The 56,915-nt window shown below is 32.1% G+C and overlaps 1 protein-coding gene and 1 pseudogene across 1 annotated transcript; both read left to right on the top strand.

The window, feature by feature from the left end:
• Positions 1 to 1,487: 1,487 nt before the first annotated feature.
• LOC124372564 lies at positions 1,488 to 11,503 on the top strand (annotated as a pseudogene).
• Positions 11,504 to 23,410: 11,907 nt separating this feature from the next.
• Positions 23,411 to 52,174, top strand: LOC124372563 (poly(A)-specific ribonuclease PARN-like). Its single transcript, XM_046830964.1, is given in 15 exon segments — positions 23,411 to 23,569; positions 26,945 to 27,099; positions 27,101 to 27,165; positions 28,218 to 28,360; positions 28,540 to 28,684; positions 31,114 to 31,393; positions 33,896 to 34,017; positions 39,964 to 40,082; positions 41,514 to 41,621; positions 45,720 to 45,795; positions 46,700 to 46,752; positions 49,830 to 49,916; positions 50,368 to 50,596; positions 51,790 to 51,845; positions 52,030 to 52,174. Coding segments are annotated over 15 exon segments (1,764 nt in total). The 5' UTR covers positions 23,411 to 23,550; the 3' UTR covers positions 52,137 to 52,174.
• The last annotated feature ends 4,741 nt before the right edge of the window (positions 52,175 to 56,915 follow it).

Raw genomic sequence — 56,915 nt, 5'->3', positions numbered from 1 at the left:
ACAAATTTCCCAAAAAAGCAAAACGTTTAACAATTCAGTGTATAATTCAAACCGGCTCCATTCTAAAACTAATTGTTACCCTGCTGGACTCTTTTGCAAGAGGATGTTTTCCTTATGGGGTTTCCGCCGCCCCGGATGCTACTTTGAAGATACGTGACGGCGGGCGGACGTGTGTGAATAATTCATGGGAGTCAAGGTCACTTGAAGATCATCAGCACCAAGCCTTGAAATCTCTTTGTCAGAGCAGCACTGAATCTATGTCTGATGTCTGTTTACTAAGTACTTCAAATATGTTAACGAAGAGGTTAAAGAATAAAATTGCCAGCTTTAAAATTAATAATAATTTGTTGATCACTGCTTTGAGTAATAGAGGCAACATTTGTGTAAATACCGTGAAACTGTGTCTTTACAATCATTCTGGTGAAAAAATTCCGGGAAATATGTTTATACTTTTGGCGATCTCAACCTCTATATAAACGATAAACAAAGCCTATCGACCCTCTGCCCTGCATATAGGTCAACCAAATAGCCATAATTTACTAGCACCATTTATTATATCTTTAAAACATAGTGGTCGTTCAAATTTGTTTTTAGCTGTCTCACCTGTAACATCATGTATGCCACATTTAAAACGCCTTTTAGAATATTTAAGCAATTTTGAACAACTGACGTACTTGGCAGTTTTTTTATATTTCTCAGGTATATATTTCTCAATTTTTCTACGTCGATATACTAAGTTAAATACTGTCAATGTTGAGCTTAGCTCCAGTTCACATTCCGCTTTGTGCGGCGACTGGAATATGACGTTGTTTCAAATTATCTCCTAGAATATAGAGCCATGTCCATCAGAAGAGATAAAAGAATTCGACGATAAAGAGAGCACTACGATATATTAGACACGATACTAAAGCACGGCGTAGCTACCGAGTCTTATTACACATAACGTCGCCTATGATGGGTTGATTCAATATGAATGTTGAGTTTAGCTCCAGTTCACCTTCCACTCAGTGCAGTCGTCTGAGTATGTTAGGTGTAGAAGACTAGGCTGCTCCCCCGAGCTTTGGATAAAATCTCAAATTAACTTTAAATTCAAAATGTGGTTTTACTCTGGGGAGGGTGGCCTCCGGATACGCTGGTATCATCTATTAGCGGGCATGGACGACTTTTAGAGAGCAAACACCGAATAGTTATCTAGATTATCAAAACCATTGGAGACCATGGAACCAAATACCATATGGAACATTAAAATTGTCAAAGTTGGGCTTCCGCAAACCGCCACATTGTGGAGGATCCTTGCCCAGCGACGCCGATGACTATGAGCCTTTAAATAAAGTCCAAGCCAAGGGGATGGAAAGCATATTTTACCACAGCTAAAGTTCTACTGTCTCTATCCTTATTACGAATTCAGTCGGATTTATTATAACCCCACAAATGTGATTTTAACGTCATATTACAACTGTTGATTTGGCTCTCCTTTTTTTGTATAGATGAACAGCTGATTCTGTTCCACCACAGCTGCTACTTTCAACTTGGAAGCTACAAAGTCCTGTATAGAAGTCTACTATACCACGAGGACCAATACTCCAGAATTCTTCCAGAACAGGGATCTCTCCAGGCCGGAACTCCAGAAAGCGCTAGAAGTGCTGTAAGTAGATTTTAAAATGTTATAAAAATAATTCTTGCTACAAATGTTATATAAATTATTGCATTTAATTTGTTCTCATTTAATTTACTTGTGAGAATATTTAGATTTTTAATCTGTCTGTTTTAACCATGCAAATACGTACTAAATTAAATAGTTTTTTTACATGTATAAGGACTTTTAAAAAACGGTGCATGATAGTGACTGGATGTTGAGCTCGGTTGTGGATATATTTTAAAAGCCGTATATGATATTTTCATCAAGCACAGACCTGTAGTTAGATGTCAGAAGCCCTAAGAGTCAAAAACCATTTTGTAAATTTTTTGTTGTCTGTTTTTAGAATATATTGTTCTTTTTTCCACTATTCGGTTTAAGGTAAACAACTTATTTGATTTAAGACTTTATTAAATGTTGGGTAACACTACGATTTCCTGCCTTATACCACTATTCTCGGTTACATTGAGAGAAAATTATTAAATTTGTATTCATTGTAATTTAAAATACTATAATGTGTGTGGCTTAAACATCAGCTTCAAAATTAAATTCAACTGTATTTTTGAAATTAATCACATAATTATTTATTGAGATAAATTATTGGCTAACTGTGTACCGTATTTGAACTGGTACAAAACGTGAAAATATAACGGTTTTACGAGCTTCGTGTTTAAGTGGAATTGTTAAACTAGGTGGTAGCTCGATAACTCTGCCTTAGCCCCAAATAAACTGAATACTGTTCTAGCAATGGAAAACAATTAATGTAATATAATAAAGAAATTCATAGAGAGATCAATTTACAACTCTTAGATAAACGGAATAAATAAAATTGTATGATTATAACGTGTTAAAAAAAAATAATTAACCTTTTTAGCCTTTGAACTTACAAGAGATCGTTCATCCATTATGAAGGACGTGTAGCAAAAATGTGTGTGTATATAAATATATGTATATATATACACACATATACATTATATTATATCCTCGTATATATATTCTATTTTAAATGTAATACTTATCCTATCTCACTCTTTACATTTTGTACAAACGTCCATAAATGTTCAGTTATATTATCTAAGTTAATATTTAGAGTTGCAATATATTTATGAACACAAGTTTAGAAATTTTTAGATTTCACACACACACACGCGCCGCGCGCGCGCGCGCACGCGTAACCAGGAATGAAAGTTCTCTGACATAACTAAATACGCTCGAGCTTCTGATGAAACTAACTAAGAGGAAGAGATAGCACTTTCCTTTGTATCAATGTAATTCAATTTCAGGAGTATATTTAATATGGTCGTACAAAGCAACAATATTTAGAAATAAAATACTACAAACTAAAAATGAAGACTATACGTAAAACTATTTAATATGGTCGTACAAAGCAACAATATTTAGAAATAAATACTACAAACTAAAATGAAGACTATACGTAAACTATTATTGCAAACTTGAAGTGTTTTTTTTATTTAATATTTTGAACGTTCTATTTGAAATTGTTTTATGTTTTTTTTTTTTTTTTTTTTTTTGTACCGTACATCAATAATAATATGTTACCACAGGGCCTCACTAAAGGGAATTTCAAAACCTCATAGTACCAATTTTCAGTCGTCACTGACCATCTGCTCCCTCAATATTCAAAAACAGTATAGTAGCGTAACTAGAGATTAGGGTGCCAGGCTCATTTTGATTTTGGGGAGTCCGATTTGCATCCCTCTCTCAAGAGCGTTTCCCTTTAGTTACGGCTCTAACTCTTTTGTTATGTTTACAGCCATTACGCTTGTCTCCCAGTAAAAGACCCCAATGGCTACCAGATTATCTTCCACCGGCTCCACCAGACCGAACCCCGCCAGTATGTGTTCAACGATGGGGTCAAGCTACTCTCCATGGCGATCGACGCCTGCCTCCAAGCCGAAGGGACCGTCCCAGGGTAAGTGATCCGAGAGACAAGGATCAATTTGTAGAAGTATAACGGTCCTGGAGGCAAGAGACAATATATAGGAGTATAACATATATAACATCTCATCTCATATATAACAGAGAATAGTAATAGTTTTATCAGTATTCGCCAATGGGAAAAGGAAGGAAGAGGCTAAAAGTCACAACCTACTACGTGTTTACTACCTAAGTGTTTGAAGGATGATTGTAAAGTATCATTTTGTATTTTTAACTCTTTCGCTGTTCCTGCCCTTTAATCTCTAGCAACAATAACATGTTTGACGGTTGATTTATTTCATAAGATACATTCCTCTACACACCTAACGAAAGATAATGTTGTATTCTTATTCGAGGATAACTGGCTCTCAACTGTATATGCAGGTTATAATTTACATTTTACTCTTTCAAATTTTGTATCTTAGCCTTCACCATGGTTTTCAAAAAACTTATCCTTTTTAAGGCTCCTTCATGGAATATAAAAAGGTCTATCTATACCTTTTACGAAACATGAATTGTAATTGGATGTTCAAAAAATTTTCGTTGTACACTATAACATAACCTTGCAGTTTTGAACAACTAAGCAACAGTGGTAGTACTTTTGTTTTAACTGTAAAATTTCAATTATTTTAAAACCAAACCAAAGTTGTAATTACTTATTTGCTATTTTTTGACTATGAGTCATTGGGTACTATTAAGTTTCTTACAATTAATACATACTTACTCAACGATTTTATGATTTTCAGGTACATTTTTCTGTTTGACATGAAGGGAGTGAGGTTAGGACATCTCACTAGACTCAGTATATCGTCCCTCAAGAAGTTCTTTCTTTACATACAGGTTCGTTTTAGATCAAACAATTTGTTAATCAAAACTGAAATTAAGTTTTTAAATAATAAAATAATATTTTACATCCTCTGTAACATTTTTAGAGATAACTTAGCTTTTCAAAGGTGTTATAAAAAATTAAACCACTATTCCGGTGTTATAAATATATACTTTTGCTTTTGTTGAATTGATGAATAGCTATCTATATATTATTTACTATTTTCACCAACTCTTTCTAGATTCTCACCCTCTCATTACAGTATACTTCAGTATATTTTTAGAAATGTCTTAAGATATTACTACCGTCAAATCAAATGGCTTAAAACCTTAACTCTTTCTAGACTCTCACCCTCTCATTACAGTATACGTCAGTATATTTTTAGAAATGTCTTAAGATATTACTACCGTCAAATCAAATGGCTTAAAACCTTATGTTTTCCCTATTCTTATCTTGAAACCTTTTTCCAATTCCTTTGAGAGTTTTACAGTTTTATTGTGATGTAATATTGACCTTGAAACAATTGGGCCCTTTATCTCAGACATCCATTTTGAATTCATTTCAAATTTTTATTGAGTTTTTATTCTACCCCATGCTTATTTAGTTATTCAAGGTGTACATTTTGGTTTGGCGTTTTCACCTGTAAACTAATAAATTTTTATCGAACTGAATATAACTTAATTGTATGTCTCACGCAGGAAGGCATGCCTGTCAGGTTGAAAGCAATCCACATCCTCAACACGCAACCTGTCATTGACAAGATCATGATGCTAATCAAACCCTTCATGAAGAAAGAGTTGACCCAGTTGGTAAGTTTTTACACTCACCAAACTACGTAATGTGAAGAACTGTCTCCTATTTTTCATTATTTATGTACTTCTATAGTACTTATAGCCAGTACAAAATGTAAACTTTATCAATTATAGGTTTTCCAGAAATAATTTTTGAAGATTATAATTATGTATACATGTTTAATCACTGATAAATAATAATGTATTAACACGTTCACTGTGGTACGAGATCTCGGGGCCTCGTATCGCATATTACGATGGATGCGGGAATAAAACATTCGGTTCTTCCCACATTTGCGTTTGCGATATTTTAGCTATTAATTATCTGAATAAAAAATAATAAGTATTGCCAGAAAGCTATTTTTTTTTAGTTATATATTTGCTTGGTAAGTTACGAGATCTATAGACCTCGTAACGCACTGAAATAAACGCACTTTATTTGTATGCGGAACGAGATCTCTGGGCCTCGTATAGTGAGACTGATCGTCACGCGGAGCGCTGTTTTTCGCTGCCGTCAGCTGCTGGTGCGCGGGAGATTGTTATTGTGTTGTTTACTTTATGGAGTTAACCTAGTAGCGTTTTCTGTTCTAGTAATACTTGGTAAATACTTGTAAAAAGTGAGAGTAAAGTAGATTATGCGTGCACGTGTGTGTTAGTAGATTGTGGAGTGACTGAATAGTGCGAAAATGTCCTCTTACAACGAAGAAAATAATCCTAGTAGAAAACGTTGTAAGTTGACAATAATAAACGTTAATGATAGTGATTTGTTAGCACAACTAGTTTCTGATGGTCTACAATCCGACGTGCCTACCAGTATCGATCCCGACCCGGATAGTGGTGATGAGAAAGAATTACTTGATTTTGACGGTAGTGACATCGCTGATACCGACTATGAGCCATCTGACGAAAGTGATGAGTCCCAGAATTTGACGAATCATTTTATGGAGGCTTCAAACACTCCTTAGTCTTCCAGCCTAGCTGTAGTGTTGGACGACTCGGTAGTCCTGTTGTGAACGGCGGACCAGTAAACCGGCAGACCAACGACCAATACACCCATGATCGACCAGCCTACGACCAGCACACCCGGAATGACAGGCCTACAACAACAGCTCCCATGAGCGACAGGCCTACCATCAGCACACTCATGAACTACAGACCTGCTATGAGTATCGGACCTTCTGGGGATTGTAGTTCTATTACCGGCAGAATTTTAGGGAATGGCGTATCTTTGAGTGGCAGATCTGTGGAGTTCAGTGAAACCTGAGGTTAGTGTCTATGGATGTATTTGGAACAGTGAAAATGTAAATGTGGAATATCCGGAAATTGTAAATTTTTCTGATTATTCGGAAAATGACAAAGTGAATGATGATTTCACTGATCCTTCTCCTCAAGATGTGTTCTTACATTTAATAGATCACGAACTATGGGGAGTACATGGCCGTGGAAACAAACAGGTATGCCATGCAGTACTTATCTGTGAGTGAGCCTAGCATTAGATCTAGGTGTAAGGAATGGATACCCACAAATGCTAATGAGATGAAAACATTTATAGGTATAATGCTTTGTATGGGTTTGGTTGACTGCCCAGAGGTAGGCCTCTACTGGTCCAAAAAAAAATTTATTCGAAAATAAATTAATCAAATCAGTAATGACCAGAGATAGATTTCTTGTTGCTCAGAAAATTTTGGCATTTTACTGATAATCAGAAAGCTCTAGTTACAAAGGATCGTCTTGTAAAAATTAGAGACATTGTAGATTATTTAAATAAAGCTTTTATGGAAGCTATGGTTCCTGGTAGAGAACTAGTTATTGATGAGACAATGATCCCATGGCGTGGAAGACTTATTTTTAAACAATATATAAAAAATAAGTCCCACAAATATGGTGCAAAACTGTACAAATTGTGTACTCTTAGTGGATGTATTTTGCGTGTTTCCTTATATGCCGGGAAGAACGAAACTCCAGTTAGTGCTAATGGTCACAAATATGATGTTGTGATGGAGCTTATGGGCCCACTTGATGATGAAAATGTTCACTTTGACGGATTCCTCAATAAAAGGAGAATACTCTATGTAGACAAACTTCTACACGGGAGTCCCAATAGCAGAGAAATTATTAGACAGCTAAACCCGTATTTGTGGAACAGTAAACATGAAAAGGAAAGGTTTGCCAAAAAAACCTGCAACAATCCAAACTGAAGAAGGGCCAATGTAATGGTTTTTAAGTGTCAACATGGGACGAAATTTATAAAATGGACTGATAAAAGAAATGTTACCATGATCTCAACCGCTCTGGACCACAATAGCACCCTCATCGATACTGGTAAGAAATCTAAAACCAACCAAACTATCTTCAAGCCAAAGTGTGTATTAGATTATAATGGTGCTAAAAAGGGTGTAGATTATAGTGATCAGATGGCAGCATACTATACAACTCTTCGAAAAAGTTTGAAATGGTATAAAAAAGTAGTGTTAGAACTGCTTACCGGCACCACAATGGTTAACTCATGGGTACTATTTACTAAGCTCACTGGGAATAAAATGCCCATGATGAAGTTTAGAGAAATTGTAGTTCGGAATCTGATTAATTCCAGTAATGAATGCGGTCCTACTACAAGCCCTTACAGAAAGAAATCGCACAGTCTGGCAAAAACTGAAGGAATTGGAAAGAAAAAAAAGACGAAGATGCAGAGGATGCTATGAACGGATTAGACAGATTTCATCTTCAAGAGAGGCCGAGAAAAAAGCAAAAACTGTGAATACATTATGTAAGGACTGCCCTGACAAACCATTTTTATGCCTCGATTGCTTCAACGCAAAACACAAGTGAAACACTTAAAATAAAAATGTCTTGAGTATGCTACGCTATATTTTTATCAAAACTTGTAGGCTATTATTGTTCTTTTTTGTAGTTTACAAATAATTTTGTAAGTATCACTTGTAGACAAGTGTTTATAATATCGTCTACATACAAGTAGCTATGTTTATGTGTATATAATTATATTCTAGTTTCCTTTGTGAAATAATATGTATTTTATTACCTTGTACTTGAAAACCCTAGAACTTCGTTAAATTTGTAGATCGAGTATATCAACATTGCTATTTGACAATATATAAAAAGGAATAACACCATGATCAAAGTCATTCAAGTGAACTGATCTTCAAGGATTTTTTTCTTATGGTACTGGTTAATTTTTCGAATCTATATTTATTATTCACAGTTTTTATTCCCTAACAAAGGAAAATCTATAAAAAAATAATGATTATAATATAACTATTTTTCAAGTTATTTTGTTTCATAGGCACTCAGTTATAAAACACTTCTTTGTCCCTTTACTAATTATTTCTTTTTGCGTATTATTGAGCTCTAGTAAATATACCACTACTTGAAATTTTAGGTTAGATTAATATTAAAATAATGTTAAGGAACATAAAATATTGCATAATTATTTGCATATTTATGGCTATATTCAACATTTAGTCCTTAAACTCGGTATAATAATATTACTAGGAGGTATAACCTTATAACATCGCGAATTATTGACAGAAGTTCTTTGAAAGATTTAATATGTTTAACTTCGTTTACTAGAACTGCCATGAACCGAAAATCAATAAGCGTTTAATTTTATATTCAGCTAATCTATTATAATTCTATATAAATTCACAAATACCTACATACAGTTGTTCAACATTTTTTTAAACTAACTACAAATAAAACTTTGACCTAGTACAATAAGGTTGAAAGTATCATTAAAATATTTTCTTCCGGTATGAATTAGAATTATTCAAATTTCAAATATGTGTGATTAGGAAAACTTGAAAATAATATCTTTTTGCTTGTATAATCTCAGATATTGTATCGTGAGAGTATTTGTTGGATCACTCTACTGAAAGTAGATCCTGAAAACCTAATAATACAAAATTCTCTTCTAATCATGATATTACTAAGAAATTAAGGTTTTTTTTATTTTAAAGAATTACAAATTTTACCCACATATGCCTAACACATATTTACCACGATGAAATGTCACGATAAACTTTATTATACTAAACAAAAATTCATAATTGAGCGGGTTAGACTTGATTCTTCAAAAAATACCATCTGTTGAAGAACACAATAATTTCTTAAGCGTTCCCAGTTTAAATAAAATCGATTCCAGATTTTTAAATCCTACAAAACAATTGAGGAAATTTCTTTAGGATTATCTATTTTTTGAAGACTTATTATTAATACATGAAAATTCAAATGCACATATAATAAGTACTATGTTTTAAGCAATTTCATACTTAATTAGTAAATTACTTTTTAAGTTACAAATTTGTAAGATCTAATGACACTCTTTATCTATAAATGTACAGAAAATTTATTTTTTAAACTTGTATTGCTTGGATTACAAACTCTACATAATTTTTTGTTGTTTCAGATCCACTTCCACCGAGAGAATGACATGGAAGCTGTGTACAAGGTGCTTCCTCGTAGTTGTCTCCCCAAAGACTTTGGAGGGGACCAGTCATCCTGTGAAGATTTGCACGGTTAGTTCCTACAATACCACTATTTTTACGTAGACTCTCAATGGAAACCCATTGTAGTTTCAATATTATTACTATTATATTATTAAAAGACTAGCAAAAAAACAATAAAATGTATTGAAACGTTTGTAGCTAAAATATTTTAGTTGCCGTAATATGGAAAACAATAAAAAATATTTACTGTATTTAAAAATATTAAAGGTGTCTTCGTGATTTCTCACAAAAACATATTCAGTTCTTTTCCAACAAAATATAGTGTTTACTAATTATTTAATACACGTTTCGTATGTTTCTTATATTATTTTCATTTTCTTCATTTTTTAAATGGAAAGCTACTTACCTTCTTTTTGTTATTCTTCTACGTAACATCCTATCCCTGATCACTCTTTCCTCTCATCCCCTACTTCGTTTTCTTTTAAAAATCCTTCCTAAGTCTCCATAAATTTTCTTCCTTCCCATTCCTTAACCTCATTCCCTTTCTTGTTTCCCCCATTATCACTTTTCCCATCCTCAACTCTTCACCACCTAGTGTTCTACATATACATTGTCATGCTCACTTATTTTTTTGTACAGTTGACTACTGCCAGTGGATGCAGAAGCTCCAGAGCCACTTCAAAATCGAGGAGGAGTACAGGGTTGATGAAAGGAAGCGGATCACCAGGAAAGGAAGCAGGAAGGGCTCCATCGAGCCCGAGCCCGATCTAAGGACCTTGGAAATTGACTGAGTTTGTTGTAAAGGTTCATTGGGCGCCGTGCAATCCACAACGCGTGGCAAGTTCCAGGGCCACATTAGTTGTAACCCTGATCGTGTCTCGACGTTTATGATGGTGAACGATTTGTGGAGTTACCAGACTCGCGGGACTGTGTTTCGATATTTCGGATTGTGATCCTAGACAATTAAGCTTATTCGGTCCATTAATCACACTTAAAAAAGAATCACATCACATAACTGATGTATAGATAGGTATACAAAAATAATTTTTCTCTTTACACTAATAGACATCAGTTACATAAAATATCTACACCATTTATTAATTTTGACAGTTGATTGTAATAAGCACGCTTTATCCATTTTATAAATGTAATAATGAATATGGAAATTTACAAAATTCTAATGTAATCATCAACCAATTTAATACATTCCTAACCTAATTTTTTCTGCTATACACTGTATTGTAAATTAGAGGACAAAATTTTAATTGTATTTCTCTACATACTCCTAGATCTTATATTGTTCTGCAAGAATCAATTTAAGTATGGTATACGACGCGATTATCCGAAATTGGTGGGGCTAAGCATATTTTGGCTTATATAAATTTTTAATAACCTGGACAGCCCTTTATAATTTGCTTCCGGATGGTATATTGGACATATAAAAGTTAGCAGCGTTATAATACACACACACATACGCTTCTACGGTGAAATCAACTTCGCTTCTTATAGCTATAGTATTTGACTTTTAGCCATTAATAACAGGAACCAATATTATAGTATAATAGTACATTTTGTCTAATTTTTATAATTACTTTGGATTACCCAGAACTTCTGTTTTCGTATTCCGGGAATCGCGTCCCTAGTGTAGATGTACTACACTTTTACCAGTCCTTATATAGTTTAATTTAATTGCAGGCACTTCTATTTACCTGTAGTATTTAGTAGTATAGTAAAACGTATTTTGTCATTATATTTTGTTGTATATTAGTGTAGTTGTAAATTGTTATTTTATATTTCAATGTATGCTTTTATGTCACTCTATAAATAATTAAAAGTTGTGTATTTATATTTCTTAAATAAAAAAATACAATGTGTTAGAAAGTCAATTTGCAGTGTTATTACCCTAATAACATAAACCGATACAATGAAGTATGAAAGGGCCCGAGAGAATAAAACGAAAATCATTCAAACAAACTAACTTTATTTCACGTGTTGCTACCTTCCTGAAAAATGTTATATGGTACAGTCATGTTTTAAATTTTTATTTCTCATTCTCGTCATGGTTACAAAAAAAACATTATAAAATGTTAGATTTTCATTGTTATTTTTAATTTTGACTATCTCGGCACTATATCAATCATACCACGTTGTAAAAGGTAAAGCTAGCTCTATTTCCACCCTCTTCCAGACAAAGCGGACAGTGGAAAACCTATGGAGACAATATTCACTCAGTATGCTTAGGCTTGGCATGAAGGGAGCTGACCCACTCCAACAGTGACATTGCGCAGAGACCAAACCTTTTTATCCCGATTTTTCGTAATTTATGTTTAGTGACATCCATTGGTTTGCCAAAATTAAGTGACACATCTGTTTGCTGTGCTCTATAATGTATTTATAAATTAAGGGATTTATATAATTACTTGCCAAGTGAGCATGTTACCTCTACACTAATATAACTATTTATTTACATATACTACACATAAATAGTATATTTTTGTAAAATTAAATACTCCAATTTATGAATTACATGAATACATTTATGTGTATATAATAGACGCAATAAACTATGTAGGTAATATTTTGAGTGAAAAAGTACTAAATTTCTCAAATTTCAACTTGTTTAAAAAAAATTACTTATAAAACAACTTATATTTGAAGTTCTTTACAATTAATTGTAATCCAAGTATCAATGAAAACAAATTAATAACCTCGGCAAGTGGTTGATATTGATACATAAACTAATTCTATAAGTAAAATGTATCTCTAATTTAAACCGGTGTTAGTTTATTTTTTTGCAATTTCTTCCAACTTTGTACCTTGGGTTTGGTGAAAGTAAAACAAATATTGATGACTTTACACGAGGCTTCGTACGCACTTTACTGCTGCATAACAGATACGTATATGCATATCCTTTTATATGGCAAAACAAACTCTGCAGATTTAAATAATGCTAACTGAAAATTTTTCATCTTCCAAGAACAGTAGTTTAGTTGCTGAAAAGCTTACAATTTTGCAACACAGAATGAAAAAACACATTATATATACCAAAATATATACCATTTACACAATAACGTATAATAAAATTATAACTTCATTCCCAGCTGTTAAAAATTATTCCGAAATTTAAATAATGATTATCAAATGTTCAGAACAATCATTATGGCATTTTGTTGTTCAAACACGTATGAATCTGTTCAAATTGATGAATAAGATGTTGAGTTACATGTATATTTAGCGAGTAGACAGATTTTTATTTCTTTCAAGCAGAAACTTTGTTCTAATTTACTAATAATATTTACAGTTTGTTTTAGTGACTTGAAATAAAGGATAAGGTTATTTTGCGGGCCCTACAGCTTGTGATATTGGATTTTGAAAGTATGAATATCTTTTAAACCGGATACAGTACAATTTGTATCGTAGCTTTCCAATCTCTGTACGAAGTCTCATCCTATATCCTTGGTTGAGTCTAGGATTATATAAATTTTTATGTACCTAATTATTAATCAATCCCTCACCAGTGAAAAAAGAACGCAATGTCTCCCCGTCGATTTTCTGTCATACAAATTGTATATGGTTTGTGGCTCCATGTTGTATGGTCAAGGGCTCGCTGCGCTGCGCTTGCGTGTTTTCCTCAAATGTTAGTGCTCAGTCCCTTCATCTCTGTTCCTTTCTGTAAATATGTCACAATGTCAAAAGAAACCAATATCTAGTACCTTACGTATACACATTTACAATTTAATTGAGTAAAAACCAGAATAAACTAAAAAGCGACCATATATGATGAAAGTTAGATAACTAAGTATTAGTGACTTGTAATATATTACTTGCCATTACTATTAGCATCACACAATACAGCTGATATTTGTTCACGCAAAATAAAAAAATTCAGGAACACTACGTTGCACGTTGCGTGTTTAACTCTCAGCTGTCAAATATATTGTCTATTTTTACAGTAAATAAAATGTTCTTTGAATTAATTTATGCGTATTTGTAGTTTGATTTTATGTAAAATACACATACGCTTTATTTTTATGTCAAATTAATTCAAATGTCAAATTTTATCCAAATCTGTCCTCTAGGTTTTATTACTATTGTAGATTAATAATGCATTCTGTAAATCATACTTCACATAGAATATTCAAATATGTCTTTCTCGTTTATATTGTTAAATAATGTTACATTGTACATGTATATACAATTAGAGTAGATGTAGATATATCATCGGTGTTACACATAATAACCTCTACATTAACCATTCGTAAAAGCTTGTTATAGAAGATGAGAGCTACACATGACATCGACTTTTCTTCGGACTTTGTCTAAGGAATATTTCTAATAGACATTTTGTTTAAAGTCTTAAGAATTTGTCTGTACTAAAAACTGTTGCTTAAATATGGAAGCAATATTTAAAAACAGGTTATAAACTGTTGTTCTAAAAACACCAACAAAAATCAGGTGTGCTAACCCTACTTACTTGAAATACCAACATTGAAGTAATGGAAGTAATTGATCTATGGTACATACACCCAAAGCTCAGTTACCCCCACATCACATATCTGACAATGATAGATTTACACATCTATTGATCAGATCCGCTACGAGATAATCTTGTGGTTATCTTTTGGTAGATCTATATCTTAACCGGTTAGCTCACGAACTGCCTCTTCTTGTACACTCGGTCAGATGGTAAACTGCCATAGATTAACGGCGCTTTAACACTAGTAGACTAGTCTCCAGAAGTATTGTCTGCCGACTGTCTCAAAGATGTCTTCTCTTGTATCTGGAGATATAGTCTGCCAACTGTCGGCCGACTGACAGCCGACTGCTCGAATAAAAGTCTGCGCTTTTCAGGAGACAAAATAGAATTAGTCTGCCAACTGTCGGCCGACTGACAGCCGACTGCTCGGATAAAAGTCTGCACTTTTCAGGAGACAAAATAGAATAGTTTTTGTTTCCTAACCAAATGGGAAACACGTAAAGAATTTATACAGCTGTTTACCTCTCAAGTATGCATATGTTCTGCGCACTTGTTAGCAAATTATATTTTGAATATTTTGATCATGTATTGCAACATGGTACAATACTGTAATCACCTCTTTCCAGGCTCATTATTTGTGACTGAAGTGGAAGCTTTGTGGCAAATACTTGTAACTTTGTTATCTTTAGTAGAGATCATTTTTGTAAAGTGTATTAAACTTGCACCACCTTCTAATCTTAAGTCCGATAACTTCAATCATAGTACGAACATTATTCAAGAAATTGGGCGGGTTCACTATCACCTCTTTCTCGGTAAAAAACGTTCTTCTTTTGTCTCATGGTTCAAAATAAAACAAGGACAAGCTAAATCCACGTTAACATCACTCACCATTTCGAGAAACACTAGTTGACTAGTCCTGCACATAAAATAGGTAGGATACATACATCAAGAACTGTGTCGGCGAACAGTATACACATAGAAAATGTGTAGTTGGCTGACTGTTTACATATACAATCTGTAAGTGTGGATGATGTTTCACGAAAAACATTTTCTTTGTCTCCATAATGAAAAAGTAATGAGTTTGTTGATATTAAGAAGTACAAAGTTTCAATTGTGTTAATTTATTATATTCTACTAATAGTTCTTCTTTTTATTCTTCTTCTTTCTAGACGTGTCATCTGGTGACCGAGGCACTCCTTGCATTCTAACGATGGCACACACACAGTCGCGTAGTGTACCTCGTTGAATAGACATCTGTGGTTGAATAATCAAAGTGTGTTTTAACCGGTATCAGCACGCAATTTTATAACTTACACTGTAATTTGTAACTAATTTGTAATTATGTAAAACTAACCTTGGTAAAGTTAGGTGGTGTAAAAAAAAAACCGTAAGTAAAACAAATACATTTTATTAGACATACAGTAACATTTATCCAATTTAATACAAACCCACACCGCTTCCGTAAGGCTGGACCTGATTGCACAGCAACAGGTCTAGCCATGGCGGGACAGGATACTGCCCTCATTAGGGAAACAGAAATAGCCATTAACTCCATAATAGAACATAATTATTGTACAAATGATGACAATTCAGAATCATTAACATTAAATGCAGAATTAAATCAGAATACAAATATGGAAACAGACACAATCAACCCCTAAACATTTAGACCAAACCCCAACACAAAACCGAAAGCGTACAGCATTAGCACTTAACAATGAAAAAACACATTCCTCTAATAATGACAAAACCCCCTCACCAGACACTAAACGAATACACATCCAACGTGTTTTACAAACCCGAACATAAAGGACCATTTGAAGTAATAGTTCAACGTAAAGATAAAAAAAAGATAAATCCATTTCAAGTAGGTAAAATTCTAATTACCCATCATAATGACATAGAATATAGTAACCGCTCAGGTAAAAATTTATCAGTTATCTGTAAGAATTATACTTCTGCCAATGAATTGGTTAACTCACCTTATCTTCCTGAATACAATGTTTTTGTACCCTCAAACAAAATAACCTCCATAGGAGTTTTAAACATAGACTCGGATATAACCGAAAATGACATTTTGACAGATTTGGTAACTGAATGTGACATCTTATCGGTGCAAAGAATTAAAAAGAAAGTAGGTAAAGATCTGATCAATAGTCAATTTGTTAAAGTAACATTTGATACAGATGAACTACCAGAGGTAGTTTTATATGAATTATCTAAGGCTTAAAGTAGAAACATATATAATTCCAGTAAAACAATGCTACCGCTGCTTTGCATATGGGCACGTAGCAAGTGCACCGTGTGAGAGACAGCGCCTTTTGTCGCAGCTGTGGAGATAAGTATCATTCCGATCAATGTGAAAATCCCATAAAATGTATTTACTGCTTTGCAGATCACTGCAGTAACTCTAAACAATGCCCTGAGTATATCAGAACAGAGAAAAATAAAAACCCGCATGAGTCTATTTAAGGAAGACTTCAATACGGCTAGTATTTTGTATCCCATTACTTATAAATCCATAAAGTACAACAAAAACCCATCATATGCTCAAATAACCAGAACTAACTTGGATGAAAAATTTTTTCCCTAGATTACCTGAAAACTCAATACACCCATGTGACCCTTTACAAACTCACAAAATCAGGCCTACCTAATTACAATAAATACTCACCTCTAATGAAAATCCAAGTAACATCTGAAAATAATCAGCCGCATCAAACTTATAACAAATTACTTAGTAATCCCAACACAAAACAATTTGATAAATTTCACAGTAGCATAAGTAGACCCCAAACTACCAATAAAACACAAGAAAAGTCTATAAAAACCACTTCACTACAAAATTTACACAAGCCAGATTACAAACTTGACCCTCAAATTAGAGAAACATTTTTAAGAATCTCTTACATGAAAAATTAGCTGAAATACGTTACAAAATTAACAGCACAACATTATCTGCCACCTTAAAAAAACAAATGGTAGAAATATTAATACCGTACATGGACCAGGAAATACTTTCTAAAAACAAATCAACTGATAAAAATATGAAAACATCTAGTAGTAAAAACTCTACTCATGGTTTAACAGTTGACAGAAATGTCTCAGGTAAAACCAAATGAATTAAAAATATTACAGTGGAATGCCAGATCTTTAAAACCAAAATTCCTTGAATTGATAAATATTTTAAATAAAAATAACATACACATTGGAGTCATTCAGGAAACCTGGATGAACGAAAATGACAATTTAAATGACAACAATTATAAACTAACAAACTTGTGTAGGAATGATAACTATGGCGGTTGTAGCATTTATAATACACAAATCAATATCCATTACAAAAATCTATTCATACAATGACAATGGTAATACAAGTTTTAGCAATAAAAAATCAACAACTATGATCATCCAATACAAATATTTAATATATATGCTACAGACAAAAAGATAACACCTGATTTATGGAATGATCACATATTTAATAATGATAATGGTCTCACTGTCTTATGTGGGGATTTTAATGCCCACCATCCATATTGGAGTGATAAAAAGGCAAACAAAAGGGGTAATGATATCTTCAATGCATATTCAAACTCAGCATTTATTTTATTAAATAATAATTTACATACAACAATTCCCACTATAAATCAACAGTCTTCGACTATTGACTTAACATTTGCATCACCTAAATTACATGCAATTCTCAAAAAACTGGGAAGTTGGAACAGATTCTGTAGGAAGCAACCATTTACCAATTTTTTATAACATTTCAAACTTCAGCTATCGTAACCGAAAACCCCCACTACACTTGGGTAACAAATAATAAAAGAAATATGAAAAAAGCCAATTGGGAACTATATACTGAAGTTATTCAAAAACAATTTAAAAGAAGTGTTAGAAAATGTACAAGATCCTTGTATTAAAATTTTATATAACATTTTAGAAGATGCAGCTAATTTTAGCCATTCCCAAATTTAAAATAAAAAGTGGAAAGTCCTCACCAAAACCTTGGTGGAATGAAGACTGTTCCCGGGCTGTCGCTCACAGAAGATTAACATTTTCTAAATTCAAACACAACATGACACCACTGAATTTTTCAAAATTATCAATATGCCCAGTATACCACCAGAGAAACAATTAGATTAGCAAAAACAAACTGCATGGCAAAACATATGTAATTTAATTAGTGAAAAAAATACCACCTCTTATACATGGCAAATAATTAAAAAACTAAAAAGTAACAATAAACTTGCTATTAACATGTCAGATATACAATATAATGAGGAACTATGTAATAGTTTTATGAAAAATATAATACAAGACTATGTCCCGCATGAAACCGAACTTAAGCCCAAAATAAATTGGAATACAAACCAAAATAATAATCTGGAAGTTAACTTTACTATTAAAGAATTACAAATAGCTATAAATTCCAAAAATAAAGATACGGCCCCAGGACCAGATGGCATTACATATAGCATGTTAAGACATATGCCTTTAAATAGCGTTAAAATATTTACTTAATATATACAATATGATTTGGAATGAACAATGTAACATCCCAGAGGTATGGAAAAAATTTAAAGTAATAGCCCTGTTAAAACCAAATAAAGAAAAACATTTATCCACTTCATACAGACCGATATCACTTATACCTTGCATGATGAAAATATTTAATACTATGGTAAAAAACAGACTAGAATGGTTAGTTGAAAAGCACAACATTATACCCAGTTTCCAATATGGGTTTAGAAAAAAACGAGGCTGTAACGATTACATTCTTAATCTTATATGCGACATCAACATAGCTTTGTCACATAATGAAAATATAGTTGTAACATCGTTAGATATATCTAATGCCTATGACAAAGTTTATATACCAACATTATTAAATAAAATGAACAAAGTTGGGATTCCAAAAAGATTTGTGACGTACTGTCAGAAATGGCTGATGGATAGACAAATACAGATGATTACGCCAAAAGCCAATTTTACAAGACAAAACATGTAGGGGCTTACCCCAAGGAAGCGTGTTAAGTCCTCTATTATTTTCTATTTATGTAGCGGACATACAATGTACAATTGAAAGAAACGTAAAGTGCTTACAATACGCAGATGATATTGTAATATATTCTTGCGGTAAGAATAATGATATATTACATGAAATAATGCAATGCACCCTAAATAACATGTGTACTAACTTTGAAAGCATTGGCCTTGAATTTAATGCTAGTAAAAGTAATACCATCATAATTTCCAGAAAAAGAAATAATGAATTGAGAACGCCTTTCCTTATTCACACCGAAAAAGTGCCCATTGTAGACAGTCTAAGGATACTAGGCATTATAGTGGATAAAGCTTTTACTTTTAAACCCCAAATTAACAATGTATTCAAAAAGTGTTTAAAAGACCTAAATATAATTAAATCAATAACAGGTGGTAGATACGGTGCACACCCAGATTTTGCCCTACAAATATACAAAAGTTTAATAAGGTCCAAACTAGACTACTGTTGTTTTATTTATGGTAACCTACCTTATAGTGAATTGAAAAAACTCAATTTTATACAAAATCAGGCTATGAGAATTTCATTGGGTGCTTTTACATCTACACCAATTGTTGCACTAGAAATCGAATCCTCCCTCATGCCATTAAACTTGAGAAGACAAATGCTTACAGATAGACTTGTATACAAGATTGTCACAGAAAAAAACCATCCTATTTTCAACAGCATTAGTTATCTAAATCTACTCTGCACTCATTCACAATACTGGATACATAAGAAAACAACCACTGTATATAAATTCTTACAACAATATAGAACAAGATAACCCTAATATACACACTATGGACAACAACACAACATATTGGGATTTTGACTTGCCCTTATTTATGACAGACAAAATAGTTAAATGTATCTCAACCTTAGAAAATTATAATCAAAGTAAAAAGGAAACAAACATAACCTATCTGAGACAATCGGTCAATGAAATGCTTAACCTAAAATTTGGCCATTGTTTACAAGTATTTACGGATGCATCAAAGACTACTAGAGGCGTGGGCATTGCCTTCTATATACCTCAACACGGCATAGCAAAAATGTACAAAATTAACAGCACATTTTCCTCGTACAACGCAGAAATGCTTGCAATATATAAAGCATTGCAGTTTATTAATGAAATAGACGAAAATAATATCATAGTTTGCACTGACTCACTATCATCTGTTCGAGCAATAGACGCGGTGAACGGGGGCAAAAGAACAGACGGATTAGTACTTGACATTTTCAAAACAGTACTATCAGAAGGCAAAAATATAAATATTATGTGGGTTCCAGGTCATAGTGGCATAAACCATAATGAACGTGTTGATAAATTAGCAAAAAAGGGCAGTTATAGAAGGAATAGAGCTAAAAAATTCATTTATTCCCCATGAAGATTTTAAAAATCTCAGAAAGAGATATTATAAAGAAAAAGTAAATAATCAACTAATATCAACAAAACAAAGCCATTTGGTACAAACACATTTTAGACATCACTAAGCCCAACCCATGGTTTAAAACACATAAAATGGAAAAGAAATGACATAGTAAATATTAATAGAATGAGATTTGGACATGCTAACATCAACAGTAAAATTATACAAAATAAAGAAATATTTTACACCCCTCTGCCTTAAATGCAACATGGGAACTGAGGAAACAATAGACCATATCATCATAGATTGTCCCCAATATGAACATGCTAGAGTAGAATTAAATAAAATCAAACAGACATTTCAAGATAAAACACATCCAGTGAAAGACATTTTGCAAACTAACAACACAGACATTTACAGAAAATTATGCGACTTTTTGAACATAATACAAAAACATTTATAAAACACACAAGAACATTTATGTATACCTATTCACTGGGATTCTTCATCCGTGGTCGTCCCCTTTCGGGTTAGAAATGTCATATAGACCCATGACGAGAAGACTCCTTTTAACCTCTATCATACTTTTAACTTCCCTACATCCCACTTTTACTAATATTATACTCTAACATGAACATACATTTATGTAACTAATATTTAAATGTAATTTTTTCAGATGTAAAAGAAAAAGAATGACCTTCAACCACAGAAGAAATTTTAATTATAAAAACTCAGTGGACAACGGGGCTAAATGACAAAGTCATAGCCTTTAAAGAAAAAAAAAAAAAAAAAAAAAAAAAAAAAAAAAAAAAAAAAAAAAAACGATGGCACTGTATCTTTGGTGTTTTTCAAATAAACAAACAACCTTTTTACGAGTTGTCATAATCGTTAGTAGTACTTTTGTGAGGACACCATTACGTGTGTTTTACTGACAGAAAATTGAAACACTCAGAGAACAAGACTGTTTTTATTTACTACCTACACATATTCTATTCAAGGATACGATTTTCTGCCAAAATGTTCCTTATCATCCACGGTAACAGTCAAGTTATTCGACTTGAAAGAGTGATCTTCCATATACAGAGTGTCCCAAAAGTTAGTGTCAAGCTAAAGCCCAGAGATAGAGCACTACCTAATGTACTTAAATAACCTAAACCGTGATCAGTTTTTTATTTTATTTTTAGTAAACTCTTGACTGTTATACCGTTTTTAGTAGTTATAGCCACATAAATAGTTCATATAATTTCTGATTTTTTTTCAAAACTACGACAAAAATATATTTGACGGATATAATCGTAAATTTGTTACTATACCATTAATGTATTACATCCATGTTTTTTTGTTTTTTTAATCATTGAATTTTAGAAAACGTGAAATCTTTACATTTTAAAATCTTTAAAAGCAAATTAAAAATAAAAATCTTATTATTTTTTATTACTCATAATTTAAAAAAACATGTACATTTGATCAGCTGATCAAATGATTACCTTTACAATATGGCAGTACTATCCTAATTATATTATAACTTAAATGCCACACAAAACGCATGGAGCTGAAAATTCCAGTTTTATTGGAAGATTAGAAAATCAGTTAAAACGATATCAATGATAATTCCTACAATTGTTTATTCATGTTTTACTTTTAAAATACAATTAGTAGTTCTGTGTGACAGCACAGTACAATAATTTAGTTAATTAATTAATCTTGTTTACAAATACAAGTTACGTTTAAACAATACTATGAATTTTAACATTACTACACACTACACAATAATACTACACACACTTGGAAAACTACTGTAGTGCAATGATAAAACTCCGTAGTTTTTAGCAGTGAGTTTTATCTGATAACCTGGCTATCTACAATATACCCAAATTGGTACTATAGTACCAGTCAGTTATTTGTAAGAAAAATAAAAATGATCTATTAATAAAAAGTATCATGGAGTCGGTCTTATCGGAGTCATGTATCCAAGAATACCCGGAGTCATGTATACCCTCACCAATGTGTGGTTATCGTAGGCCTATAGTCTGTTGCGGCCAAGTGACCTAGATATGTGGGGTGACTGCAGAATGGAAAAGTGAGTACAACCATGATTTAGGGTAATATCTAGCCATGCAAGGATACTCGCTAGTATTTGTATTATTTATATACAAACTCGTATGTGTTTTAATTCATCTCTGGGACTTTGAAATTTAATACTTTTTACCAAAGAATGGAAGCTTTTAATTACTCCATTTAAGCCAGAGGAGAAAGGAAATGACGCTAAATCTAAATGATTAAAAGAAAAACAAAGTAAGGCGTAAGGCTTGTTTCTTTTTAAAGTTTATATTTTAATTTTCATTTGCTTCCATAATGGGGTTTTCTGCAATTTTTATGATATGGTACCTAAAATATAGTTATAAGCCTATATTTTACATATATTTTTTAACTCAAAACTTTCTAACAAAACAGTAAAATAAACATTTATTATTGACTATGAAGTCGGAAATGTGTTTTTTTGTCCGAAAATCTTTCAGAAGAGGTTTTATAAAAAGTATGATAACAATTATAAGCAAAACTTAATTTTTTGTACACTTTAGCTTGTAGCATCAACAAGCGAATATTGAAGTCAGCAGCAAATGAAGCTCTCGTTTTAGAACCGCAAAATATTTTATAACTCATGGAAAATAAGTTTGGGTTTGTAATCCTTTATAAATATTTTAGGTATTTCTGAAATATTTGCGATTTTCCAAACTTGGATTTTTGAAGTTAGTTACGATTCATGCTTTTTTTCTATCTTAATGTTGTTTGTACCTATGCCTGTCTTTAGATGACTTGCTTGTTTTGATCCAGAGTGGCTGAAAACATGAAAATGAAATTGAACACATAACCATAACCTCAATTTTGTGTGAATGGGTGTAGGTGTAGGGCTATTGTGTATTTCAATGGCGCACCTTACGTAGAAATTATATTAATATTGTTTGGTAAATTTACAAAATTAGCAATAATTTGACGTTATGGAAGTTACAAGAACAAGTATGTATTTTACTTTACTCTGTGTTTGTTTGTTCAGCTTAGATAGTGAAGGAACACAATATTCCATTGTAAGCTAGGCCTATGCAATGCAGTTGTGATTTCATTATGAAGGGGTTTGGCAACTTGATAATAAAAAATCATGAAACAGTTGAAGGAAGTATGATTTGAAGCTTTCTGCAATAGCTATTTATATTTAATATAAACCAATTTCAATTGTAAGCTAGGAATGCACTCATTAGGCTTAGAGTTTCTGTACTCTCTAGTGTAATCAAGGGGTAGAGTACGATAAGCGGACCCGGTTTTTTTATATCGAAATTGGCAAACGATATTACTTATTGATAACCATTGATATAATCCATCGATACTGATTAATTATTTTGAATTATTAACTTAAATAGTCTGTATCAACAGCTGTAAATCAACACTTTAAAATAATACACGTAGGGTAATATTTCAATTTTACATAAGTAATCTTAATTATTAAAAATGGCAGTCAATTTTAGAAAACTACAAGACATTGCTTTGAAAGATGATAAGACATAAATAAAATATATTGTTTTTTGGGGCTTTAACATGTTGGACTCGTACCGAAAACCCCATTATGTGAAATTTATGGGAAAGAAACAACTGTAACTGTGAGAGCAGCAAATATGGCCGTCTTCAGTTTTCCTAATTTTTGTTATAATAATTTGTTTGATCACTATAAATATTAAATTCATATTTAAATTTAAAGCATATGATTGTTATTGAGGACTATAGATATTTTTATATCGATTGATAGTCTAGGATTTGAGATGCCAATATTAGGTATCGAAGACTACATTCTTGGATATAAAAAACCGGGTCCGCTTATCGTACCCTACCCATAATCAAGTTTAAGTGTAATAAGCATCCACGACAATGAATCATTGATATTTCTGATTATCTACCTACCAAATGAATCATTGATATTTCTGATTATCTAAATTACTAAACGGCATAAAATCAAAATTTTGAACAAAGTTACGTTATAAGTATTTCAAATTATAGTAGGCCTAGTTCAGCTATGGTTTTAGCTTTAAAAAAGTAATAATTTACTGGGGAAATTTTAATTATAAATAGCCTATGCATAATTTTTTATTATAACTTTGATTACAGTCAAGTAGCACTAGTCACAGTCCCCGCCAGGGGTAGACTTTAATAAGCGGCCTACTCGTTCGATTGCTATTATCGAATGGTTCGACTGTTTTTATCCGAAGGATAATTTGTATTACAATTTATCATATGATTTCAATGTAAACAATAAACAACGATAAGTAACTAATTTTTTGAGACTTTGAAAATGGCGATGAATATGAGGAAAGTATATATTTCACACAAGTGACAAGATTTGTTTAAGTATCAACATAGTATCTTAAGTATATGTGAGTTTGGCTCCTGGTAAAACAAGGGGAAAATTCTTTCCTCCATTTCACTAAAGCGGTTACTTATTAGCATCAAGCTAGGCAAGTTATAAATATTGTAAGGTTTCTTTGATATCTAAGTCTAGGCCATCCGAGGTTTTGTTGTTTTGTGATGTTATGTAGTGTTCAAGAATCTTCTTGTTACGGTAATTTATTATTTAACTCTTATAGTATACGATTTTTTACATACATCGAAGTTGGATAATATATCAAATTGTTCGATAGTATCAATCGAATAACGAGTGTAGGACGCTTATTACAGTCTCCCTGCCGCCAGATCTGAGCTTGCATTCAGTTAGACTACTATAGAGGGATGTTTTTAAATTTATTCGCTAGGGATATGTATGACCAGTATTTTCTATACCAAATCATCTAGTTGGATCTAACCATTGGAAAGTACCAATCGCAAATGGCAATGGCCAGAAGTATGGGCTTCGGTGGCACCAAAGACTCAAAAAAATAAAACTAATAGTAGCGAACATTGTTTTCCATGGAAAAAAATCCTACTGTAGAGAGATCTGCAAGTTTCACAAAATCCCTTAATATAATTTTTTTATTAGTTTAACAGCACTTAATTATTCAGTTTAAAATCTAAATATATATATACAAGAGAATACTTTCTCAAATCACTTTAAAAATAGTTTATTAATTAGCAGTTCATTAATTTAAAATTAAAGTGGACTTGAAAGAACAATCCTTGTACTTCTCAGATATTTAGATTTAATTCCCAAAAGCTTACATAACCACTTGTGTTGTAAAAGTTTTCTCAAGAATAAAATAAATTAAAGTGAACTTCTTTCAAAAATAAAATCAAACTAAGAATTTAACTTTCTTATAAAACTGAAATAAAATAACATTTATAATTTGATTCAACAAAAAAAGTAATTTTCTCTACTATAAACGAGGCTGAATAAAATTGAACTAAAAACTTCCTGAAAAAATTCTTTGTACCACTTTGGTCACAACCTGTTACTGTTGATACAGACTCAAAGTTCAAACTGTCATTTAATTATGTTTCACCCAAAAATATTTACTAAAAACTCTACATCTTGATGTGTAAAAATTATTCTGACTGTTCTATACTAAATGGTTACTATAAGTAACTTTTAAATAATATTAAAATTTAAGACTTTACTTTGAACAATAAATCTTTCATTAAACCCCAGCGTAGCCTGTTACGCAACACGTGGTTTGGCATACTCTTACCTTGTAAATTAACTAAATGCGAAACATCAAACTTAGTAATAGTGAGGTTATGTATATTATTTTTAGCTTATCTTGTCTGTATTGTGTAGTTTTATATATAGTTGTTAGGGACACTGCATTTTTTATTGGGTGGGACAGATACAGTTAACCTTAATATTAAGTTAATTTGTGTGCGTTTCTTTTTCTTTTGAGTATAACAACAATGTGGGGGACCTAATTGAAATTATAAAAATGTAATTAATGGAAAAAATAGGGATAAAAAATATTAAAAAAAATATATTGTAGATTGGAAGATAAAATGAATGAAAAAAATGTTTGCTTTGTAACACAGCAACAGAAAACCTGTTGAAAAATCACTACACGTTATCTAGTGTCTATAGTGGAAATAATGTGTTATCTTATATTATATGTGACCTGGAGCCTCTTTGCAAGTGGTCATGGAATGCAGTATTGTTACAAGTAATCTAGTAACAATAAATTACACTTCAGTTAAACAGACGCTAACAATGTACCATGCCAAGCAAAAGTTTTGTATGGCTACCACATAAGAAACAGTGTGAAAGTGGCATAAGATCAAGTTCTGGTGGTTAAACAAAGCGTTAAATATACCAACTCTATCATAATAACCCTAATGTTTATATTTTGTTAAATTAATACGATTCACTAAATGTTAATTAAAATAATTCAATTAAATATTTTGAAGAACCATGTTTGTTTTTCTATTCAGATTTTCGTAAAGTGTTGCCAGAAATAGAGGACACCATCAACCGATGTGTATTCATGGCGATTGATGGAGAATTCACGGGACTCTCCTCTGGCCTGGAGAAAGCAGTTTCAGCTTTTGACACCCCTGCTGAATATTATCACAAAATCAAGAATGGTTTCCTTGGATTTTCTTCTCGTTCAATTCGGTCTTGTGGCTTTTATGTATAATGAGGAGCAGAAAAAGTAAGACAGGGTCTGATATTAGTTTATAATGTGTACCACCAAATAAACTGCATAGTATTAAAAACCACTTTCATCATGTATGTTTAAATTATTTTTGACAGTTGTTACATATTATGAATTTATATTGCAAATTTCAATACTAAGTGATTAACTTACATTTACCTTAGTTTTGTTTCAGATGATGTCGAAACTCTTTTGTTTTTAACAATGGATATTATACTATGTTTGTTTAGAACAGTCTATTTGCCTCTTAAATGAAAAAATATACTATTATTTAGGCTGTAGCCGAGCTGCTCTATACTATTAATATATAAGTTTGGAATGTCATTTTTTGGTATTAACATTTATTTGGATCAAAATCTTAGTTTGAAATATAAATTCATGAGATAAAAACAAATATTACATGTTGATCGATGAACCAATGGCTGTTTGGAGATAATTCATGTTGTGTTAACTTTAAAACATCTGGTCAGGTTTTAAAAATGGTAAGGTGAGTAAATGACAAACATTCTCATGAATCAACTTTTTATTTTTAACATTGAAGAATGAACACTTGGTTTTACTACACACTTATATTTTCTTAACATATAAGTTTTAAAATAAGTAAATAAACTGTTTTTGTCAGAAACATTTAAGAATGATTGGTTAAATTATAGTTATAAATAGTGAAGCTTTTCTACTAGTTCACAGTTATAGACAACACAAAATAAAATTTTAAAATCTGTAGAAATTATAGACTTTTAAAAACATTTCCTAAAAATTACAATTTTCAACCACATTTAGTAGCACTTTAAACTATGATATAGTCAGGAGTCCAATTTAATTAAATAGTTATTGTAAATTAGTAGATTTCATTTGTTCATTAACAGTGTGTTGTCACAACACACAATATATATATATATATTTTTTTATGTAATTTTTAGGAAATTTTTTAAAAGTCTATAATTTCTACAGATTTTAAAATTTTATTTTGTGTTAACTTGATATATATACATATATATATATAAAGTTTCTTCTTAGGCTGTCATAATTATTGACTATTGTTCCTACAGATATACACACAGAGCCTATAACTTCTACCTGTTCCCAAAGCCTCTGTCAAGGCAGGCTCCTGACTGCCGATTTCTGTGTCAAGCTTCCAGTCTTGACTTCTTGGCTTCACATGGTTTTAATTTTAACAAACTCTTCAATGAAGGTAAGTCCACATTCTTGTTGAATTTTAATTTAATGTAAGTATTTTTGAGTGAATGAATTTATAACATGCGAGGAAGGTATTATATGAGTCTGCAAATAAATCAAGAAATTATGCTCCAAACTTCTATTCAGTGAATAATCTGTAACAACTAGTGTAGTAACTATACTGTTCTGTAACAGGGATACCATACCTAAACAAGAAGGATGAAACGACTATGAGGACAAAATTGGATGAGGCAAGAGAGAGACGGAAATCTATTGGAGAGAAAAACAATTCATTTGTAGAATGTCCTCCAGAACATGTCGACGCTGTGAAGAAAGCTGTGTAAGATATAGTTTGTCTTCTTCCTAACCCTTATGAATTGAATTACATTTGTTTACTCAGCCAATTTCAATAAAATAAAAGCTGTTTCAGACATAAAGCTACATAACCAGATTTTAACCCTTTTAGGACGAGCGATACAAAGTTCATTGCCGAAGAAGATGATGCAGGCTATCAATGTATAGCCGCAGTTGCCTTGTTGAATAAGACAAGTGGGCTATCTGTAGCTTGCTTTTTTTTTTAATGTTTATGAGTCACGAAATGTAAAATCTTGATTTTCTATACTAACAAATATTCTATGACCGTCTACAAATATATATATGTGGTCACATTGTATTATAACTAATTTACATTTTTTCACGTCATGTAACAGCTGTCGCATCGTCACTTCAGCTCTATGATCATACAGCAGATGTATTGTGTATTTATTACGTTTTTATCATTATTTTCCAACCATTCAACACCAAATTTGTACTCTTATAAAAAAATTAAGTAAGGAACAAAAAAATGTTGTTTTGATAGTAAACTATTTTGTTTTTTAATAAACTAAAAATAAATAAAAAAAAACACAAAAAGCAAAGTAAAATATTTTAAATAAATATTCCACTAAACAAATTATTATTAAGTAATTTCATATTGAAGACTATGGATCAAAAAATTACAAACATTGTTGTCGTCCTAAAAGAGTTAAAGTGTTTTGTATTTATATTATGAATGAATTTTTAAAAATTTAAACCATGTTCTTTTACAAATCTTAGTAATTCAAAAACCTGTAAATGTAGAAATCGCATATATTCTCGGGCAAGTGAAAATGGATACTCGAATAGTGAATTTGTCAATAAGCTCAATAAAATAATTGAACATTTTTCCTTCACAACTGGCCTGACCTATTTTTACCTGTTTATTACATCCCAGTTTAACCCATGGAGATCCGAGGATATGGATGTATAAGCTTAAGTAGCATCAAGAACCAACAACATTATATAAACTGAAATTTGCAAAAATGTTTAATATTTTGTTACACTTTGTACTCTACATGTGGTATAATTTTTAATCCATTCCACTACACATTAGGATGTAATGGCAGATAACAAGAGCTCCAACTTGGACTTAGGGCAACTTTAACATCCATTGTGTAGGTTGAGAAATGACAGACATCCCTCGAGATAGTACGCAAATTCAAGGCCAGATCACATGAACGCTCGTAAAGGTTACCTTTAACTTTGGTGCTACTAGTAACATAAGCTTCCAAAAATAGTAGCTTCCGATTAATACCAAAATAGGTACCTTTATTACATTTTTTTTTGGAATTTTCATTTTAATAATTTAAGTTTAAATTGAAATTTTCTTAAAAATAATATTTTTCTATTTTGTGCTGTGAGTGAATAAAAGATATTGTTAAATATATAGTTCTATATTTTAAAATTCTTCATGATATTAGAAAGATATAAAATTAGGCTTGATAGATGTAGAATTTTTTTTTACACGTTTTAATACTTTTACTAAAGAGAAAAGGTTTGTTAACATCTTGATGTTTAAAAAAGATACATTCTAATTTTGTTTTTGTAATCATTGGCTCTTAGTGTAAAAATTTCCTTCCAAAATCATAAACAAAGTTTGTGTCTAGAACTAAACTATCCGCTAGTTATGTTTTAATTTAGTTTACCTCATTTTGATGACAATATTTTTGATTGGGAGCAATATTTACAGATACTAAAAGATTTCCTCTGGCTTTCGAATAATCACCTTCACTCAATTGACAGCACTTGCAAAAGTCAAATTCACTTTTATACTAGATGAAGCAATACAGTGTCTTTCACTTCCAGGCTGGTTTGTTTTTCGATGAAATAGAAAGACTAGATGAAATCTTGTTTTGGTCTTGTATTGACAATGAAACTTCAGTGTTATCAGTAGTTTAGGGATAGTGCTGTAAGGCTGGCTTTCATCTCACTTTTGCATTTCTTAGCAATGTTTAAGTTCTTTTCCATGGTTAGGCCTACTGATAAATTTAGTTAGTCATTCCAAAATATAAAATCAAAATATAATAAAATTTAAAACAATCTAGTAATAGTAGTTGCTAGTTGTAGACATCAAGGTGTTTAGAAGTGTACAAAAAAGTGTTTTATTTGCATGTGTAGTAGCTAAGGTGTATAAAAAACATTGTAATAGCAAAAAAGCAAGGCTCTTGGTGGGATGAAGTGTCTGATACTTATTTGCATGGAATTTAATGTGATGACAAATAAGATTCTATTCATAGTATCATTGAAAAAGCAATACTGCATTATACTTTAAACTTATTTACAAAAAATGACATATTTCTCTTGGTTAGTCTTTCTTTCTCACTATTGTATCAATTTTACAAAAGCTTATTTATTGTTATTTATTTATATTAGAATTTAAGTAAATGTAATAAGTAACTGCCAATTTTACAGTAACTCGATCACAGAATTCCTCTCAACAACTCATGGTCCAGTTGAACTTACACTGCCACCAACCAATGGTTTCATCAGAAAACTGATCTACCAAGAGGTATGGAAGCGCTACTCTAACGATGACCTCCGAATAGAGACCAAGAATGGTATCATGGTGGTGAAGAGACCGCCTACAGTGGAAGAAAAGGCAGAAGAGGAAAAGAAGAAGTTGGAAGATGAGGAATCGGAGCTAGATGAAGCTATTGGATTTTCCAATGTGATAAGACTTATATCTCATTCGGTAAGGTTATAGATTCACACTGACAGGTAGTTTCAGTAAGAGATCTGACAATTACTACTTTTCATAAATTAAAAATTAAGCAATCCAATAACTTTTTATTAAATATTAATGTTTTTTTGTTTTCAATAAATTAACTAAATGTTATCACCTACTGTGCTGGGAATATCTGTTGTAAATAGTCTGTAGGGTTTTGAATTTGGTTGATGGCAATGTTAGTGTAAACTTACAACCAAATCTAAATTGAATCCAAAATAGAATTATGAAGTGAAGCAACTAAATGCTGCTGCCACTAACTTATTTGAAAAAGTTACCTCTACTGTGCTCTTTTTAAACATTTTTATTAATGTGTATGGAAATATTTTTTTTAATATATTAGTTTTTTGTAAATATAAAGAAAATTTCTCTAAATTTGACATTAATTTGATAAGTCAAAGTAGTGAAATGATGATTTTAATAGACCATATACATTGGAATGTTAACTTTACTTAATCATAAGTACTCCATATTTAGACATTATATCTTTATTTTGGTATAATGATTACATGTTTATTAAAGTTTATGAATTAAATAAGAATTTAATGGTAGTCACAGGTCAGTCAATGACCATAAGGGCAATAAGTGCACATGTACAAGGGTCGCCAAAATGTCCTTATTACTGTAGAGGACATACTTAGTCCTATAAACTGAGTATATTAAATATTTTTCTGAAAATGGCATTGAAGTAATTTAACCCTATAAGTGGCAAGCGCCGTCTGAGACGTATGATTCACGCTGTCACAGCCATCGCTTCACATTTAAGGCCGTTGCTCCGCAACCGTCCATTATTTTTAGGCCTAGTTTGAACTATCGTATTCTCCATGAAATTTCCTATACATATCATATAGTATAGTGTGTATTCATGTTACTAATGTTTGCTGGCTTAAATGATTCCGACGGTTTTCGTTTGACCTGGTGGCAGATGAGAGAACAGCTGTCTTCTCGTCTCGTCACTGTTTTGTTTGGTGACTTTGCGTACTGTTATTGTCAGTATATTATTGTTTATCGCGTTGTTTGTGTTACCGGTAAATGTTTAGGTTATTCGTTCGTCATGGAAAATGTTGGGGTACTTTGGGATTATACCGACTACACCAGTATGAGGAACACAAACAAATAAAATGTATAGAAAAAAAAAAAACATTATAGAACGAAAAAGCAACTCTTCAATTACAAACTTACAATGATTATTAATTGTTAATGGGTTTCCTGTGACGCCCAGAAAGCAGTAATATCAAGGATGAGTGAGTCTAGTGGATTACCGCCTTCAGCAGCAACTGCTGACCGCAACGCATATTTTAGATGTAGGCAACTAGTCATGATCTTGTAAAAAACTAATGGCCCCCTCTTCGCTCCTGGGTAAATCCCAAATTCTCATAGTGTCACCCATCACTAATCTATTACACACACAGTAAAACACGGAAGTACAACAAAGCGACACACTCGACAGACACTTCGGCACGAAAAGTACAAGAATGCGGTGCACCAGCTGAACGGGCGGCGAGAATCTGTAGTCACCTTATCTACTAGATCGCTCGACTTTAACCTCTGTTTGAGGATGGGGAGGGGTTTTGCGATAAGACAATTCCTGTTTTATATTTACGAAATATACTGTGCTATGACAAACTCATCCACTATTATAGGCCTTACACTACTGGGAGGAAAAGACAAGCCCCTTCTAGTGACTCGGGAGTAAAAAAACTAGTTTATACATATACATAGTTTTTCCCATCTAACTTTTTTGTTATTGTAAATAGAAAAAAATGTATAAGAAGTAATTTGTTTAGAATAAAATTGTGTATATTCTGTGAATTTGACATTATTTTGTAGCTCCAGTAGTTTCAAAGTGACGGACAGGAGAACTTAAAAATTATTTTTTCTAAAAAAAATTGTTTACACATCTACAATGATATTAATCTGAAAATAATGGTAAGGCACCAAATATTATAATTATTCTTATTCTATAGTTCATAAGGAAAACAAAAATATATAATGTTGCTAGGTTATCACTTAGATAATATTTTCTAAAAATAAGTTTAACGATCACGGCAATTTACCCAAAAACGGCCTACCACTGAGACCACAAATGACCGCCATTTATAGGGTTAAACCATCTTTCAATTATCTACCTTAAATCATTAAACTCTTATTTTGTACAACCTATGATATGTTTTTTTTTTATTTTCTCTTATTTCATACCATTGGCCCTAATATTAACATCTCAGTGATACAGAGTAGGTGCCCACACCAACAACCATCTTGCTAGTATGGCCCCATGCCTAATATGTCCATATTTTATACTTGTGGCTGTAGGTTGATTCTGTCGTGTGTACTGACACTATAATTTACATATGCTAATTTACAATATACTAAATGTTTTGTTTCTTTGTAACGTTTCTTTTTTATTTTAAGATGGATACTTCATTAACATACTTATACTCATACAACATATTATTGTGTATGTTCCAGAGAAAGTTGGTGGTGGGACACAATATGCTGCTGGACTTGTGTCACGTCCTGCACAGGTTCTGTGAGCCACTGCCAGACAGTTACCAAGAGTTTAAGGAACTCCTGCATACCGTTTTCCCATAGTGGAGTCTATCCACTTGGTCCTTGATACATTAGTTTAGGATAAGTAAAAGGTGATCACTTTTTTATTCTAACATTTATTTTTGTTGTCTGAGAATCTTTAACCCTTCAACGCGTTATTTTTTTTTTCATGGTCATACTCCCTCCTGCGTTGATTTTTCTGGCGGCTTTTTAAAGATTTTGTGTTTTATAAATAATATAAGCAAATTACCCAAGTTTATAATTATTTTATTATACTTCTATGTTGTTAGTGTTTAAAATTAGCCAAATTAAACAAAATTAACCTACTTTAGGTTAATTTCCCTAAAAGCTAGCTAACCTACAAACCATCCCCAACTCATGTTTATAAAACACAACAAATTGTTCCTGTCAAAACGGGATTTCCTTCTTCAAAACAATATAGTTAGCTTGTAAAACTAATAATAATAACTAAACAAAGGAACGTAAAACACATAAGAATATGTCAGTTGAACATAACCATCACACTAACAATGACTGTAAACAACAACAAACGTAAGCTGACAAACGATCGGCTGCACGGCAATGACGTCGTCTTGAATGCAGCTGATTTCTCAGATATTTTTTCTAAAGATCGATTTTTTCGAGATATCGACTCAATTAATCGAAAGTTTGAATCTTCTCCTTTCGATTGGTATACATTTTTCATTGAAAACATTCGATAGTCATATGTTACAGCTACAAAAATAACCGACTACTCCATGACGTACTCAGTACGGCAAAAACGCGATCTTAAGTAAAAGTGTCATGACGTACCTAGTACGGCAAAACGCGTTGAAGGGTTAAAGAAAAATACAAATTACATCTTATTGATAACTTATTACAGGTGATTATTTATAACGGATTGCTTTTTTGTAAAACTCTAAACTATTTATTATTTTGCCTTGGCATTTACTTATGATTGATTGACGTAATATTTTAGGGTGCAATATGTAAGCGTACGTATAATGGAGTTCACTTTCGTTGTATCTCATATCAGCAGTACTGTAAATTTCAGTCATAGTAGTTAACAATTTATTTTGTTCCAAAATGTTCTGAAATGTTAATTTGATTAGTTTAGTTATTTTTAAATATTGAAAATTCATATATTTATCTTTAGCTGTGCTCTTAACCCTGTAGCATTTCTTAACCCTGTGAGGAGATAAAAAGTTTTGTAATTTTTTCTGGTACATAGAAGTGACTACTTTTTTCACAAGGGTGTACTGAAGAAGACAAAGATAAAAATAAGGAAAATGCATACATGTATTTTTAGTTGCTCTATAGTCGGATTTACAGCCACAATTTACAATAAAATTGTCTACAATATATATATATATAATTATAATTCATTGCATATAACATGTTTGTATTTTTTTACATTGATATTTTTTGTTTGTTAAAAAATATCTTGTTATCGTTGGTTTATTATAAGAACAAAAAATTTTATGCTATAAAACCTTTTCAGTTTTTTACTTTATTTTGTATGAGTACAAAATTTGATGTTGATTGGTTGGCAATAAGGATAAAAAAACACAATTGCATTAAATACACAACACAATCATCTGTATATAGATCATCAGAAGAGATCAACAACCAAAAACTGTTTATACCTGCAAGGAAAACAAAGGCAGAGCCCACTATTGCCTTACCCATGACAGATGCAAGCCTAACTACAATGCCAGGAGTCAGTCAAACCTGTAGTAAAAAACTGAAGCATACATTGACTACACCACGGACAAAACAAAACGTTTCAGTGACAACAGGAATGAGCAAAAAACTGACTATAAAGACAATCAGATGAAAAATCCAACATCCAGCAATCCCAACTATCTACAAACACTAATAGAATTTTACAAAGTGAAGCCACTCAAACTTCAACTCCCATAATTGTACCGGAATCTCAGCCAGAACCACATAAACATTTTTTAGTTCACACCTACCAGAAGCAGACCAAATTCAAAACCAGATACTTCATAAACTCAAACCTAAAAAAAGCCCCAGAAAAAATCTAATTATAATGAATCAAAACATTCGTGGACTTGATAAAAAGATTGATAGGCTAAACCACCTTCTAAGCAATAAAAATCCCAATATCCTAACATGGCCCCAAAAGCAAAGAATTACAGAGTACTAAACTCGAAGGATACTCTTTAATAGCAAACATTAGCAGAGAAGACCATAAGCTGGGAGGTGTAGCTATTTATGCAGAGGACACTCTAGCAGAGAGCACCACAGAAACCGTTATATCCCACCTTTGTCAAGAGTTCTGCTGTGAAGCGGCTATGGTGTCGGTAGAGTCAATTGACAAAAACATACACATCCTGGGAGTATACCGATCACCCAGAGAAAATACAAGGGCTACTATAAATGTTCTGTCAAACATCCTAGACTACACACAAGCACACAACAAACACCTAGTGCTGATCGGAGATATTAACATAGACAGGGTGAAAAAAACCATAGACAACACAATCTTAGAAACTGAACTGCACACCTACAACATCAAAAGATTGCCCTTACTTTCCACCCGCATTACTCATGACACAGCCACCTCAATTGACTGTATACGCACCAACATACCTGACTATAACATTGACACAGTCATTCTACAAACAGGACTTTCTGATCATACTGCTCAGATATGTCAGATAAACGGCTATGAAATAAACACTCTGCCGCAAACTTCCTTCAAAAGACAATTCAGTCCAGCCAACCTAGATAACTTGAAATCTCTTCTGATGAACAAAAAATGGGATACTATCAATCTTGCCCCTGACACAGCTTACGATATCTTTCTGGAAGTCTTGAAATTATCCCTTGACATTGCTTGCCCCAAGAAGAAAAGTAAAAGGAAAAAAAAACAAAAAAAACTTTGTGCTATGACAATGAGACAAAATACCTCAAGGATATTTTCTTAAAGGCACTTTACAAATATGAAATGACAGGAAATATCCAAGATAAAGCAGTTATGGTGGAAAGGAAAAAATTATGACAACAAACTTAGAACCCTACGACAAAATGCAAACTCACACTTCATTAAATCAGCTGCAAACAAAACCAAGGTCATATGGAGAGTCATTAACCATGAAAGAAAAGGACAACACAAAACCCCATCTCAATCCAGTATTTATAATAAATGACAAAGTCGTGAATAACCCATCTGAAGTTGCAAAACATTTTAACACTTTCTTCTCTCAAGTTGCTGAAACGACACTGAAACTTAGTAACCAGAAAACAGTTGGAAATCAGGATAACAAAGAAATTGACCAGTCGATAGTAGACAACTGCCAAACTGTTTTTAACTTTGGCCCCACAAATTTCAGAGAAGTAAGAGCTGCCATCTATTCCCTTAAATCAAAACCATCCAGTGGAATGGATGAATATTCAGCTAAAATTGTATAAATTATTGTGCTGATGAGCTTATACTACTTCTAGTCAGCATAATAAACAGATCTTCCAGACTTGGCCAATTTCCTACTGCATTAAAACAATCTAAAGTGTATCCAAAACATAAAAAAGGACCAACCACTGAAGTTCAAAATTACCGTCCTATTTCACTTGTTTCGACATTTTCAAAAATAATAGAAAAAGTAGTACTCAATAGACTTATGACCTACCTAGAGCAGCATAACATAGTTACTAACTGCCAACATGGATTTCTTAAAGGTAAATCAACAACATCAGCTATCATCAGCTTAGTAGAATACATAATTGACCAAATAGACAAAGGAAAATACATCTCTGCTCTCCTCCTCGACTATAGCAAAGCATTTGACTGTTTAGGACATGACCTCATATCAAAAAAACTTAAATTTCTAGGCATTACTGGCATAGCAAATAACTGGTTTATGAGCTATCTGTCAGGGTGAACACAGGTAGTTGAAATACAGAGCATTACACTTGGCCATAAAAACACCTACCAGTCACACGTGGAGTGCCACAAGGATCGGTCCTGGGCCCAGTCATCTTTGTCTTATTTGTCAATGACTTCCCAGCATACATCCAAGATCACAATACCAACTGTGAAATGCTGATGACACAACACTCTTAATAAGGGATGACACTGCAGAAGGAGTACATGCAACCGCCTGCAACTCCCTCTGTAAAGCACTAACATACTTCAGGAAAAATGACCTGGCTGTAAATCCATCAAAAACAATACAGATTAACTTTAGTAAAAGACAAGACTACATTCCAAAAATACCTGACGTAGAAATTGAAAACCATGTTAAATTCCTTGGAATCATCCTGGATGGAAATCTCGGCTGGACAGAGCATGTGGATGGCCTTTGCAAAAAAATCAGCATAGGTATTTATGCTGTTCAGCGCATAAAATGGATTGGAAACTTAGAAAATGCCAAAACAGCCTACTATTCATTAGTAGAAACCCATATAAGGTATGGGATTGCTGTATGGGGCGGATCCTCTGTCGGAAACCTCAACAAGGTGCTCATCCTGCAGAAAAAAGCCATTAGAATCCTCGCTGACCTTGAACCTCAACGAAGCTGCAGACAAGCCTTCCAAACCCTCGGCATAATGACCGTCACTGCTCTATACATCCAAGAAGTAATTCTACATGTGCACAGCCTGGGTTTTCAAACAGGGAAAGACATCCATTCATACAACACTCGCCATGCAGCCAACTACGTTCTGCCTCCACATCGCACAGCAATTTATGGAGAAAAACCATCTTATATCGGCTGGAAGTTGTGGAACGCTCTCCCAGAAACAATGAGAAGATTGAAGAGGAGTGCCCTACAAGGAAAACTGCATGACATCCTAGTAAATCAACCATTTTATTCACTGGACGAGTTCCTCAATGCCTGCAATGAAACATGGAGATTTCAAAATGTACCTTGACTTTTTAACTGAAACACAAATGTATAAACATTCATCATCCATACTTATGTAATAATATTATGTAACTCTATAACTGTTCTTAATGAATATGTAAATAAAGAAGTTTGTCTATTGTATAACAATACAGTTGGAATTACATGGTGCGACGATAGCTGTTACACAATGTGAAAAAGATGTAGATGATAAATAATACAAGATGACCACATAAATATTTGTAAAAAGGTCATGTATCTACATTAGCAGAGAAAATCATTCTTTTACAATGTTTTGTGACTCATGAACATCGTAAACTTCTAATAAAACAAAAAGCGGGCTACGGGATAGCTAACTCGTCTTTTTTGGCAAGACATGTGGGTTACGTACAGCCCGCATCATCTTCTTGGTCAATGAACTTTGTGGGTTATAAATAAGTAATGCTATGTTTGAATGTTTGACTATTTTTCGAACTAAACTATTCATGATCATGAGAAACTCATAAAACACATACGTCTTCTTCAAATAACTTTGTTAATGAAGATTGATAAAATAATTGATTGTTTAACCCTGAAAATGCCAAACTTGCAGGTGTTTGTAGTTGTTATCTCTAGTTCAGTGCCTGATATTGGATCTTTTGGCATGGCTTATGTTTTTTATTGCATTTTTAATCCTCTCACGATCAAATAATTGTGACGCAAAATTTAATTAAATACAATTTCTTTGTAAACAGGAAATTGCAACAACCTGAATTTGTTAATGTTATTGATAATATGGCATCAAAATACTTTTATATTTCAGACTAAAAACTATAGTGTTCAGTTTTGTACATAAAATTATTAAGTTAATTAATTTGAATAACTTAATATTGTTTTGTGAATTTTTTATGCACATATAGTATACCTTTGAATACTTTATTGAATTTTGAACAGTACTAAATTAACAAAATAATTTATTATTTTTTATTATTTGAAGTTAAAAAATTAAGTTCAACACAATATTATTGTATTATTAATCCACTTTTATAGTAAAGTCTATTGTAATTTTAATATGATATAACATTTTGATAGATTTTTCTTAAATAACAACAACTTGCTGAGAAATCTTTTTTTCCACAGTATTCTGGACACCAAATTCATGTGTTCCATACGCCCGCTCAACGAAGCAGTTCCATCTAGTGTGTTGTCACACTTATTGGCTACTGTGTCGCAACAACCCTTTCAACTGTTGGAAGTTGGTAAGCTTTTTTGATTTGCTATCTTGATTTATTAATCCTTATCATTTATCATGACTCAATAGAACTATGAAGCACGTTTTAAAAAACTGAGGAGTATGATGTACAAACACTACTCTTACAAATAAGTAAGTAATAGAGAACATTTTCTAATTTTTATTTTTGCAGCTTTATTCTATAGTGTTTCTCTTTAAAGGTTGTTTTATATATATATATATATATATATATATATATATATATATATGTATATACACTAGCATTGACAATGGTGTAATAATAACCAAGAAATCACTAGGCAACCAGAGAATGCGTAGTTCTTATGTACTGGCTGAGTCGGTGATAGTGCAACAGAACAACAACAAACAACAAGTTCAATATCTTCAGTGACGATACTTTTCCTTAGAGAAGTTCTTCTTTGTTTTGATATGATTTTCACTACTTCCAGACGATAAAGTAAACAGATTATCAAATTGAATAAAGTTATTTTCAACGCATTAATTTGGCATTTTAGGATTTTACAAAACACAGCATTTTTAAACAACTATTGTATAAACATTAATTAGCTTACAGTTTATTGAAAGGATGTTTCAGAATGCCAAGAATACACCCATTTCAATAACGAACTTTCAATCTGGAATAAAGTACAGATCATTTTTCATTTCATTATAATACTTAAGCCTATTTTACTCACTCTTAAAGTTATGTTTTGTTCCTTTTGGCTGCTAAATGCCCTGTCATCTAAAAAGTACAATGTTGATACCTAATACATTAATATTACATTCTCACCATACTCGATCATTTAGTAAACATCATTATCTTACTGTTCTTGATCATTTTTAAACATCATTGCATGCCTTTTTATCGTTCACTTATGACAAGTAGCTGAAGAAACCCCATTTTACCTTCTGCTTATTGCAGCGTCTGAAATCTGACTCTGTCACAGACTTGACTCCAGAATTCTGGAGGCAAGGTCCGTCTAAAAAATAAGTTGGTGACGAAGAAGCTCAAAGCTATTTTTGCATCATTTCTTTATGTATAGAAAACTTAGCTTTGGGATCATGTCTAAAATATTATATTGCACTCAATTGTGCACCTGATAAGACAATGAGAATCCCTCATTCATATAGATTAAACTTGATTTCGTAATCTAGGGGTGTCTTATGTGGGAACGATGCAAAGAGTTCGTTTTGAGCTTTTTCATCCCAGATTTTGGTTTTTGATTTCTTTAGACTGACATTGAGTCTAGATTCCACGGATGAAGTATATGACACTGTCAGAGTTCAGGCACTGCATTAAGCGGAAGATGAATTGGAGCTGAACTCTACATTTGAATTGAATCAATTCTTCGAACCATAGCTAACTTTGTTTGTGGTTAGTGACATTTTGTACGAAACAAAATAAAATGTTTATTTAATTTTGTTTATTACTGTTAAGAGCCGGAAGGAGAACATGCCTACACGACGTTGGAGGAAAAGGAACATGAAGCCGGGTTTGATGCTTACATTACAGGCACCATCGCCATAGCTCTATCCAACCACCTTGGTATGTTGAACATATCTATATCAAACCTAAAATGTTGTAACAACCATTTGATGTTTAGACTTATTATCTTTGTTATTTTTATTGTTTGTTAGTTTGTACATAACAGCTTTCTAATTTTAAGTAGAATTTAGTGTTTTTCAAAATTTATTACACAATATATCTATACTATTATATAACATTCTAATAATATCTGTCTATATGTTTTTGTGTGTGAGTTTTACTCAATCGTGTAAAAACTACTTAATTGTCCATACTGAAATTTTACATGGACGTTCTTAGGATCCCTGATTAACATAAAGGTGTTCCACGAGGAACCCGACAAACTTATCAGGTGGTTTCCTCTCATCAAAATAATAAAAAGTTCATATAATCATGTCAGGAAACACTTTGTTAGCAAACTACGTCTAGCAAAAGATTTCATGTGATTTTATGGAAAAGGACACAAATAAAGTGAAACTAATGCTTTTTTTGTGTGTAAAGTTAGGAGTTAAGTTTATCGGATTCTATGTAAATGGAACTGAAATTCCGAAAAGCATGATGTAAAATAGGTTAATAATAAACAAACATAAAATTTAAGAAAATGATGTTTAATTAAATCACCACATAAGAAAAATAAGTCAGAAAATACAATATCTGTTTATTAAATGAACGTTCTTCGTAAAAACAAAACATCTGGAGATAATTTTTTCAGTCAAGAAACATTGAAAATAAAATGACAATTGGTGGATATTTTTTTTTAACAATAGATATTGCATGGTGCACATACTACATATTTTCCTCCAATGTACTTAAAAAATATTGTATAATATTTGAAACTAAAGCGAACACTAGTCTAAATTATATGTCTACTACCCAAAATTAGATTAATTATAGTTATAAGTATATTACCCTAATTAATTATTGACTGTAATTTGATACAAATATTATTTTTTATTTTCTTTGAAACACAGCTTTTACAAATATGCATGACCTTACAACACTGCATGCCAAATAATTGTTTATTCTACAAACTCCATATTTTCTGAAATTAGAATTTGTTCTATCTTTGACCTATTTTGAAATTATTAATTTCCAACTTTTATAGTAATGTGCATGGTCCCCCAAAATTATCTAAATTTAATTTTGTAATTTTAAGTTTCACCTTATGGAAAAAAATATGTATGTCAATGAATTATGTTTAGTGTGTTTTATTATTCTATAGATATCGCTGAAGAAAACAGTAAGAAATGAGTAGTTGAGTTTATGTACAATTTATTAAGAAAACTGCTATTTTCAAGTAAACTAACTCTAAGTAGAAAACTGCTGGTATATTTGATACTCTTTGTTGGTACGAGTTAGGCAAATATTTTATACATATGAAGTAACCCAATACATGGTCTTATTTATTCTATAAAATTATTTGGTAAAATTTTATAAATCATTGTTAGATAATAAAAGCTATGAAATAGATTTAGTTTTGTAAACAGATCATGATTTAAAAACCGTATTTTCTATGTCTGGTAAATTATAAGTATATTTGCTGCTACATCTATGCATTGTTTACTGCTACTCAAAAGTAAATAAACAGTTGCTCGAAAATAAACAAACAAGTTTATACCTCAATAAATCAATATGGTTTTTATTGAAATAGGTAGGCCATTCTCAGACCTAGAAACTACCACTTATAAAACACAGCACATCACTATTGTAACCCGCTCAAACTTAATGTTGAAATTTGATGAGATGTTGCCATATCGTTGCCGACCATTAGGTGTTTCCGCTATTCTTGCACACTGCTTGATTTACATGTTGTTTACGAAAAAGATGAGTAAATCAAACAAACAGCTCAAGAAAGTAATGATCAAATTTATGTATGAGCCTACTGTCGCCATAAGTTGATGTAATAAATATAAATATTCGCTATTGTGATGCATGAATTATTTGTCATATAATTATATCAACAGACAAGTGGTTCATGATCATTACAATATTTTTACAGTCCAGATAACAATCCTTGCTGTTTAATTATTGCTTGTAGTTGGCGGATAATTTATTTTATTTTTGTATCGGGTACATGTTATAAGTGTATGCACTTCAGTTATTTGAGTTTAATTATAAGCATTGTATCGAAGGCTGTTTTACATCTTCTGCCAGAAATGTGGCGTTGCACTGAGGGTGAACTGAAATCCACAATTATGACGAGAGGCATTTGGGATCGTTATAGTATCATGCTTCAATAACATTGGACGATAGGCACAGTGTAATTCCTATCATGAATACTCCTGACTACAGGTATATATGTTGATATCAGTGGTCTGCACTTCTGGTCAGAGCTATTTGGGATCTTTATAGTACCATGCTTAAATAATGTTGGGCAATATGCACAATGTAATACCAATCATAAATACCCCTGACTACAGTATATGTGCGGATTTCGTTGGCCTGCTGAAAACGCAATTATAAAATATATATTTAATAATACTGATTGAACTAAATGTAAAATGCAACTAACATCATTGAACTTACTTTTGTTTATTGGTATATTATTTAAGCTACTACCAGATTTACAATGATATACATTGACATTCGTGATTCACATGGTAACAAATTAATTTAAATTCAGTAAAAAAATCAATCTAAACATACTGTAGAAAGGTGAGCAAAGGCTACATTACTCATCGTTAGATATTTCTGAATTAAATTCGTCTTTACAGTCCATTTCAGTTAATATACAGACACAGATTGTACAAGAGTAGTAAACATTCATATATTCCATTATTTATTATCCGTTCTTAATAAATAATGTATTAAATGTTGTTCCTTTTACAAGCTAACTTTTAGGTGTGTTGACTTTTTATCTTCACTGGGGTTTTCAAAACATTTTGCTTTAAACTTTTCAAAGACCGCCATTCTTCAAGTTGTTAAAGTAAGTTTTTATTTATTTCAGCAGAAAGTACCATCCTAATAATATATAAAAATTTACAAAATTACAATGTGTAACTTTAACCATTTCAATGTTATGAGTTATGTCTTTCAATTTTAAACACTGACAGATACATGCTAAATGAAGTGAAATAGGCCTTAGTTTTAAAGGGACTTTATATATGTATATACCGACATACAGGATGTAAATAAAGTCCTAATACACCCGGATATATTCCAAATGGATTGAGATATCGATGCACAACTTTCATTATACTAATTAAAATATTTTTATTTTATTTTTGGATGATAAAAAATCTTCTTCCCATTTCAAAGGGGGGTTAAAGGGGGTAACTTTAAATTTTCAAATTGCAACCTCTATCTTGTGACATGTCATTTAAAATGTTTATTCAATAAAGACACAATGCACATGAATAAAACTTATCTACAGTGTTTCTAGCTAGTGTTATGGACAAATAATCCCTTACATTGTAATGCCACCTAGACAAAGAAAACCTCTTACAAAAACAATGCACACCACAAAAAGTAGATACTATGCAAAAGGGATAAGCTGTACACCTAAAAGTCTTACTGACAGATATGACGCATGCATTGTTATTTACCCATTACTATTGTTAGAAACATAGAGAATTTTTAGTGTCTTTGTGTTTCTTTTAAAATGGCCTTTAAAAAGACATCTCACAAGATGCAATTCGGAAAGTTAAAGTTATCTCCTTTTAACCTCCTTTAAAAGGAAGAGGGGAAAATAATTTTATCCTCCAAAAAATCTTTAAAAAGTGTTTTAATAAATTTTGGTGAAGATGTACATCGATATCTCAATCCATTTTGAATATATCCAGGTGTATCAGTACTTTAAAATACACCCTATATATAAAAGATTGACAGCTACTTTAATATCACAGCCTTTTTAATTTTACACTACAAGACTTATTTGTTCAAAACCTGGTTGTATTAAGCCGTAATTTACAGATAAATTAGGGAGACAATATTTTAAAAGCTTCATATCATGTATAGCCTACAAAAAGTTTACAATCTTTCTATTCAAAGATATCATAATATAGGCTATACAAATTATATTATACAACTAACATTTGAGTACTTGTTTTAAATGCATACAAATTGATTTCATATTTTAAATACTCTTTTACTGTCTTATCTATATTCAGTGTGTTTCAGCAAAAAGCAAAAAAGTGAAATCAGCCATGAAACTACCGTCAGCCACATCTCCACACCTTGGTTTTGTAATCAATAGGTAAGTAAATTAAAATGTTTTATTAAATTTAAGAATGCCTATTGTTTTTATATGTATTCTAGCAGAAATGAGTTAGTGGAAGTAATTAAAAAAAGAAAATAGTACATAATATTGTTTGTATCACTCTGATATGACTACTGTGGTGTTTAGACCACTTAAGGGATCTAATTTCATTAATAGTATCGCAGGTTCATATTTATTTACTTACAAAATATGTTTGATATTTCTGCCAAAATATATATATTTTGTCTTCCAAATAATCTTAAATTGACACGAACAACATGACTGTTACTGTACCTGTACCTTAAGGCATTGAAAATAGTTGGTCTCACTCGGTATAGACCAGCAGTTAAGGTGTTAAAATAACTAGAAATGTTCTTAACAGTTTTTTTAGCTCCTGCTATTTTGCCTTTGAATGAGATACTTAAAGTAGTGCTTTAATAATTTATTATAAAAGAGATATTATCAAAAGCTCCCCCTATTTTGAACTTAAATCTCAATGGTAGTAAATGTTATGAAAACAACACTTTTTCAATATAATTTATTTTTTGGTCGAGACCTTAGTAAACCAAAGTTTTCATCGTCAGGCAAAGTCTGCAAGTAAATATTTACAATTAAAAGTTTTTTCCAATTGCTCCAAGTGTTTTAAATCTCAATATTCTGGTTTCGTTATACCCTTTTTCTGTACTTACATAAAGCATTAAGAGTGGTTTGAGATGTTTATTGGTGGGAGTGCCCCAACAGATTGTGGCAGATTTTGGTTAAGTTATCCAACCTGTTTATATCATATCTCTTAGAAATATTACTATGCAGTACTTAATGTTAGTATTATCGTTTTAATAATTGAAGTAGTTTTATAGTTTATTACTTCGATAGTATTGCTAAGTGTTGAAATGTCTAACAGGTTGTATCTAATGAAGGTGATAGATTGCTACATTGACTTGGAGAAAGATGACCGTAAGTTTAATTGTTATTTCTTAATCTCTTTGTTTAAGTTTATGCCATGTTTGATTTACTATACTTATACATTCAAATTGTAACTTCCATTTTTTTCTTGTTAATTTATATGAAGTTTATGGAAAATCCTAAATCTTGTGACAAAACCGTTTTCAATTTTTTGACCTGGATACCTTACAATATACTGTATAACCAGTTAGTGATGTACAAACATATTTAACCCTAGAGCTGGCAATGGTGTCACTCTGTACTGGCGGCTCTATTTTAACAGCCTCGCAGACGTTTCTTATAATGTATCACATTTCATAACTGTTAGTCCAAATATAAACTATTATATGTCAATGTATTCACAACTATATGGAGAGCATTATAATAACAATATCTTATTGTTTCCAAGGAAACATATTTTTATTTTTTTTACAAAATGGAAGAAAAATGTTTTTTGGAAATTTTTTTTGTAAATATTCCGTTGTGTAACTGCTTAGCCATAAGCTTTACATCAAAACCGTAAATTTATAACTTATATGCAAGTTTATCCTGATTTCAAAAATATATAATTATTGAAACTTTTACCTCAAAACGTATGTGTTACAGGGCTTTGTATGAAAAAGAACCCATATTTACTTATTTTCAAAAATGCGTACATTTCTTAATACATATTATTGTTCGTGGGTAAACATAATCTCTTGACTGCATTTATATAAGTATGACAGTTAAAACAAAAATAAAATAAAATAATAAATTTTAATCTTACCTTATTTACATAATATGTACAATATATACAAAGTTTCATTTTTCACTCAGCGTCACTAGATCCCGCCCTGCGAGCTCTCTAAGATCATTTGATCTGTCTCTAAAGTTTTCACCCATACTGAACAACTAAAACTATAACCTAAGAAAGCTAAAAAAAACTATAATAACAACACCAAATACTATTGGATTCGTAAACTCAAACACAAAACCCGGCACTTGTTTACAGTTTCACAACAATGTGGTTGACCCGTACTACGTTCACGTTAGCTGTCCAAAAAAATGATGTTTTACGGTAAACAAAGAAGACAATAATCGAAGTAAGAACAGTAAATCGGTACTATAGTTATTGCTCTTCCAGAATGTATAAAATAAAAATCATTTATATGACCTTAATTGCCTAAAATTTCAATAACTGTAGGCTACATGTCTACTTTGGCGACGAATATTCGTCGTTGCCAAATCGGACGGGCCTTTGGCGACGAAAATTCGTTTCATACTAGCTCTAGGGTTAATGGTTATAAAATTGGAAGGGTTATTATTGAGAAAATAATAATTTTGGTAACTTTTATAAAGAAATATTGTTATTTGGAAAAATTAAACTGTTATGAAATGAAATAGCTTTTTAAGTGGAATAGAACACTGCAACATATAAATAATAAGATATAAGAATACTAAATAACAAATAAATTAAGGACTAGATACTTATAGTGAAAATTGAATAAAAGTGAAAGTTATAGTCTTTCAAACTGGTTCTGTGGTTTGTAAATAACATTTATTACCTCTGTAAATTTTAAATATGTTTGTAAATATACAATAGCAATATTGAAAAAGCACTAATATTAGAACTTTAATATACTTCCAATATGGGAAGTTTAATTTTAACCTAACAAAAGTTTTTTAAGGTAAATATACTTATTTGTATTTGAACTTGTATACAGCTAGTAAGTTAGTATGTAAGTATATAATCAGAATGGTTAAGGAGGATATATTTTAGTCTTTAAGGATATAATTCCACTTTCTATCTTATGTATTCATATTCCAATCCTGTATGAAAAGGATTAGTTTTAGGAGCAAAATTAACCAACACAGTTTTACTGAAGTTCAGTCCGTCGCACAACAATACCAGTGGTTAATTGTAGGGCTAACTCTAGCTAAGTTATTGGTAAAGTTTTTAATAGTTTTTAAGTGAAATCTTTATTTCTAAAATGAAACACTCAAGGATATGAGGCAAGTTTTTATTCACAACACAGTTTTAAACTTTATGCCTATGTTAAAAGTGAAGCCTTTGTTCCACGGCCAACAGCTAACTGGCGTTCTCCCTTAACCTTCCAGTGGTTCTTTCACATCAAGTCACTATCTATCATGTTATTGATGTTTATTGTCTTTAAATTATTGTTGTAAGAAGCTAGCCATTAGCAGTTAGAGTGAGTTAGTACTGGTAGAAACTCTTGTGTATCTCACTTTTCATTGAGCAACCGAGTTGTACTGAATAACCTAAATGGTAACAAAGTATTACTCTCATACACCAGTGGCATTTGAAAAAAGTAACATAGTTCTTTTGTAGTATGTAAAAGTAGAGAGAAATGCACAATTTTTGTGTATTCTACCTAATAATTAAATTTTGATCTGCATGGTGCATTAAATAAAATTTCTAAGATCATTTTTGAATTATATGTAATGTTTTAGATATGGTATATTTTAAATAAAACTATCTATTATAGTACATATTTTCTTTTTTTTTAATTGTGCGTTCATCAATTTTTAAACATAATCCTGTATATCTTACAAAATTGCTGAACCATGAGCAATTGTATAGTGGACTACTGGAGGATTAATATCATCTAATGCTAAATATAATAGTTCAGGATAGACATGAACTGAGGCCAGAGGAAAATCAAAAAGATATGTTTACATAAAAATAATTGATTTTAAAATACTTCTTTGTTAAATCTTTTTAATTTGTCCTTAAACACAAAAAAATGCTTTTATCCAATTTCTATATATTGAGCTCTATTTGATTTAAAACCACTATTATAATAATTTTAATGACTGGCGAAGTAAAGTAAATTATACTAATCCATATTTTTTGTACAGTTGAGATACGTAATTGCTTTTCTGCATCAAATTTGTTAGTGCAATTATTTTCCTTTATTCTCATAATGTTTAAGCAAAAGTTTTGTGGTAAAAATTTGTTTTAACATAAATTTATTCAGTAGAGCTAATTTATGTATGTTTTTAAGTCTGATACTCTTTTTGTCTGTAAGAAATACACCACACACATACAAAATTACTTTGTAAAATAACTATTATTGTGTGTGTTTTAGCTGAACAAAACCGAGATGCAGTATTCCACGTGACATTCCCAGAAGAGTGGAAACTGTCGGATTTAACGAGCATGTTTAGTCCTTACGGTAACTACATCTGCATTTTGTACTATTCCTCACTTCTGACACAATTGTCTTATCTTTTGACTAGTAACAGGTTCTCTTGATTAAAAACTGCATTCAAAGATCCTTATTTTGATATTTCTTGCCTTGAACCAATGGCAGGAGAGTAAAAATTTCAGATGCTTCCAAATAAGAATCTTATGATGTAAAAATGGTTTGTTCGTACATTTTGTGCTTATGTCAAATTTACACTTGTGATAGAGTTTACTTTGATACTTTTTTTCAGTTTAACTTAACAAACTACTGTTTTCCATTTTGTAATTTAAGTTTAAAATTATTTAAATGTAGAGTCAAAGATTTTCAAAATTTCAAGCTCAGTACTTTGTGTTATTTCTCAACTTATTAATAAGCACTAACAATAATAACAGAGGTAATGGAAAAAACATTGTTTACTAAAGCTTTTGGCTCTTGAAAGGTGGTGTGTATGTCTCATGGATTGACAGCCGGACAGCATACTGCAGTTTACATGACAAGGTACAGGCAGTCAATGTGATGAAGCAGCTGGTACCATCTGCGCCGGCCGGCGTCACCGTGGCCACCTATTACGCTGTCCACAACCTTGGCACTGCCTCACCGGTCAAACGGAGGAGTGGGGGGGAGGAGAACGGCAACAGGCCAAAACGGAAGCACAGTCTCAGCCAAGAGTAAGTTACTTTGTTCTTTTTATTTGCTCACAGTTTCATTGTAATTCACAAATTAAATGAGTTTTCCATATATCCCAAACAGCAGTAAATAATTCTTCATCACTGAGTTTTATTCCACTTGAGGATTGTAAAATGAAACTTATTTATATAGTATCAGAGTGTATCATTTCAAAATTATTCAACTAGGATAAATTATTTTAACCATCAACCTTCAGAAGTAAAGGGGCCTACAATATAATTTCTTTAAACTGATTTACATCCAAAAAAATCAAAATGTCCACCCAATCAGACCAGTTACTCTCATCTGAAGAGATGGGTAACCAAATCCAAAAAGTCATCCAATCTAAACATAGATAATCTCTTTACCTACACCCCCCTTTTCTTGCACACTTATTAAAGAACTGAAAACATGAACTGTATAAATTGTGTAGATATAATATGTTTTGCCTATATTTTATAGCTAGTAAAATAGACCCACTGAAAGTACAAACCTCTTTGTTTCTGCAATTTGGCAACATTGGATACTTCAAACTGAATCTCTCAGAGTGTAACTAAGTGGGCAGTCTTTATGCTAAGAAGAGAAATATCCTTCTAGCCTGGTAAAGGCATCCTGCCCTATCAAAACTCTTGTGTTAAAACCTAGCTTTTTACAACCTTTAATCATAAAAAGTTTTATCAAAAGTTGACAGTTCTTGAAAACATTACATAGTTAAAACAATTTAATATGTCAGTTCCGAACTGTAACTTCATGGTAACAGTTTATATTTAAAAAAGGGTTTTTAATGACTGAATTCTTGAAGTAACTCCTGTAAGAAAATCGGGTATTACTACAAAATTCGGAATTACTTTTACAAAAAATTCCAATTATTTGTATAGAAGTCATACTTCGTACAACTTATAAAAATACAAAACGAAAGTAGAATAGATAATGTAAATAACATTGTTTGTAAATAGTTAAATTCTCTCCAATAATACAGCGTATAAATTAATTTTTATACTAAATTATTTCTTGCTTTCAAAAATTTACAAACAATCTGTTTTGTTAAATTCTTGCTTGTCATTCCTGGGTAATTAGCTGAGGGTTAGTAAACATTTTTACATTGATCTTATCCATAACCCATTGTATTGTACAATCATAATACAATACCTTGTGGTGTTTGATGAATTTGTTACATTTTATATTTTTATTGCAGGAGTTCACTTAAGAGGCCCAGTGTAGATCCCATTCCAGAAGAATCTGAAGATTCAGGTAATATTTTTATGATTTGTATGAACATTTATTGTGTTTCATTATGCTTTTTTAAATAGTAATTTAAAATGTGATACCAATACTTCAATTTAATAACAGGTTTTTTGAACTTTTGGAAACAGCTTTAATAATTGTTTATATTTATTATTCCTGGAAACAATTTAAGTGTTACTATTATTTTCAGAAAAAGATACACAGACAAAAGAACACCCTCGAAAGAAGAGGAAAGTATCAAAATCTCCTACTGACAACACAAGACATAAATTATTCGAAGAGAACTTAGACTGGTAGTATTGTTACTAGCTTAATAAAGAAAAATATGTTTGTAACTGTGTTATTTATTTAACTAAGAGAAATATAGTAACCCCTTTAAACAATCTGTAATGTGAGTTGCCACCTGGGAGCAGAAGAGACTTGTCTTAAGAGTGTACTATACACATTTCTTTATTTATGTTGAAAGTATTTAAAAAAATAACATCCGTTATTACTTAATATTTAGATAGAAAGTAATAGGTAAATAATACTTTCATTTGATAACATATTGTACTATGATAGTACAAACTACATATTTAATTAATTTAACCACTTTTTAATGTATTTCTTTACATTTATACTCTTGAAGGAATAGAGTAATCTTAATATCAAAAAAACACTTCTTATTACAACCTGTATTGTAACTACTGTTCAGCACAGAGTAAGAGAAGCTAGAAAGAAAATTAAAAGTTTTATAAAAATATTCTTATAACTGTACATTTTAGCAAATAGTACGCAGTGTTGGTTAGTATTATAATCCAAATATAAAAGTAAGTTACTAGCCTATCTAGCTTTTAGTATAAATTTAAATATTGTCATAAAACCCAACTTAGTTGTCTTTTAACAGAAGTAGGGTTCTCTGATCTTTGATATATATATATATATATATATATATATATATATATATATATATCTCCTTGATGGGAAAACAAGCAACTATGGAAAAAAAATACTAAGAACGGAGTAATTTACAATGGACATAGATAAACACTTTTGACGTATTTTCTCAATTGTGTCAACAAGGCTAACTCTCAACATCGGCATCGGAAATATAATTCACTCAAACCAAAAGTGCTCATACAGGTGCAAAACCTAAAAAAATTTTGTGTGAAGTTGCAGGTAATAAAATGGCTAGTTTATCAATCAAATTTAAACACAATGTCTACTCAAATGGATTTCGTCCATTATATGAGTGGTGGTTATCTATCTTGATATGTAGTACAACAACAGCAATTAAAATTCTCACAAAGTTATAAATAGTATTTGTAATTAAAGTAAAGTAAACAAATATTTTACTACAAAAAAATACAATATGTAATATTCCTGAAGTACTGAAAATTTCTGTAGACCACCATATAAAGTACAGTATCAGAAGCTAAAATATTATTCAATATTGAGAAAGTAAAGTTATTAAGCAACCAGTTCGCTAGTGTCATGCTTGAAAATGTAAAACATTTTCATTATCTCTATATTTAAAAAGCAGTGTCACTAGTTTTCAACTTCCCAAAATCCCAGAAAATTTAAATTTGGTAAACATATGCCTCATAACTTAAATATAATAATTATAATAGCTAAGGCTCTGGCAAATAGCTACACGATCGAGTGCCCCCACAAACTTTTTTATAGATACGGCCCTGGCTATTAAATACTACTTCGAGTGGCTCTCTCAAATTTTTATGCTCTATAAAAGAAAGTGTGGTAAGTACAGTACACTGGTGTCATGCTTATTTGAAAAACTCTTAATGGCCGAGTAATGTACAATATTTACATGTTTTTTTTTATCGATTGAGAAATGCTGATGCACCAAATTCGCTGGTGTGTAGAACTCGTACCTACTAAAACTCCACCATGCTAGGCATCCCTCTCCCTTGGGACTACTTTCTGCATTACTTCAAGAGGGTGTCTACTTAAGCCAACAAAGGGCTTCTACAGTATCAGGCTATCGGTTGGGCAATACCAGACTGTATTACCTTTCTAATAATTTCTTGGTTTCCAGCACCTCCTCTACATAAGAAGAGACACAATTAATTCGAAGTCTGCTTGTCAGAGATCATTTTCTGAACAATAATGTTCGATGAAAGTTGGTCTATGGAAATCACGAGTGTCCTCTCGTTTACTCATCGTCTGCAGAAGAAGAACGAGTGGTTGACATCATCGTGCTCCACATCTCCGTAGGGACATTGCGAGCTTTCAAACTTACCCATCTTAATAAAGAGTACTTGAATTTTGCCAAGATCGGTGAGGTAGAAATTTATCTCCCCATGTTGTCATATACTCACTCTCTAAGGTTCTTAATCAGTCTCGCTGTCCAAAGTCCTCTGCTCTCAAGTAGCCATCTTTCCTTCCAATCTCTCATGGTGTATTCTGGAGCCTCTGTGCGAGTTACCACACCTTTCCCTTCGTATACTCGCTTGATATCGAAAGTGAGCAGGTTGATTGGGATTTCTTATGATTCCAGAACGTGAGTTTGTAATAACAAATACCTTAATAAAGCATCACGCCGAGATACTTCAAAGCGCTCTTTTTCTCGACAATCTCCCAGTCCACCAGGAGCTGGGCACCAGTATCAATCATTCGTCTAGTGAGATGTACGATCTCGTTCTTCTCCGTCGCTAGATTCAGGTCGTGCTCACCCATCCAGGCCAGCACTCGGATCATAACTCGGTCGAGCAGCCATTGTGCATCGTCGAAGGTCCTCGTAGAAATAAACGCGGGAATATTGTCCGCGTATCTCACGAGGATACAACCTTCAGCCATTTCTATTCAGAGGATCCCGTCGTAGGCGACCTTTCACAGGTCCGGTCCTAGGATTGGGCCCTGCACAGCTCCCACGTGATCTCTCTCCAGCGCAGCTCGTCAGCATTCATATAAGTCAACCGCCGCCAATCCCTGAGATAGCTATTTAGCATTCTGTTGAGGTAGTTAAGTCGTGAAAATCGTCCCGCAGATCGGTTAGCATATCAGCCCACTTGGATGAGTTGAATGCTCTTCACACCTCTAGTGTGATCAGTACGACCAACCGGCGCGTCTAAAGGCTGCGCTACCGCCCCGATTCTGGAACGGTCTGCCCGAGAACCGTGCTGAAGATCAGGAAGGCCTTCGCTGTCTCTATCGCTTTGACGAGCCTCGGTTTCAGAAGCCGTGTCGAGCATACAGAGAGGTGTGTATGCCGATGGGGTTTCAAGACCTCCTTTACTTATTAATGCATCCACTACCGGCTGACTGGGCAAGGATATTAGCGGCTTGGAATGGGCTTGATAGCGCATTGCAACTATCAAGAAAGAAAATCACTTTAACGGTATTAGATTATTACTATTGTGCTAAAGAAGTCGTATTTATTACTGATTGGTTGAGATCTATATTTTGGATTGTGATAGGTAATTAAAAACTAACATTCCTCACGGTTTGCTTGCTTTATTACTCCCTTTTGTTTTGAAAAAATGTACGCCCCATGTGGTTAGCCCTACAGCGCATTTTTTTGTTTCCCGAACCCTGTCCTTTGTATTCTCCTATTTCCTTGGTCTTAATCATGTGAATTTGTCTCATTAGTACCGTATCCTCTTCATTGAAACATACTCGTCGCGTTCGATGACTCCCTCGGCACTCGAATTGTAATTTATTGTGGTGTCTATGTGGTTGTACTATTTCTACGCCCTTTATAATGGTCTCAGGCTCGCTCCGCCGTTTACGTTTCCTCGGACGGAAGTATCGAAGAGAATGGTTCATTGTGATTAACACAAAACCACTATAATCTGCTTGACAACCTTACCCTTTGTGCTTTTACTTTAGACACTGAATAAAGTTTAGCGTTTTTGTTTTACTACATTTGGTTGTACGATTATAATAATGCTTAAATCGTATCCTCAGTGCTGAAATGTTTTAAATTCGTCTATACAGATTGGGCCGAGGTGCACTAAATATTGTATAAAATGTTAACTATAATATTTTTTTTAAATAAAACTTCCAATTTACACATGTTAACACTTTAAAAGGCACTTAAATGCCAGTTTCATGAAGCTCAATAGGATTCAGAAACGTAAGTTGATTTTTATGTTATTTTAGAGTTTTAAGTTCATACACAATCTCAACTCCTTATTTTTACTACGGAAGGACAAACATGCATAAATCAAAATACGTATATTTCTAATATTACCTGAATACATAGCAACAAACATTACATAAACTAAGATACTGTTTTCTTTACGGCTTCACATCTTCATTGAGTGGTATTTTTAGGTTCAAAATGACCGAAATTTAACAAAACGTTAAAAAGTGTTACTTATTTTTGCACATTATTTGCACGATACACCATACATAGCTTGCCTTCGACTTCATGAAAAAGGTCTACTGAACTTTAAAATGGCCACTACGTAAATCTCGGATCCAATAAAAATACCATGAAATGATGTCCCATAAAAATTACAAGCCTATATATATATATATATATATATATATATATATATATATATATATATATTCCTGATTATAGTTAAAAATTTGAGGTTTCGATAAACAGCCGCTAACAACGTACAGTTAAAATTCTCTAGGAGTTGCTTCTTATACTTGTCTCCTTTTTTCCTGATATTTGCCTTCTCTTTATACTTGCTTCTTTTCTCACTTCCTGTTATGCAAGGCTTTTTTAGGACATATCTTATCGATTTCCGAAGGCCTATTCATGTGGGGTTTTGCCAACTATTATTAAAAATATGGTGTATTTTTTTATTGCCGTAACCTACAAATATTGTTTTGGGTTATTTTTAACCAAATGATGGTTCAAGATCTCATTCAGACATTTGGCTACGAGGTCATCTGAAGAGATATCTCTGAAAAATTGGCTTTAAACACAGCATCACTTCCTTTGAATACGACACATCGTAATGCATAGTATATGAATCATTGTAATAATAAATGTTAACGTTACCGACAGCACATCACATACAGCACCGTACGAGTTGACCTAAAATACATTGTGTGTTTCAAACGTTATTTATCAATTGTTAGAACGTTCAAACTCGGTTTAAAAAGGAAAGAGTGCCC

The sequence above is a fragment of the Homalodisca vitripennis genome, unplaced genomic scaffold (genome assembly GCF_021130785.1).
Source record: "Homalodisca vitripennis isolate AUS2020 unplaced genomic scaffold, UT_GWSS_2.1 ScUCBcl_3500;HRSCAF=9067, whole genome shotgun sequence".
Classification (NCBI taxonomy): Eukaryota; Metazoa; Arthropoda; class Insecta; order Hemiptera; family Cicadellidae; genus Homalodisca; species Homalodisca vitripennis.
Note: the sequence above shows the minus strand (reverse complement) of the source record. Positions and strands in the feature narration are given on the sequence as shown.